The sequence below is a fragment of the Mugil cephalus genome, chromosome 9 (genome assembly GCF_022458985.1).
Source record: "Mugil cephalus isolate CIBA_MC_2020 chromosome 9, CIBA_Mcephalus_1.1, whole genome shotgun sequence".
Lineage (NCBI taxonomy): Eukaryota > Metazoa > Chordata > Actinopteri > Mugiliformes > Mugilidae > Mugil > Mugil cephalus.
This window is the reverse complement of record NC_061778.1, coordinates 17,995,979-18,056,926: the sequence shown is the minus strand read 5'-3', so window position 1 is coordinate 18,056,926 and position 60,948 is coordinate 17,995,979. Positions and strand designations below refer to the sequence as shown.

The 60,948-nt window shown below is 40.2% G+C and overlaps 2 protein-coding genes, 1 long non-coding RNA gene and 1 pseudogene across 7 annotated transcripts in view; all 4 read right to left on the bottom strand.

Moving 5' to 3' along the window:
• Nucleotides 1-939: 939 nt before the first annotated feature.
• Nucleotides 940-19,642, bottom strand: LOC125014030 (alpha-2-macroglobulin-like). Of its 4 annotated transcripts, XM_047595038.1 has the most exons (36): nt 19,563-19,642; nt 19,237-19,417; nt 18,594-18,750; nt 18,381-18,433; nt 18,116-18,136; nt 16,606-16,768; nt 16,418-16,502; nt 16,210-16,339; nt 15,713-15,830; nt 15,479-15,588; nt 15,213-15,380; nt 14,790-15,017; nt 14,552-14,615; nt 14,254-14,399; nt 13,878-14,027; nt 13,533-13,676; nt 13,330-13,420; nt 13,078-13,225; nt 12,539-12,764; nt 10,123-10,249; nt 9,687-9,808; nt 9,518-9,569; nt 9,310-9,393; nt 7,389-7,565; nt 7,031-7,106; nt 5,780-5,936; nt 5,518-5,592; nt 4,442-4,604; nt 4,175-4,362; nt 2,408-2,620; nt 2,059-2,183; nt 1,758-1,848; nt 1,619-1,687; nt 1,426-1,531; nt 1,274-1,315; nt 940-1,093 (listed from the first exon to the last, which is right to left on the bottom strand). In XM_047595038.1, the coding sequence occupies exons 1-36, from the start codon at nt 19,640-19,642 to the stop codon at nt 1,089-1,091; spliced, it is 4,335 nt and encodes a 1,444-aa protein (XP_047450994.1). In that variant the 3' UTR covers nt 940-1,088. The 4 variants fall into 4 exon arrangements, with proteins under 4 accessions (XP_047450994.1, XP_047450996.1, XP_047450997.1 ...); XM_047595039.1 differs by lacking the exons at nt 940-1,093; nt 1,274-1,315 and having other exon boundaries at nt 1,771-1,848; XM_047595040.1 differs by lacking the exons at nt 19,237-19,417; nt 19,563-19,642 and having other exon boundaries at nt 16,854-18,725.
• Nucleotides 19,643-30,521: 10,879 nt separating this feature from the next.
• Nucleotides 30,522-32,666, bottom strand: LOC125013806. The gene is made up of 3 exons (XR_007113405.1): nt 32,603-32,666; nt 31,545-31,589; nt 30,522-31,079 (listed from the first exon to the last, which is right to left on the bottom strand). It is a non-coding gene; the product is annotated as an uncharacterized LOC125013806 (long non-coding RNA).
• A 6,108-nt stretch (nt 32,667-38,774) lies between these two features.
• Nucleotides 38,775-53,348, bottom strand: LOC125014021 (annotated as a pseudogene).
• A 7,564-nt stretch (nt 53,349-60,912) lies between these two features.
• Nucleotides 60,913-60,948, bottom strand: part of LOC125013532 (alpha-2-macroglobulin-like) — a 17,204-nt gene continuing 17,168 nt past the window's right edge. For both annotated transcript variants that reach the window (XM_047594303.1, XM_047594304.1), the window contains exon 36: nt 60,913-60,948. This exon is cut by the window's right edge and continues 36 nt beyond it. The gene's annotated coding sequence lies outside the window, so the exon portion shown is untranslated.

The following is a 60,948-nucleotide window of genomic DNA, read 5'->3' as shown; positions in this document are numbered from 1 at the left end:
GTAGACCCTCAGCTCCTAGGCTCCACCTACCCATAGCTGCCCTGCACTATGCCTGATCCTCGCCAGTCTGCCCCCTTTAGGTTCTGTGACTTCATCAGTAGCCCCTATCATAAATAAAATGCTGCTAGCCTCCATGGTCTCCTCTGCAACTTCCTTTTCTCTACAATCCCAGTTCACCCACTGTCCTTGAATAGCTTGCGACACTGCCTTAGTACATCTTACTGCTTCTTCTTGCTGCTTCATACTGCTTCTATGAATTTTCCTTGCACAAAACCCCAGGCCTCCATACATGCCTTATGATATCCCTATGCCTCAGAGCAGCCTGCGCTTTCTGTACTATGTCTTTTGGATTCCACTTCCTCCCTGTTTTGACTGTGGGCGCTGCACACCTACTACTGGATCTTTCGACTGGGTGAGAGTCATCTCCAAGCGAGCTTTAGCACACTTAAACTCCTCTGTCAGACAATATCTTCACCTTTGACAGAGAAACCTCATACACTGTCAGTGGTCCCATTAACCGGGGCAATAAACCAAACTGCAAACATCATAACCTTAACTTTCCTGGGAGCCCTGACCGGTCTATACTGGATACGCCTTATAATGTGACTCTTCCCCACTTGGTGATGGCTGCCCTCACTGTTCTCAGTGGTGTGTCAAACGCCTGTAGCCTCATCTTTGAGTAAACAGATCTGGTTGAAACTTTTTGAGCTCTTTATGGATCTTGTAGTAGAAAGTAACCAAAAAAATCCTATGAAAACAGCTGGGATTTATCTGACAGGGAATCGCCGCTGAGTGAATGAGCTGGATGAGTATTTGATTCTGAACATACCCAGTTAGGACAGATTGTACAGTGACAGTAGGTATAGTTCTTCTACATATTATTTCCATATTTGGTTTCCAGTACTGCATAGATTTCTAGTCTTAAAATAAATGACAGGATTTATTTCAGTTTGATATTTATTTTGTTCACACTGTGTATATCCACTGTACATGTAAAATTGTTGGTGTTAAATGTTACACAAAAAGACATAGCGATAGACAATATGAGTACACGCATATGTTGTACTTGATTCAGTGAAGTCTTCTCTTCAAGCTGCAAAAGAAAGAATAAAATGAATAACTTACTTAATATTTTTGGCCTATATTACAGCATATGTTGTCTTAATTTTAATTTAATAAAATGCTTTAGTTTTAAGAAAAATCTCTTAATCCTTATTTTTGTGGGGGGAAAAAAATTACACATTGTGTTCTTGTATGTTCGTACAGTTGTTACCTGTAGCACATGGGTAGATATATTCTGTTTCAGCCTGGTCACCTGAAAAAAACAAAGACAAGATAAGTAGTGAGTCATTTTTGCATGTACAACACATTTAAATCTACAATTCCTTTATAGTACACTTGGTGGAGATCTACTCATCTACTTACTTGGCTCGTAGTAGTCATAAATCTTGACCACAGCTGCCTTCAGGTTCTCCACTGGAACCTCCTGTCTGAGCAGTAAGCTGTGGGTGACGGGCACGTCCTTTGGTAACTGAACACGACAGAAAAACAACAACGCAATCATTAACAATTTAAAATAAATCCTCATCTAGCATTTTTCACTGTGGATTCTTCTCACCTCTTGGAAGTAAACCAGGATATGATCTTCCTTTTGTTCAACAAGATTCACCAGCTGGGCAGTTTTGAGCTGTGAGGATGACATTCAGTCAGGTCATTCAGCAACAACAAATATAAACAAATTTCTGTAATTAACTTACCCTCTTCAGAGACCTTGAGGTATGGATGAACCCAGAGAGAATTTTGATGTCCAGGATCACCATGTCTGAACTGCTCTCCTCTCCAGTATACCTGTAATGAAATAATGAAAATGTGACGTTACTTATACATAGATGCTTTTCATTGTGTAGCAATAACAACCACAATTCTCATATGTACATCCCATTGACTGTTTTTTTTTTTTTTTTTTTACAATTTATGGTCCACCCACTAACTTTTGATACACAGTGACAGATGCAACATTCCTCTATCATATCTGTAACCTGCTCGTTGATAACTTACAGACACTTGAGCTTCAGAGTGAGCTTTGGTCTTTTAGCTGTGCGAGTACAGTTGGCCTGTGGTTTCACTTCTACACTGAGAGTGGTGACATCAGCAGGAGTTGGGATGTTGTAGTGAAGAGATATCTGAGACACAGATAACCAAAGAAGGCTCAATAGTCGTGATAGTACACAAGGTCAGGAATAGAACAAGGAACAAAACATGATCGAACAAATACAAATTCTTAATTTGTGCACTTTCATTGGCAGCAAAAAATACATATAGATATATGAAATGTAAAACAAAATATATTTAACTTACGCAAAGATTTTTTAAAACTTTTTTCACAGGATACACTAAAGTCACTGACCTGTGCTGCAGCACATGCAGTGCCCTTCACCTCCACGCTGTACTTTCCTCTCACATCCCGCAGTGTCTTCTCCTGGTAGAGCAGTTTGTTGTTTGGATTGACATCAAATGTCAGCTGGTCACTGGGGCCCTGCACTGTCACTGTGCTTGAACCCCCAGGACTGAACAACAGGGTGGAGTAGAGAGCCAGAGCCTGAAGAGCCACCACTGTGTCCTACAATGCACACACACACACACACATACAATACAAACTATTACCAATAGTGTAAATGTACACAGCAAACGCTGAAGAGTTAAAATTCTGGTGTTGGTGGAATTTCAATAAAAGTAGCGTTAATTATACTCTTTGTAAAGTTAAATGTGTTATATATTTACAGTACTGGGCAGTCATCCTGAGAACTACAGGCTGATTTTCACTGATGAGAACATATTGTTTGGTGAGAAAAAGTGATTAACTTTGTGTGTAATGTTATGTTTGATGTAAAAATTGACTGTTAATCTTGAATGCCCAGTACAGCGCTGTACCCAGACATTTGAGTTTACTCCAATGCTAAAGTCAGTAAATTCTAATTCATGTACAATTACATGATTAACATAAGTACATTATTGCAGTTGTTACAGAAATAGTTAATCTCACAGTTATAAACAACGACCAAGTAGACAAAGACTATAACTGAGTTCGAAATACCCTACAGGTGCCTTATTTGGGAGCTTTGTGTTTTCTCTGTCATCTTTATTAGTACAGATGACAGAGACCCACAAGTCACATTTATACATGGGGTATAAATATAATGAATATTTTTGAAAGGAGGGTTCCACTAATAAGTGTCCAGACTATATTGGGAGTTGTGACTAGCGTCCACACTCCACTTTGACTATATTGCTCTTTCGCTTCAACCTTTTTATGTGTTTGTGTTTGTATGTGTTTCTTTAAGCAGGACCTCTGCAATGACCCTGAGGCTAGTCTTGCGTGGAGACAGTTCAACACAACACCTGCTGTAGGAGCTACAGGACTCATTCTCTCTCATTTTCACTGATGTTATTTGTTCCTAAGCAGTTATATGATTGAAATGTTTTTTAGTGTGTTACTTTGGCGCTCACCCTTCAGTACTTTTCCGCTGCTTCTGCCGACACCACACCTGCTTTCACTCAGCTAATCATCACACCTATATCTGCAATCAACCCCAGTATAAACACAATAGCTCCACACTCACTCCTTTACCAGATTGTTCTTAGCCATGTGAGGCTTTCCAGCACGTTTCTGCCTAACTCCGACTAACCTTCTTTGTCTGCCTGTCTCCTGGTGAATCACCTCACCCTTCTGCCTGTGCCTTCCTAATTCCTGGTTATTTGTGGCTGCGAGGCATTTTATTTTTTTTTAACCAATCAGCAATCTATGTGTGTTTCCATTTTTGGGTGGAGTTTCCACCTTGCTGGCTTCAGGACTAGTCCCCTGGATTTTTCACACCTGCAACCTGTCCTTCACCAAATTGTCTGGTTGTTCTGTTTGCCTCACAAGTGCTGAACCTTTGCCTGTTCTGACCAACTCCACTGTAATTAAACAAGTGAACCTCTTGTCGATCTTGTGCCTCTGTGACACCTGTCACAGGTGCATTTTCATCATAGTTTACTTTACATGTAATATGTAACTGAAAACAATATTTACACCATATGGTATTGAGTACTTAACAACTGACACCACAAGAAAGTTGATATCTAAGGTTTTTGGATAAATTTAGATTTTAAGATACTTGAATCTCTGCAGTACCTGTGTAGATTCAAAACCTCCTTCTTCGTTCTGCTGCCCTATCAGCCACTTGATGATGCTGGAGGTGTATCCCACGTCTTCAGCTGTAGGGGAGGCACCCAGTTTGGCCATAAGCACATAGGAGCTGATCTCCACAGAAAGAGAGGGTGAAAATTCTGTTGCTGTCTGGGTCCAGTAGATAAATCCATCTAGAAACGGACACAATGAATGTGAGACACTCACAGTAGCAAAGGCTGAATGTTTTCCATGAGGAGGAGGAGGATTCACCTTGTTTTACTGCAATCTTGTCTAGATGTTGCAGAAGGTGAGAGCGGGTCTCCATGTCTCCTGCCAGGGTGAAGACGTATGCCATCAGAGCTGTAGTGTAGGTGTTAGTAAGGGAAGTGATGGACTCTCTGAGACACGACAGGCTCTTGTTCACCACAGGATCCTTTAACAGATTAAAAAACACAAGATAGAATGTCACTTCAGAGCAGCGCTGCTTTTATTGAGTTAAGTAAAGTTACAGCCTTCATCGTCTGCAACAAGACCTAATACAATCCAATGTCATTCAGAATGCCTCTTAATACGATCTTTAAGTATCGCTTGCTTGGGCGGTGCTCGTGGTCTTGGCAGTCCGGTGGTGCTTGCTGTTGCCCACCTGGAACACTGGGGACTGTGGCGTGCCACGTGGCAGCGTTGGCTCTCTGGGCTGGGTACCTGATACGCTCCCGCACCAGGGGGCATGGTGACCTGACTCTGGGCCATGGTGATGGTCTCACATATATCTTGTAAATGCTCACAAAATGGGCTGAGCTGTACTTTCGTTCCATCACAGTGTGCCCTATCTTTGACTCGGCTCCTACACTGGGATACCTTTACTGTCATGGACTCCCAGAGTCCTACACAGAAACCCTCTGGAGTCCCTTAACCCTGAGTGAGGTTACACTCACTCCACCAGTTCCTACTAGCACCACCTGCCTCTCTTCTTCTGTCCATTCTTCCACATCTTCTCAGTCCTTTATTCACTCAATATTCACTCGATAAAGGTCAACAAACTAGGTTCCAGGGGGGGTTGACACACACTAAAGTAAGAAAACATTCAGCTGCAAGACTATAATGACATCAATCTCATACAATGTTGACATCCTGTGGTGTTGAACTATGAGGACAAATGCAGACAAAAGAAAAGGTACTAGGTACTTACTTTCTAGGCCAACAGTGCACATACTTCTTCCACACAAGAGTACTATATTTAGTGATATTACCGTTGAATAAACGTAAACCACAACGAGGGCAATAATATGAAACAATAAACAGATTCGGAAATAAAGAATTGAAAACGTATATTTCAATGTACTCACGCTTGCAGACATATTCATTTCCAAAAAGGCAGCAGTGATATACGCACTGAGAGTCACTTCATCAGACACACCACCCTGTAGAGAGAAAGCATCATAAACACATTATCATCACCTGAAAACTACTTTCAGCATTGTTTAGTGTCACATTTTTCAATTTTTTGTGAAAATATTTTAATACTTTTGAGTCCTACATAGCACTGCTGATCTAAATGAAAATCAACACTTTTATACTTTACAAACTGTAAAGACACTATCAGGGTACCTTTATTGCATTGTTGAAAAGTTTTCCTGATTTTCTGAAACAACCATTTTCCTGTTGCTTAAGGTTGAGCCACGTCTTAGACTGTATCAGGATTTCTGGATCAATGTAGATGAAAGACTGAGCTTTGGTAAAAGCTCTCAGGACAAAAGCAGTCAGCCTAAAGGAGGGCAAAAAAAAAATTGGAAAGATATTTGCCAAAGATGAATTACAGTTAAGTCAGTTTTACCAGTACAATTGAACATGTTTGTCTGAAAAGTGCTATTCGCCTTCCACTGTCCTACCGTATGTATATTCCAGGACTATACAACACAGTCAGCATCTTTAAAACACCAGCTGATGCTGAACGGTTTGCCAATTTGGCAATGCTAGAGGACTGTATAAGTTATGGTGTTGCAGCTGTTGGTCCATGGAAATGCACAAATAAAGGAATTCATTGTGTAGTATTTAAATGAACCGTTAAAGTAAAAATTTTACATTTGCAGAGGGACCTTGCATGACCTTCTCTGAGCTTTGCTGAGGGCCTGTTCCAAGCTTAAGAATTATCAAAAGGACATCTTCCATCTTTACAGCACAATATGTAACGCACAGCTAACCCCTGAAAGACTCTTGATGATATTAAGGTGCTCTGACCAAATGCTGACTCTCCCACCACTGTTGCAGCAAGCATGTGTGTCTGGAATGGTGAACCTGCGGTAGAGGAAATCAGTCCCCCCACCTTTTAAAAAAGTGGCTGAATGATATGGCTCCCTGCCTGTCCCACTCTTTGAAGAAATTTGTTGTACACTGTAAATGCTCATTCGAAATATCTTGGTTATTGATCAGGGCACATCTTTCACCGAATGAATGGTGACTGAATTTATGATTCACTGCTGAAAGTCTTGTATTAGTCTGTATTTTATTATTTATTATTAGGAACTGGGTGCCTGTGGCAACATTCACTGAAGAAGTGCTGAGTTAAGCTGTTGCTATGTTACTACATGTCTATATGAAGGCAGAATGCTAAATCATCATCAGACAATACACGATAGAGATTTCTGCTCATGAAAACTGAACATTTCCTACATCTGCAGCTTCACTTTAAAATCATTGTACTGGAAATATACAAGTTTGTTTTGTCTGTGATCTGAGTGATTAAGGTGCTAATACTATCTTTATCTACAGGAGTAAAGAAATGTTTAAACTATCACTCTAAGAAGGAGTGAATCACATTTCTCTAGCTCCTGGAGGGAGATTTATTAGTGATGTTCTCACCATGTGTTCCCGACTCCTCCCACAAATGTGCTGTAGGCACCGTGGATGTCTTTGTAGTTTAGCTGTCTCTGATAGCCTGCATAACAAGAGAAACTGTAACTGATGAACACGAGAAAAGTGAGAGAAGTCTTGTGATTAGGGCACAGAGGATACATAAATGTTCAGATTTGGTAGTGTTTCTGTTACGTTTATGATCTACGTTAATTTGTTCATGTCATTGAATTGATGTGAAACAAATGCCCCTGACCAGACAAACCAGGAATCATCCTACCTCAGACACCACCACCTCATATCGAGACACCAATTGATCACTGGGCATTGTGAATTACCTTTCTCTCAGTTGCATTATAAAACTCACCTCTGGTGAGGAAGTAGGTAGCCACTTCTTTGATAGTTGGTGTCAGCTGCTGTGTGTCTTTCAGATATTGGAGGATGTAGATGCTGGGGGCCAAGAGTGCCATGTTCTGCTCTCCACATCCATATGGCATCTGTAGCAGTCCTTCCGGGTTCTTCAGGGCCCTTGCAAGGATGTCACCTGCACAAATGAACTGAATTACCGAGACTGAGGGCCATAACTAACCCAACCCAAATTCACTTTTGTATGGATCAACTAAAAGAATGTGTTAAAAGAAATTCAGGAGTAAGTTAATAAGTAATAAACTTGGTCCCCAATGAAATGTCTGCATTTGACTAATGCAATTTCCTCCGTAGACACTCTTTGTAGTGTAGTTGTGCATGAATAGTTTGTTGTGTCTGATGCTCTGTCTCTGCTTCCCCTCAGTGGGGCACAGAAGTATTGTGGACTGGTGAACTGATGCGCGTGCATGGATGTTTACAGCGCACACTTTGGGCAGTGGGGCCTGAAGTTCAGGGCCCCAGATGCTTCTCATCGGCTGATTGGAAGCAAGGGACAGGGACTGCACAGGTCTCGCTAGCTCGTCTAACGTAGTAAAATAACATACCGGTAACTAAATCACATTTAATTTATTCACTGCATGATGAATTGAGCTGACTACCTGGCTAATGTGAGATTCAGGACTTTACCATTTTAGAAGAAGTTAGAGATAAAAGGTTTGGGACCACATCAACCAGAGGATTTGATCATTTCTCAAGAACAAAAAGACAAAACTAGGACATTCAACCAGGAGTGGCTTAAGAAAAATCTTGGTAATCAGGAACTCAGAAAGGCGGTCAGTGAGTCTTATTTATTTTAATCTGAATGGAATGTATAATGTGGTTTAAATATTGTTTAAATTATTACTAATTTGTGTAATGTGCAATTGGTGATATGTGTGTGGCTGTGTGTGGGGGACACAACCTCATTGGGCCGTTTACCTGTCTGTGGAGCTGAAATGGCTGTTAGGCAGTGGCACATTGTGTGTGATGACTTTGTATATTGATTGCTGTGTATTGGATGTGTGCTGTTCACACCATGAGTTGTGCATTGTGTTTTTTATTGTTGTCACGTTATAGTTTCGATCTTGAGTATTTGATATAGTGTGAGATCTTGAACACTGCCATTTGGTGGCACTATTGATATGTTAATATTTGGCGTCAGATTGCCATTGTATGTGTGATGATGGCATTATTCATTATTCAGTTTTGTCGTCACTTGTTTGTTGTCAGTTGCTGCGGTGCCCTCTCTCACTTGCTATTGTGTTTTTGTTGTGAGGATATTGATTGTGATATTTCTTAGTTTGCATTATAAGATTTGCATGCCCTACCAGAAAGTCCTACCAGAAAGTCAAAAACGCCACTGCTAAAATGTATTATTATCTATCCATCTATTAAGACGATCTTAAAAATTTCTGAAACCAATTCACAGATCTACATCTCTATATAAATTCATAAAAACAAAGCACTACATACTGTATACCTGATCAGTAAATAATAGATTATAGACACACTCTTAAACACATACACATACTGGCCTCAGTCTGCAGCTCAGAAACATCCCTAAAAAACAAAATACGAAAAAGATAGGGACACATGGCAGGATCTCTGCAGGTAAATATACATTCCGTGTTTCAGTTCACATAACTAGTTTGTCAAGGACTCTTTCCTCGTTTCAGTGGTGTTTTTCACGATTGTTTTTTGGTTATCTGAGTGATTAAAGAATAATGATATCATTGTCCCTCTCCAAAAAGTGATGAGAATGAAGAGAATATGTACCATCTATATTGCGTGTTATAAAAACTTAGACAAAAGCTCAGATTTATTCCATGTAATTTCCATCACAAAAACAATTCAGTTGAGTTCAAATAAATTAATCAATTTACCCAGGACTGACACTGAAGCACGAGCAGATCCATCAATCACATTCTCAGGGAGCTGAATCTCTGTCGCTTCAGTCAAAGTGTCTCCTGTGTACAGACAGAAACAACCATGTTACAGAGAGAAAATATGAGGCTTCATGGACTCTTCCTATTTTATAGTATTTGTCTCTCAGATGTTAGACAGACTCTGACTGGTGTCAACTATACAGACCTTTTGGACAGAGTAGCCAGTTGTACGTCTTTGTCATCTCAGTTCCCTCAGCCTGGAAATAATATGAGAAACAATGTTAATAATTTTTTATTTCTCAGCTTTATCAGTAAAAACGTATGCACAGAAATTATTATTATTGTTTTTTTAAATTCAAAATCTTGGAACTCACCTTTATTATCAGAGACTTTGTGACCACATCAATGCGACCTCTCTCTGGTACAGTGACAATCTCATTTTCACATGAGATGTGGGATACCAAAGCCTCTGCAGTGACAGTCACATTCACAACCCCTAAAAAGATCAAAACACCACTGTATGAAATCCACTGACATTTTTCAGACTGCTGTATTTTTGTTTTTGTTTTGTCTAGATGAGCATTAATGCAGAGAAAGTGTCTGACATAAAAGTGAAAATCAATGTGAAGAGTTGAGAGACACATTTGCAAGATTGTATTAGTAGAGAAAACAGCAAGTTTGGAAATAAATAAATTTTATAAAGGAGCACCGAGCTGCTTGATCTTGTGCAGAAACCAAATTTTCTCATTTAGGTTATGGTATAACGTGTAACACGTATAGCAGCACTCTATATAAAGGCTTGTTCTTTACCTAAGGTTAAAGGGATCATGGTCCAGCTGAGAGTCTTACGCTCATTGCCACACAAACAGGATGTGTACAGGTCACCAGAGAGAGGAGTGAGGGTGTAATCCAGTGAAAGTGCAGGAGTCACAGTGAGCTGTTAAAGATAAGAAATATAGATAGACAATATTTTATAACTGCAGAAATACACTATTGTTTTAAATATGCTGTAATCTTTCAGAGACACAATGTTAAAAAGAAAATGTGCTGCTCCTTAGAAGATTTTGCCATGACTACTGGAATAGGTAACCATTAACTGGTCTCCACTGGTAGCCTTAAGGCATACATTTGAATATGCTTTTATTATGAAGTAACTTTTACTGTGATATGTGGTTATCTTGCCCAGGAAGTTGTAGGTTTAGGTTCAGACTTTAGTTCCTGCTAGTCGAACAGGGAGCTAGTTGAATCTGCGCGAGTATCTGTGTTCATCATATGCCACCCACACTGTAAATGCCACTGAGACAATGTCATAAGTAAATAATTTCATAGCTGGGAGCTTAGAAAGTCTTAAAAAATATTATTTATATTAAAAAGTAATTTAATTTATTTTTGACGTGTTTGTAATCAAAACATTTAATTCATATCTATTTACACTGAAGAGAAATGCATGTTGGAGAGAAAAATGGTGATTTTTGTATTTTGGTTTTATTACAGTTTTCACTGAGTTCTTGTAAGCTGGTGTAAAGAGCCACAGTAAACAGCGACAAAAGCCTACTACAACTCAAGTTATCATAGGAAGGGGGATCAGAGGCTGCACAAGGGGGGATGGGAGCTGAAGCAGATCTGTGAGGAGGGGATGGGCCTGGTGTTGGAGGGCTTTGTGGGTGTGTTTTACATGCAGCTAGTGGAGATGTTGTTGGACAATGGGGATGATGTGGTCACGTGAACAGGTATGGGTGAGGTGATGGGCGGTGGAGTTTTGGATGATCTGGAGTTTACTGAGGAGTTTAGAGGGTAAACCATAGAGGAGGCTACTGCAGTAGTCCAGTCTGGAGGTGATGAAAGCATGGATGAGCATTTCAGCTGCAGGGGAGAGAGATGACCCAGAGATGGACAATGTTTCTTAGGTGGAGGAAGGCTGTTTTTGTGACCTGTTTGATGTGCTGTTCAAGGGTGGGTATCGAAGATGAAGGTTCCGGGTGTGGCAAGAGGAAGTCAGGGATGAATTTCCAGTGAGACAGAAGTCTTGGGTGGACTGGGTGAGAGGTTTGGGGCACATGATCATGAGGTCGGATTTTTCACAGTTCATTTGGAGGTAGTTGGTTTGCATTCATGCTTTTATTTCAGAGGCAGGTTAAGAAGGTGTAGAGTGTGGAGGAGGTGATGGATTTGCTGAGGATATATGGTTGAATGTTGTCAGTGTAGCAGTGAAATTTGAGACCATAGTGACGGATGATATTGCAGAGGGGAAGGATGTAGATGATGAACAGGAGAGGGCTGAGCACCGAGCCTTGGGGGACACCTTGTGACTGTTTATGTGTATGAACTGTTGTTGGTCGGACAGGTAGGATTTGATCCAGGTGAGTGCTGTGCCAGTGATGTGGCCGACATGTGGAGGCTGTTGTGGATGGAGTCTATTTTGGCTTGGAAGAATGTAAGGAAGGTAGGCAGTTGTCGGATGTGAAGGATGAAGCAGTGTTGTCACAAGGTTTCAGAAGGGAGGTGATAGTGGTGAATAGTGTTTTAGGGTTGCTGGACCCAGATTGGATGATGTGGGAGTAGGTCAAGTATGTGGCTGTGGTTGTGTTTTGGAAACTTAATGTGTTGTATGAAGATGGAGCAGTCCAGAACGTCCAGAAATGCAGTAGCAGTTGGGTTTGTCGATGTGGATGTTGAAGTCACAGAGGAGGATGATGAATGGGGAGATGGCACTTAGCTGGTTGAGGAGGTCAGAGAGGTTTGATTTGGGTGGGCGGTAAATGACAGCAGGGAGGGAGGGAGAGGGAGTTTATACTGTACACAATGTGTTCAAAAGAGGAGGCTGCCAGGATGGATAGTGTGTTTACTGGATTATGTCCTTTCTGTGGATGACAGCAATACCGCCACCGCGTCCGAAGATGCTGTCCAAGCCCATTGAAGCATAACTTTCACTTTGAGTCATCTTTAGCAATAGTTAATTATAAAGTTATTGACTTGTTTCTAATAAATTTGTTTGTAATGAACCACAAACACATTTCTGTCCACTTACATATATTGAGAGTAATCATTATAACAAGTACGGACCAACTCAGGTAAAATTACTCTGATTGAGAGATTATTTAAGAAATAGGGAAACATATATAACAAATAAAATAATATAAGTGAATCTAAAGCAAAACTTAGTTACACCATGCTGCAGATAAACTAAGGTCCAGGAACACTGCAGTTTGTACAAAATCATCCTTACCATGAGGCAGCTGGTCAGGTAGTTGAAGACAGTTGCCTTCAGTTCAAACTGTTCTCCACGGACAATGGAGTAGGGCAGGGAGAGCTCAAGGAAGAAGGGCTGGAAGACGGTGATCTCTTTACGAGGAGCCAAACCAAAACCCTGAGGGGACAAACAAAAAGTCTCTGTCTCCCAGGTGGTGATGGTGTCTGGTACGGTGAGGGGCACATCCTTTCTTCCAGACTCTCTGGATCAGAAGATACACACAAACACATTTATGTTAGGGTTAGGACTTAACACGGACTAATCGAAGAAAGAATTGAGTGTTAACATGTAGCTAATCATATTTCCTCATTAATAAATGGCACAATTGTGACAAAAACCTTATGTCATAGAAAAATATTTGGAGAGAATCCCATACTTTTTCTTAACTACATACATGTATTTAATACTCAGAGTCTCAGTGATAAAGTTACTTCATTATATTTATGACTGTCATTTGAACTAATACAACACATTCTCAAACATGACCATGAAATCACTTTGTAAGAGACGCTCACCCAACTTCAATAAGGTTCCATATCCAAGTCTCAGGGAAAAACGTGCGGACTGTCTCCACTGGCGGAGGAGCAACAGCGGGGGATGTTAAAACTCTCCTGACAGAGCTTCTCGTTCTGTCTGTAGTTGGTCCATAAATGTGACGGTTAACTGAAACGAAACCAGTAAGGATTTAATCAGATGCAAACAATAAACAGCAATAACACAAACACTGATTTCATTTTCAAATAGAAAAATAGAAAAATAACACCCACCATAGCGGCTATGAAGGTATTTCTCTCCTTTGTACTCAACGCATGCAGGCATTCGGATTAACATGTTTGTTGCCATCTTAAGTCCTACATTCTGGATAATCAGACAACATGTCGACCAACATGTTAATAGGGATGCAGAAAAGTTATTAGACTATATTTTTGTATGTATTTAGGTTTTGGATGAATTGTTGTGTAATAAATACCTCAAAGATTGCATGGACATAGTCTTTTATTCCACTTGGATATGGCATAATGTATCTCCTTGGTCTCACATGCAAACATTCTGTAGGATCTTGAATTTCATGTGGTACTTCGGATTCTTTTTCAATAGGCAGCAAGGCAAATATCTGAAAATACAAATATGGTTCAAAGATAGAAATTGCCATTTGTTGTTGCTCAGTGAATATCTCATGACTGGAAAAATAGGTTGTAAAACCTCAAAGAGAAATTTATAGGGAATAGGAGGAGGAAATAAGAGTAACTTCTGAGTTAGGATATATCAAAGCAAAGGATGTATCCATCCACAAGTGATTGACAGCAGCAGTTACCTTGTCTGCATCCAGAGTCTTTCCTGGCTCTTCAATGAGGACACTCTGGTCAATGGCACTCACACCGCACAGAGAGTCTGGCTGGGCTGTTATCTGCATGGTGATCTCCTCTCCTGGGACAGCTGAAGAGGGTGAGAACTCCAGCGACACCTGACACACATGTCACACCAACTAGATTTTAGCAGTGCAAGAGTACAACTTGTGATCTTGCTGAAAATACCAAATAGACGTGCACTAACACCCAAGTGTTTTGCACTGTCTTTATTGTATTGTTTGTCTTTGCATCGTCTCTTGTTCTTGCACAGTTGGCACTGTCTGTCTGAAAGAAAGTAGAAGGAAAAAAATGCACACAGATTACCTTTCTTCTATCACTGACCTTATTACTGAAGCATTTCTCAGTGGAGAAGTCAGCATGGTGGGCGATCACATTGTCACTGGGGAGAACAGAGTACGCAACAAGTTGGACTTCTGGTGCCATCTCTGGAGACACTCTGAGCTTAAAGGACACCTCGCCCTCATTCACTGCAACAACAACAACAACAACAACAAAAAATAATAAATAGATTTCTGTTTTTCTTTTACCAACCCTCATTCACACATGATTCTACAAATCAATAACAATGTTCAAACAATACCATTCACTAAATTCTTGATTAAAGTCAGAATTTACACACCTGCTTCAGCATTCACTTGAATCTGTTTAACATCTTGTGTGATAATAGCTCCTCTGGACAAGGCCTGAGGGGTTTGAGAGAGACACAAAAATATGGTAGCTCAGTTGAAATAAAGAAAAACCAGATGGATCTGACCAAACAGTTTTGTTAAGTGACAATAAATCCACTATCCACTGTTGATTTTCTCTGAAGAGAAGTTAGAACTAGCAAACAGTCGAGAAATAAAGAAACAACTCACCAGATACATCACATCCACAGAGCCCTGAGCTTCTCCCACTATAGTGTATTGGACAGAGATGTCCACTTCTGTGTCACATGGAAGTGGTTCATCCTGCTTCTTCACCTCCAGGGAGCTGACAGTTTTAGCAAGAGGAGAGGAGGGTTCGGACAGCGACAGAGTGTGAACTCCACTCTCGTAGAAAGCAGTTCTGTATTTGGGATACTTCAGTGATGGTTTTTTACTTATCTAAATTGTAGATAGAAGCAATATTTATGATTAAATGGTCATTGATGTAGAAGAAAACTTTGGAAAATGAGCTCAGGTTTTACAGACGAGGCCAAAATGATGCTACTGAAAACTTATTAAGGTTTAGCTTTTGGGCTTTTAAGTGTTGTGGTGTGACTGACAAATGTTACAGTTTTAGTGAGCCTTTTCACTTACATGAAGTTTAACATCTCCGCTGAAGTCATCTGTGCTTAATGTGAATGTGGCGACACCGCTGCTGTCAGTTGTGAGATTCTGTAGCAAACGTGGCGACCACCTTTCACCCTCAAACAGGTACACTGGTATGTCAGGAATGGGTGTATTATTGTAGTGAATGGCTTTAACCTGTTGAAAGTACAATGATATACCAGTAATGCACATGATTTGACCTGACCTGGGTATTACACGACATAGAAATAATGAAGACAACATTTTGCACTTACTTTTCCTTCCACATTTGAACCTTTGGTGTAAATCTTGGGTGTGTCAATGAAAGACAGCTTTCCAAGAACATATGAAAATTTTATGTCTTCTTGTGCTAAGTATGAAATCTCTGAGGAGCAAACACCTCCATGTTACAACAATACAAATGTCATATTACTTGAATAGATAAAATAGTTTTAATACACACATTTTGTTTGTGAAAAAAAAGGCAACAACAAAAAAAGCGGACTTGCCTGTCCCTTCCTCTTCCACTTCGGCAGTGACTTCTAATTTGTTTTGCACTTCCCTTGGGTCAATTTTAATAAAAGTTGACATCTTGAAGGTAAAAGTGGTACAGCCTGTCTCGTCTGCCTTTAAAGCACAACGATGAAAAGATAAGAAACAGCGTGAAACATGATTAGAGTAGAAAAGAGAAAAGCTAATTGGGTTGGTGCCCAAGGCTGTTGAAGCATAACTTTTACTTTGTGTCATATCTAGTAATAACGTTAACGTTTTGATCCCATTTCTAGCAAGCCTGACCCAACCAGGAAAGGCTGTGTCCCACATGGATGCTTCTGCTGGATTCAACGTATGAGCCACTAGTGTGCAGCTGCAGTGAATGAGGAGGCTTTTGATTGTTCTAAGTGAGTTTCTTGGTTTAGTAATGGCATTTATCTCTATATATGACATACCTATCTACAGTGCAACATCGCGTTTTATTGCGTGTTCATATGATGTTGATGTTTTGTACCTGCTTTGTCTCTGTGTGGCATGGGGCAATTATCTCATCTAGAGTAACACGTTCACTATACACATCCTTGCGAAGAGGTCGGCACATCTCAACTGTAACACTTCCTGGGACAGGCTGTCCAAAAGTGTACCTAATAAAATGAAAACAAGAACAAAATTCAGACTTTGAGAGTGCAATTTGTCCTTGGTCAAGAAAGATGTTTACTTACTTTGCACATATTTCAGCATCGATTTCTTCCTGCCCAATGCTTACTTGTTCACTTCCATTTATTTTCACATCAAATTTGGGCAAAACTGGGGACAAAATATTCATGTTAGCATTTACTTTTGTCATGTTAGTGTTAAAACTTCACTATAAATGAACAAAACTTGAATTTTGAAAAGAACCCAAACTTACCATATTTTTCAACCTTCAAATAGTGATTTATTTTATCCTCACCCACTGACACAATGACTTGGTAATCTCCCTCTTTGGCCTCAGAGTTCAAGGAGTAGGAAAGCTGCAGTATTTTACCATTGGATGTTTCATTGAGCCATTGTCCAATTGTGTTGTTAGGATCCTATTAAATAGAATAAATAGAAGGAATATGCAATTAGGACGCACACACACATCTATACACCAATCAGGCGTAGCATTATTACCACCTTCCTAATATTGTGTTAGGCCTCCATTAGCTGACAAAAAAGCCCTCAACGATTGAAGCATGTATTAAGCCTCTTGACCTCTGAGGGTAGACTGCAGTATCTGGCATCAAAATGTTAGCAGGTCCTGTAATTTTTGACGTGGGGCCTCCAATAGATCGGATTTGTTTATCCAGCACATCCCATACATGCTCGATTGGACTGAGATCTGGGGAATTTGGAGGCCATTATCCTGCCGAAAGAGGCCACAGTCATCAGGGAATACCATTTCCATTTCCATTATTTTTTCACATTCAGAAATGTGAAAGAGTGAAATGCTGCCACTCTTTCAGATTGCCTTGCTCTTTTTTTCTGTGCCTTGAACCAATCAACATAGTTTCTGGTCGTATTTGTCTTTTTGTGCTGCTTTTATTTTGTTTTTGACTGTGGTGTTGGCTATGGAGTTTGATGGAGTGTTGGGTCCATCCGTGTCTTCCAGGCGGCCACTGCTAGTGCTGTCTGTATCCCCTGAGCTACCCGGAGGAAGGCCTGAGATTCCCCTGAACTTCAGAAGAAGCACTGGGGATGCCTGGCTGAATTTGGCGGTGGAGGAGCGAAGAGGGAGGTAAAGGTCAGCGGTGCCATCTGTACTCCTGGGGAACGTGAGGTCTTTGGACTGCAGACGGAGTGTGTCATAGGAATTGCTTTGAAGACCTGGGTTCATATGGACGACTGTGCGTCTGGCTTCGGGACTGCAGCAAGATCCCAGGCTTCCCAGCAGATCATTGCCCAATGATCCCCATGTGTTCCCCAGTTAACCGTACCCAGTCATCTACATAATGTAAAAGAAAACATAGTTAATCAGACCAGACCACCTTCTTCCATTGCTCCATAATCCAGTTCTGATGCTCACGTGCCCTTTGCTGGTGCTTTTCATGGTGGACTGGTCTGTGGTCTCAGCTACAAACTGCCATGCACTATGTATTCTGACACCTTCCTATTATAACCAGTTTCTTCAGCAATTTGAGCTCCAGTCACTCATCTGTTGGATGGAACCACATGGGCCAGCCTTCGCTCCATTCATGCATCAATGAGCTTTAGCCATCTCTGTTCCTTATTCCACACACATTTTGTTCTTGCTTCTAACACATCAAGTTTGAGGACAAAATGTTCACTTACTGCCTATTATATCCTGTCCATTAACAGGTGCCTGATCGCTGTATATATGCATGCTACCTTACTGTCTATATGTAATGAATTTATAAAAGAAACTGAGTCTTTCTTACCATGAGGGCGATGGTATTGTACTGCAAAAAATAATAAAACAGTATGAAAACAATTACAAAGTTTTACCTCACAATGGTTAGTTGTATTATTGAGCTTGCAGAAAGAGCTGTAAGACTATGGACATATTATGTCCTGTTTGACTCCACTGGCTTTTGTGTACCATATTTCACTGGTGCACAAATTATAAGCAGCACTATTGTTACATAAATAACTAATACTGTTTTATGGTATTCTAAAGGAAATAAAGGCTGTTCAAACACTCACCACCTGGTTAGTAGGTCGGAATTTGGTGTCCAGTGTGATGACTCTAAAATGAACTTTAAGATAAATTCAGAAACATTTTACATCTCATGTACAGTAATGTTAAAACCCCTGTCTTGCTTGCTGCTGTGCTTGTTTTTAGTAGTGGAAATCAATCTCTTTACTGATTTACATAGTAAGCATTTACATAACCATAGATCATCAGCTCAAGGTTACCTGTTTGCCCGGGGAGGTAGATTGGTTTATCAGTTTGGACAAATGTCATTGGTTTATAGACTTTGATCATGACTTTCCTGACTTCTCTTGAGTGAAATGTTCCTCCTCTCACCTCCACTTTAAACTCCTGCACCTCTTCATTTTGCACTAAAGGGGCCTGTGAAAAAAGACAAATGTTGTAAAATCCAGTCATGTTTTCCAACTAAAAGATCCAGTTTACATGATTTTGACACATCTAGTAGTGAGGTTGCCAACTGCAGTTAAATAGCTCTCCTCAGTACTCCTTTTCACATTTTTTGTGCTCTGTCGAACAGTTGCCTTGGTCATGCTTGTATTTTTATGTTTTTGTGTACACCCAAAGCTAGGGGTGTAAAAACACCCAAGCTCTTCTTAGCCAGTGTTTGTTTTGTACTTTGTGGGTTACTGTAGAGTCATGATGGACCCTGTGGGAGAACTGCTGCTTCATTTCTGTGAACACTCAATGAGTCACACTTACAGGTAGTTATACAAATGAAACCATTATTATCAACGCTATATTTCATCTGTGCTAAATCCTACACACTGAACTGAACCTATTCAAATGAACACAAAAAGTGTTTATTGAAAATAAATAAATAAATCAAAGCCCATATTAGGAGCTGACCTTAAACTGAGAGCAGATGTGAAACTTTTTACTGGATGACTTAGTGAACAGGGTTGTGTTCTGCTGCTCGGACATCAAAGTGACAGTCATGACCAGAGTCTCGCTGGGCTGCAGGAGACTCGCACAGAACTTAGTCTCAGCTCCAGCTTCAAGAACAGCAGGAATGGCCACCATGTACTGCCTATAAACAGACAGATTCATTCATACATACAACAGTTACCTTACTACATTTGAAATAGAGGAAATCTTAGCCCATGATTTATGCATAGTAGTATAAATTTGCCACATAAAATGAAGGAAATTCTATTATCCCATCAGATACTTACGGCCCAGCCACCACTTGACCCATGCAGCTCAAGAGGAAACACAGTGTCCATGTCCACATCTGTATCCCAGGATGACCCATGACTGAATGTTATCATTCTCTACTAACTGGCTGAGGATAAAAAATCCCACCCCCACTTGATCCGCACACAAAAGGAAATCATTTACAGATTTGAAGCAGTGTATGTAGTTTGTTGAACTGGTTGTTGTTCACTGTAAGAGGGATTTTAAGTCATTTATGATGTGGATGCTTCTACCGACAGCTTCATTCAGTTTGTAAAGTACCAATATATGTGATGCATTCACTGAAAAGGGGTGAACAAAGTGTTAGGAATTACAAAACCCGCTATGTCATTTGATCCAACTTGCGGTAAGGGTTAGTGTTGCTTTTCAAAATCAGGCAAAACTGTGGAAATGAGATATAGTAGAGTGATGGTAAACTGTTGTTAACTGTGAAAGTTTATGTATACATTCTACGCATTACCACATTGGTCTTCTTAATGAATAGCTCATAAAATGGTTGGCTTTTTTGAAAATATTTGATATGATTACAATTTCATTTTTTGCACAGGTATCTATCATCTTTACATACCATGGACCTAATATTTTTTGTCTATTTTTTGCAAAAATGTTTCAGATCTGTCCACATTTTCTCTAGGATCTCTAGGTCAGAGCTCTGGCTGGGTTATTCCCAAACATTGCTGGGAACTGCTGAAGCCATTTTGGATCATTGTCCTCAGAAAGGTGAAGAGTTCATTCTCACCAAGTGGTTGTGTGCTAAAACATTACTTGGAACCATTCATGCTTCTATCACTAACTCTCTATCACTAAACTCTAATCACTAATTATCATCATTGTGACACATACAGATACTTTAACATCACTGAGAATATTTAATCATTTGGTTCATTCTTTTGTGCTTTTCTTATGTCCGAGTTGTGGAAAGAGTTAGTGTTGTTTTCCCAGAATAAGTGGGACACATATACATTGAAGTAAACAGGTTCTGTCCTTTGCCCTGGGATGTTTGAGTTGGTTGTGCAAACGGCCTTTTACTTCATTACTATGTCAACTATGTAAACAATTTGTACAGTGAGCAAATTTTGTGTGGTGATAATATCCTCTAATTTACAAGACAACAAGACTTAGACTGTAATGTTCCACAAGGGAAAGTTGCTTGGTTATAGTAGCTTAGTTACAAAAATGTGAGTGGTTATACAGCTAGATAGAGTAAGTCTGCTGGAGAATAAGCTCCTCTACCCCTCTGGTGTTTGGTGGTGTGAATGGGATGGATTGATTATTTAATGGAGGGCTGATTTGCTCAGTGGAGGTGGGAGTTTGGGGTAGAGTAGAGGTGATAGGCAGGAAGAAGTTGTGGACTGGCCATCTGGGGGTGTGTAAAGACTGCATCGGTGGGGGGTGAAGAGCCAAGAAAGGGTCCGGTGTTGATCCTGGGTTCTATTTTCCTGGGTCTTACAATGAACAAACTGATGAAAAGCTGGCCAAACAGTACCCAAGGTGTTATGATTTAAATCCCCAGAAATGATAGCAAGAGGGTGTTTGGACTGTTGACATTTTAGTAGCACATTTTCCAGATGAAGCACACAAGTAGTATACAGTAGGTTTTGTATACAACAAACAAGAGTACATACTAGGTAATAAAGGAAAGCCAGCATACAGTTTTCAACAGCTAAACTTTATAGAAAACTTCAGTGGGTATACAGAGTGTAATCCCAAATAGTATTCATAATAAAGGATGAATAAGAGCTACTCTGAAATGTTTCAGGTATTTTCTAAGTTGAGGTAATATACTTTAAGTTCAGTATATGGTACCCAAGTGTTCCAGTGGATTCACTGGAGAGAGCAGAGGTATAGGCTCAATCATGGACAGCTGAGAAATAAAAGAGCTCTTATCTGAGTAAGACACTAATCATCATCATCATCTTCTCTTCATCCATCTACCTACATAAGTTACGTTTCAACTGGTTCGAATTTCCTCCAGGTCTGGTGCTGGCAACACAGGCCTAATGTGCAGATATAAATAAATAAACTCCATCAGAAGAGTATACAGCCATAAAAATAGTGTAAAATAACGGAAAATTACTTTATCGTAAAAATGCAGTTATTTTCCGTAATTAAAATGCAGTTTGTACTTGTAATTTTAACAAGTGTTTGCCATATTTTCAGGTTGTTTTAACATTTAATTAGAAACATTTTCACATTTTAAAACAATTAAATTACCTAGAAATATGGTAAATAAATGTTGTATTACGAATAATAATCCTTAAATTTACAGACATGTGCTTTTATTAGTTGGTTTTAATGACATTATTTTATGGGAAGAGATTGTATAATAATTTATATTTGATGTAATACAACAGTATATGACACAAAATAATGTGATTAATCTTTCAAAACATGTCAAAAAACTGTTGCAAAACTAGATATTTGGTTAGATTGCAAGAATTTACTGTTAATTTTAGAAAACATCAAATGGATATTTAATTGTTTTACGTTGTTTTTAATGTTTATTTACAAACATTTTGCATTTTAAAATAATGAAATTACTCATAAAGATGGCAAATAAACGTTGTACTATGAATAATAATAAAGTTACATAAATGTGCTCTTATTAGTTGGTTTTAATAGCATTATTTTATTTAAAAAGGCTGTAGGTTATATTAGATTACATGTAATATAACAGTATACAGCAATAATTTGATATTTTTAAAACATGAGAACATGACAAAAAAATTAGACCAAGCTGAACAAGAACAGCTACAATTTCCCATTCTCCGTATTTTTATTCAACTGTAGCAGGTAACCATTATTACAGCAATATTCAAAAATCTGTTCAATTAAAATGACTGGTTCTGAAACAAAAAAACAAAAACAAAATTCAACTGAACTGGTAATGAAAGAAAAAATTAAAAAGAAAAAGAAAAAAAATAGTTGAGTTACCAATTTACATACAAGGCATTCATAACCTGGTCAAGTCACCATACATCCACAACACTGATTAGAAACATGGTGAAACGTCACTGGAAATGAATCCATACTCTATACCAGGGGTCGGCAACCCTCCACACTCAAAGAGCCATTTGGACCCGTTTCCCACAGAAAACACTGGGAGCCACAAAACCCCTTTGACATCTAAAATGAAGATAACACTGCATATATCGTTTCCACCTCTATGCTAGGTGTGTTGCATTTATGAAATGAAATAACTGCTACAGAGAAAACGAAATTGCATTATGCATACATAACAGGGATTTATCTACGGTTGGCTTACCTGGGGTCGAAAAGTTCAATAAATAGCGGACTGGACCTGCCGGCGAAAAATTAAATACATCAATTCAACTAGTAAATGCGCTGCAATGCAATGTGGGAGTTCAGTGTTTTTTGGTTGATGTTACAACCATGAGTGTGGTGTGGCATTCAGTGTCATTCAGTTGTTGTGTAACTCTCTCTCGTTCACTGATGAGTGACTAGTTGCCGCTATTCTGAGGCACTTAGCGTAAAAAAGTGAACGGCTTTGATCAGCATCCTTTCGCCACACCGCTCGCCACAGAGAGCCGCAACAGAGGAACGAAAGAGCCGCATGTGGCTACGGAGCCGCGCGTTGCCGGCCCCTGCTCTATACAGTTGACGCGGTGTGGTGTCCATACTTGAACTACTTGTTGATCGTAGTGAAGTTGCATTTTCTGAGCTGTAAAAACCTGAAGAGAAGACAGAAAACATTAGCTTTTAATAAATAATAACAGCTAATAACAGTTCAAGAGGCAGGACCAGGATAAAGGTGCAAGAAGATACAGCCTTTTCATACACCACAGCAGTCACACGAGTCCCACTATAGATGACACCGTTGCTTTGGGACAGACAAGTTTGCAAAATCTCAACATAACACACTACAAAGAAAATACACTCCAGACTGACTATACATGGGAACTAAATGAACAACATATTGTTGTTGGGGGAACTATTGCTACTGCTGGATACAAAAGTCATTTTATTCTGTACATTGTGATAAAATATCCTGTGTTCATCCCATAATCCCATCCCATCATTAGTTGTGTGTCATTTGCTACCGAATCAGAATCTAGAGAAGATAGACCCAACTGATGATACTGATTTCTAAGCACACTGCCAATTCACTGCTGCGGATTGTACTATATTACAGTAAATTACAGGTAGATTGTGTTATTTTTCAGCCCATCTAACCCAAAAGAGTAATTGTGTGCAACAGATGCATGTACTCACCAGAGAGGGGCATCTCATCAGACTGTGTTACTGGACTTGTACTGGTACTGGCTCTGCTCAATTGTTGGTTGCTCTGGCTGCTTGGAGGACTGTCCAAGACATGTTGTTGGCCTTATTAAAGGACAGATAGTAGTAATATTTAAACACAGACATCACATAGCTCAATGGGGTATATTATTACCTAACATAATTATATCCTCAGTAGCCATTGATATATTTTAAACTGTTCCTTTCTCAATATAATGCAGTACACCACCACTAAGACCCACTATGAAATCAGTGATGAACAAGGTGTAGTGTATAGTCATCACCTTTTTCAAAACATCAACAAAAATGCAGAGAAGATTCTTTGAAGTATAATTCAAAGTAGACCTGCTGTATTGGACTGCATTCATTTGAACAGGTGGACCTAATAAGTAGATTTTGACTATGCACATTTTTCTAATGTGAAAGTTTATCTGTACAAATTAAAACACATACTTGTCTTTTTGAGCAGCGACAGAAGTTTCCTGGCTTCAACTGGTCTCAGGACAGAAAGGAGGTCACTCTCCTGCAGGTAGCTCAGGTCCTCAACTCCTAAACATTGCAGCAAAGGCTCAGGGTCTCAGTTTAGGCATCGATTTGATGAAAGACAGAAGTGGACACTCTGAATCCATGACTAGGAGGACTAGAAGGGATGAAAAAGACTGTTTTACTGTTACATTTTAATCTCTCAAACTCCAGATTACTCTGAGTCAACAATGCAATGCTGAAGTGAAATTAATCTTGTCCCACAAAGCTTGTACACAGGCAAATGGTAATAATCTAGTTTTCGCTCAGGTTTCCAACATTTCATGCTTTTTTCACTTCATACAATGCAAATGCTGGCATATAGGATACGTCATGAGGTGTAACAAAGTATACGTGCTGGTTCTGCATCACAAGCATGAGCTGAATCTGTCTGAATTCAAGTGCCTCACCTTGGTTTAAACACAGAAAGACCCTTTTTGTACTGAGTGCCTTTCCACTGCATCTCGGTAGCTGCTCAACATTGGGTTCTTTGACTAAGGTTTCTCCTACTGCGGAGCGCACTGCTTCACTGTACAGTTCAGCATGGAAAGGAGTGGAGTTCTTAACCACAAGTTTATGCCATGAAATCAACTCTCACCACTTATCTGCAGAGAGAAAATGATGAGTCATGAAATTTGCCAAAATCAAAATAAATGCTATTGGTTGTGAAAAAGTCGACCTAAACTCTGTTAGCAGATCTCCCCTCAATAAACTAGAAGATTATCGTTAGCTTATCCTTTCCATATTTTTCAGTATTGTTTTGAATTTCATGTTGACCACTGACTAGTGTTGCACCAAAATGAAAATTTGAAAAACCTTGAAAAAGGCAGAGTAGGTCGCTCCTTCTATATTTGTGAGAGGCAAGAGGAAGATGAAAATATTAGTTTTAAGAAAGAGTAACTGGTTGAAATAAACCAATACCAAATCTCAGTATCATTTATAAAACATTTGTTCTCTCTTCTTTGGAAGAAAATCCACTTAAAATGGCTTATTAGCAACACCTGCATGTGGAGGAGTAGGAGCAGTCTGCGTGGAAAGACGACTTTGACATTTTGACATGTTCCATAAAATCCAGCTTCCTATCCTAGCCAGAAATCATGCCATTTCAAGACACACAGTAAAAGTTATGGCCAAAGAAATAGTGAAAATGTAGAAGAGGGTTAACAATCGATTATTGTTCATTGTTGCAACTCTAAACAAATGTTCCTCTTTCTCTCCGCCTGTGTCAGTTAGTTCACAAAAGTAAACGTAATGACTGACTGTTAAGTGCTAAGCTAACGTTAGTGTAAATAAAATAAAAAGTGGTTGTTCTGGCTGACTACTCATAGAACACTCATAGATATATATCTATGACTAACACTGGCAGACACCACGTGAAGACGCCGCCGCTGGCCATACTTTTGTCATCATAGTTAGCTAACATTTCAATTGATGACATGCTAGCGGATTGGTTTTATTGACTGAGTAAAGTCAGGGGCATGGTGGTGAATAAAGCTAATACTACTCAGCTTCAGTTTGATACTTGCCTTCTGCCTTCGTCCTTCCTCCAGCCTCGACATTAGCTGCTATTTGCTCCAAGTTTCTGTGACCAAACGGGAACGGCCGCGTGGTGGTTGTTGACCTTGTTAAGCGTAACGTCAAAGACGGATGTTCAGTGTCCCAACAGCCGATGACATGTCTTGTTGTTGTTCTTCTTCTTCTCCAACCATTTCTGTCGACCAATACAAACAGACGCACGCACTCCAATGACATGTCGTCTTCACGTTTTTGTCTTTTGTGTTTGTGCAGGGTGACGTTGCAGCAGTAAAATGTCTCCTGCTTACACGTGTTTTGTTCAGACATTCTGTGAAATAATTCAAGACGTTTTGATTTTTATTGGATTGTATATATATATACACACAATAGCCTACAGTATAGTTATTTTACTATACATTTCTCAGTAATTTTAAATGATTTTTTAAGTTTTAAGTTTTGTTGAATTTTACAGTTTATTCCATTAAATAACAGACAAATATTTGTAAAATTATGATACATTTGTGAACATATTTTAACAATAAATATCTGTATTTCTAATGTTTTTTGTAAAAGAACATAAATATAATGTTTTCACACGTATTTTCACAATTACTGTGATTTCATGTTTTTTTTCGTTGATTGTCCAGATTGTTTCTGTATACAGAATACAGAAATAAGCAGTAAAATTCTGTTATATTACATTTTTTTTTTACAGTGTGTTTAACATCTTTTGTGACAACAGTTCCTCTGTCCAAACTGTTTTGTTAAGTGACAATAAATCCACTATCCACTGTTGATTTTCTCTGAAGAGAAGTTAGAACTAGCAAACAGTCGAGAAATAAAGAAACAACTCACCAGATACATCACATCACAGAGCCCTGAGCTTCTCCCACTATAGTGTATTGGACGGAGATGTCCACTTCTGTGTCACATGGAAGTGGTTTATCCTGCTTCTTCACCTCCAGGGAGCTGGCAGTTTTAGCAAGAGGAGAGGAGGGTTCAGACAGCGACAGAGTGTGAACTCCACTCTCGTAGAAAGCAGTTCTGTAATTGGGGTACTTCAGTGATGTTTTTTTACTTATCTAAATCGTAGATAGGAGTAATTTTAATGAGTCCATGGTCGTTGATGTTGAAGACAACTTTGGAAAATGAGCTCAGGTTTTACAGACGAGGCCAAAATGATGCTACTGAAAACTTATTTAGGTTTAGCTTTTGGGCTTTTAAGTGTTGTGGTGTGACTGACAAATGTAGTTTAGTGAGCCTTTTTTCCTTACATGAAGTTTAACATCTCTGCTGCAGTCATCTGTGCTTAATGAGAATGTGGTGACACCGCTGCTGTCAGTTGTGAGATTCTGTAGCAAACGCGACGACCACCTTTCCCCCTCAAACAGGTACACTGGTATGTCAGGAATGGGTGTATTATTGTAGTGAATGGCTTTAACCTGTTGAAAGTACAATGATATACCAGTAATGCACATGATTTGACCCGACCTGGGTATTACACGACATAGAAATAATGAAGACAACATTTTGCACTGACTTGAACCTTTGGTGTAAATTTTGGGTGTGTCAATGACAGACAGATTTCCAAGAACATATGAGATCGTCATTCTCTTTTCCCTAGGATGTGTAATACCTGAATAGAGCAAACACTTCTATGTCACAACAATACAAATGTCATGTTACTCGAATAGATAAAATTGTTTTAATACAATTAAAGTAGGTAATTATGATGATTCTATAAGTAGAATAAAAAGGCAACAACAACAAAAAAAATGGACTTGCCTGTCCCCTCCTCTTCCACTTGGGCACTGACTTTTAAAACTCTTTGCTCTTCCTTTGGGTTGATTTTCACAAAAGTTGACATCTAGAAGGTAAAAGTGGTACAACCTGTCTTGTCTGCCTTTAAAGCACAATAGAGTGATAAGAGTAGAAATAGTGTAAAACATGTAATAGATTGGGTTGGTGTATTTTACAACATAGTTCATTAAATTTAAATTATAAACTAAAAACTAGTTTTTAGTTTATAATTTAAATTTAATGAATTTAAACTAGTTTAAATTATACCTATAACCGAGTTGCAACACACGCCAATCCACTTAGCGCAAACAAGGTTTCTAGCAAAGGGGTAGAACACCAAAGCATCCTCACAACACACACTCACACATCAGCTACCGTAGATAGTATATTCAAAGCAGTGGACGAAACTAAAGGCAGTCATCATCAACCTCTCTCTGATCAGTGGCACAGTTCCCTATTCACTGAAATGTGAAAACAACCATTTTGAATTTCCCCAACATTCAGATTTACCTTGATGACAGCTGTAAATCTTTCATTTGTCACAATCACAGAAAGAGTCTTTACCAAGATCCCAAATTACCTTGTTTTTCTTGCTTGTCTTGACCTCAGCATAGCTTTTGACACTACACCCCATCAGCTGCTCAGGGATTATTTTTCAAACGCAGCATCTGTGACTCCACAGAGTTCAGTGCTGCACATGATCTCATCATTACCACTCATTAACCTCAGCTTTGACAAGTTCTTTTTCTATTTAGTATATTAGGTTTTCTCAGTTGGCAGCTCGCGTTTGTTGTCACGATCATGTGTCAATAAACAGAGAGTGGTAACAGAGAAAATTTGCTGGTGAATTTAATTGTCAAAGTTATTAGCCCCTTAGCTGCTTCACAGAAAATACCACTTTTTGTTTGTTTGTTTGTTTGTTTTATCCCTGAAACACTATATCATCTTACAACACGTTGTTAAGTAAATGCTTTTGACGGTGATGATTTATTTGGACTAATCATATCTGCAGTGCACAGTATGCGGTGCTGGTTGAAAATATAGTCCATGAAGTCAAACTGGAGATTTGTCTGTTTTGCAAACACATGCTGGGAGCCTAATTAGCCAATGGCTGTAGCAATGGTGGGTTACCAGGGTCAGCAAGGCCTTCTCCACTGGCCTAAGGTCGATCAAAATCACTGACTTACATTTTAACATTTTCCCATTAATCGTATTATTTCCAGTAGCCTATAACTTTCGTGTTATGGCTTGTCTGTCTCTCAGCTGCAGTGTAACTTTGCGTTTGAAGTTTTATTCATTTATATTTTAGCCATCTTTTGGTGGTTGTCAAAGAAATCTGCCTGGGCCTTCACGATTAAAACTGCAAGTGGCTGAAACTTGAAATACATTGCACTGTTCCTTTAATCAGTCTAATTTCAAGTCTGTATTCTTAGGCCTTCTCTGTGGCCTATGGTAGTATCAGCGCTTTCATGTCCTCTGACTGGAGGCTCAGAGAGTGGTTAATTTTCATCTGTTGTGAGCTGCATAACTAAATCGTCCAGTTAACATTTTGATCCTAGAACTAGCTAGCCTGACCCAACCAGGAAAAGGTTGTGTCCACTGCTTTCAGATCAGCAACTATGAGCCCTATCCTTGACTGGTTCTGGGGGGAACTGTTCATTTCTGGTGAGTAAAGCCACTGCTGTCCTGTTAAAAATACATACCCATGGAATACATAATAAATAATATTTAGTTTAAATATGTTCATGAATGGGTAAAGCTTTTATTAAAAAAATTGTAATGTTAAGTGTTGTTAATAGTTCATGAGGGTTAATATAGCTTGATAAAAGAGTAGGGTGTAATAAACACATTTAAAAAGACACAAAGGCACATTGTTAAATATTTCATTTTATTTTGAAGAAGCTATTGGTGAAAGAGGAAGTAATGATTGAGGCGAAGCGTAATCTTGGTCTTTAATTGGTTAAGAGGTGATTGACAGGGTCAGACGGGAAGAGAGAGTGAGAATTTATGTGTGTGTGTTTTGTTTTGTGGAAAAGAAGAGAACTTGACCGAGAGACCAGTCACGAGGGAAACGCGTGACGGCAAGCATGTAACTCTTCAAAGATAATAGTTGTGAAGTGGTAGTGTTCAGTATTTAAGAGACCGTCTGCTCGACACCCTGGAGCTAAATGTTGAAGCTACTTCTGTTTGGTGTACAGCTTAAGACGCTTCTGCTCGAAATTACTGTTGTAGCTGCATCGTTGTTTAGCTTAACCTAGCTACTGAGCTAATGTGGCATGTATTACTCGCATTCGCTAGCAAAGCGAGCGGACTTGGCTGTGCCCGGTGGTGTCAACGCGGGAACCGGAGGATTTAACTCGGCTGCCGCCGATGTGACTCTGCGTCATTGGACATCGTCTCGGACTGCATAGCCAGGCTCCCTCACTCTCTCACCCACCTGCTTCCCGTCTACCTGCCGCATCGCCGTCCATCAGAGGCTCGGATCCGGTAACCGGCCGCCCTTTGGAGTAGAGGTAACACTTTTCTTTTATTGTTCTTGGATTGTTTGGTCTGGAACTGTGGATCTCCTCGTACCCAAGCGACACAATATCAGGCTTGTGCATTTGTGCGAGTGAGTTTGAATATACCACTGAGCAGAGTTTGAATATACCATTGAGAGAGTAACTCAAATGTAAAAAGAGTATTTGAATGTATTGTGAGTAACTTCAAGGGTTTTTGTGATCACTGAAAAGGGTATTTTGAAGCTTAAGGAGATTTAAAGGCCCTATGTCATTATTTCTCATTTTATTTTGAAACTAAATTCATTCTTTCCTTGAGTAAATAATTGACATTTACCTTGCTAAAAACATTTACCTGATTCAAGAGAGTTATTTCATGTTTAAAGAGACACTTTAGTTTAACCCTCTGGGGTCCAGAGTAGAGGTCTACCAATATGGATTTTTTTCAAGCCAATGCCGATGTTTTAGACGTTGGTCATGGCTGATATCTGCTGCCGATTTTGTTGCGGATATTTTTCTGGCCAATAACTGGAAGTTCACACACGGTTACTATCACCGCCACACACAAACAGTTCAAATTCTGCGACTGCGACCAAAGAAAAATAAAACCAAACTCACAACATCGGGGGTGATGGTTTTAATAGACTACCCTTTCGTAATGGCTTTGCGCGTTTTTCTCCTCTCGTTTTCATTGACCTCTTCTTAACCTTGCACTTTCCACGCTTTGGATCTGCTGTCCCTTAAATTCATGAGGTCAAAACTAAGCAGCATGGATCCTGGAACATTATATTATTTGTATTTCATAATAAACCTTTCTTAAGTCACCTTCTGTATCTGAGGTATCATCCGCTTCACAGGAGTCATGTCTCAGTGTGATGGATGAGAGGTCAGGACCTTCATCTGAAAAAAAAAAATCGGAACAAAACATGTCACCTCACTCACTCCCATCGTAGTCAAACTGTTTTAATTCTCATAATTACCTGTTGATTGAATGTACTGCCTACATACTATCAAAGTATCTAAATACAAATAATAGAACAGCTCAATCTGATAAGCTCAGAAAATTGCATCATTTTACTATAACAAATATTTTAAAAGCCGAATAGAAAAATCCATATCATGATTTTAAAATCAAGTCAAACTCACATTACAAATGCAATTGATATGTTATTCATATTGCATTTTGAATGCAATATAGATGATGCTCATATAGACATGTAATGAATGAGGCAAAATATACTTCGATGTTGACACCAATTTGCAAAAATATTGAACTACCCATTTAAGTATAAAAACAACCAACCGGCTCCCTTGTCAAGATACGTTTTGTGTTTTGTAAAATTTCATATTATTCATTTAACTCACCGCCTGTATCTGAAGTACCATTCTCTTTACACGGGTCATGTCCATCTGAAAACCATCAGAGAACATGTTACATTAGTCCCTTACCACCACATTAAGAAGTCATCTTTGACACATTAATGTAATCCAATTGAATTGTTTATTCCCCTATTTATGAAGCCTATAATGTTCTGTTTTTATTTACACTGCAACGGACATTTTCAATATAATCCTGTGTTTTCATATTGTGTATAATTAGGTGTAGTCTGTCCAGTTCATGTGTGTAAAGAGAGAACAAAACTTAGGAACGTCTCACTAAAACACTGTAGTTTGTAACACAACACTGCTTCTAATGCTACGTTCACACCAAAAGTGCAGATTTGCCTTGTAAATAGTTGTAGGCAACCAGTCTAATTCATTTTCAATGTTGGTAGAACTAGCAAATGTTTGTTAAAGACTACTGGGAAAAATGAATGTACACATCAATGTGTACACACTGTAAGACCAAATCAGCATATGTTAACCACGTATGTTGCAACTGACATGGAGTGAACAATATTAAGCCATAATACAACTTCAAGTAATAGTGACATTTTTTGTGCATGGAAAAAAATCTTGAGGAGGATAATTGTTTTTTCCAAGTGTGCATGTTCATGTGAGTGACCTATGTTTAAATATGTCTCCAAGCAGGTATTAAATGAAGCCGGCCACAAATGAGGGCCTGGGTTTAAACTGAGGAAATACATTTTGTTAACTGAATGGAGGTAGATAATATAGTTGGTTTCATCCTATCAGTAAAAGCTTGGATCCAGTCGCACTGGTTAACCTTCATTTTACTATAACTTAATGCTTAAGCTTGCTAAATTTTTCAGGATGATAGCTTCAGTGAAGTGAAGCTACATTTAATATAGAGTAGCTTAGCACATTACACTTCCAACTGAAGTTAGTTTGCCCAACATTGTTAATACTATCCTACAACAAGTCTTGCATGACAACTTTCTACCTAAGAAAATTAATTAATCTTGCACAAATATCATTAGTTACCGTGGAAGATTTAAAAAAAAAAAATTCTTAAAGCTTACCTTCTTGTATTGCTCTTCACAATAATGGTGATGCTGTCTCTGTCGCTCTGTCGCTCCACTCTCCTTCCCACTGTCCGTTTGTTGCCCCTCCCCCTGATGGGACATTAATTAAGACGAAGCTACAAGTCCAAGAGGACCACATAATATTCAACACCTCTCAGCTCTGACCTGCAGGTCTGCATCGGTGTTAAAATAAAAGAGGATTCACCTCAGTTAACTGCAAAATAAGTATTGTTATCAGAAACATTCTGCTCAAGTTCTGTCAGTGTTTTAGTGTGTTAAGCTATTTATTTTTATTTGTATTTTAATCTTTAACAAATAAATGTTGTCTCACTTGGATTGTTAAGGACAGTAACAGATTTTAGGTAAAAGAAAGTGTTCAGGTGTTTTTACTGCTCTCAAATGTAGAAAGACAAAAAAATAAGACATACAGCTTAAAACTAAAGTTCTATTATATACATCTATCACATAAGGATTATGATAAGCATTCCAGTTTGGGTATCAAAGATATACTTACACATAATGTGTATGTCACTTTAATGCTACATCTGGTTAAGACGACACAATCGTGCTATCTAGCTTGATAACAACATAATACTGAGAAAATAATTCAAAACTTTATCGATTATTTTGTTCTCTTTGCGGTAATGAATAAGTAGATAAGCTTGCAAAGTAACTAGCAATGAAATCAGTGAAGTGATGTAAAAACTACAAAATTCTCAAGTATTGTATTCAACAGTATACTGTTGAATACTAAATCTGGTGTATAAAGCACGAGAGGCGCCTGACATAAACAAGAAATTAAAAAATGTCTGATGCTTTACATCAAGCATGATTAAGCATAACTAAAAATGTTATTTGTCCTTTTCTTCATTTCAGTGTCCTCATTAGTCAAGCATGTCAAAGGCCAAAGATCTATGTCCTCACCTATATCGCCACTAAAGCCAATGTTTGATGCATGCTCATTGCTATGCTATCATTGCTATTCCTCATGTGTGATGACAGCACAGTACATAGGCATTTCATGTAACCACAGCTATACCTGACTAGGACTGTGTTAAGAGGTTAACGAAGTCATTTATCTTTTAACATATGAAGATTATTGCATAATGACGTCGAGATCACTTTGTGCAATGCTGCATTGTGGCGCTGCTGCGGGAGTGAGGGAACAGCATAAATATAAAATAATATCAAAGAGCTATACATTTAGGCATGATGATGACTGACTCGGGATTAGGGTTAGAGTTCCTAAAATATGGCAGTTTCTTTACAGTGCGAAGGGAGGACAGACGTCAATGAGATTCTTAATTCCCCATATATAGAATAAAGGAACATAACATTAGCAGTATATATTCAATATTCTGCATATGCAACACATATTATACACGTCAGTAAAAGGGCACAAAGTATGACACAATCCAGATCACTTTTTCTTTGGGTTTAGTGTTGTGCTCTGTTCCTCTGACATTTATGGTGGCATCCAAATTCACCTTGTTTTCTGTTTCTCTACCTCTACCTCACCTCCACATGTTCTGCGTATAAAAGTTTATACGCAGACATTTGAAGTTTCACACTCAAGTGTAGTACAGTATGTTTACCCTGTGTTTACAATGGACATTTAGGCCGAGCTTCTCTGTCATGACCCTATATTCTCTATTAGGCCCCCTTCACATTGCATGAAAATCCTGCTTGGCCCTGGGTCTTTGTGTTTTTTTGTGTTTTGTGTTTGTTTTGTTTTTTGTTTTGTTTGTCTTTTTCAGTAGTGTGAAAAGTCCCGTTAAATTCTGCGTTCAGATTTTGCTACTGAGTAGCCTGTCTGGCTGTCATTGTGTAAATTGACCCTGCACTATCATACTATTTAGTATGAGAGAAAAGGAATTAGTATTTCCCATTATTTAGTAAGTCAGATGCAGTACGTCAAAAGTACCAGGATGTTCTCATACATCCAGTCATATTTTGCAGTATGCATGTCAGCATGTGTCTCTGGCCATTCTGACCCTCAATCCTTTGCGCAGCAGACTGGCTGAACTGTGTATACAACCTATGCCCACATATACCACAGAATTTAGTGTGTCCCAATTGTATGTATAGCCTACTGCACGCTACACACATATACTGTACTTTGTAAGGGAATCTATACTACATACTAAAAGTAAATATTAGAAGTATGAGATTTGGAGCTTTTTGTGTCTAGGCCGTGCTGACGTCTGCTTTGAGTCTCTGCGGATCTCAACATTGACTGTTATGTATGCATTGTGCCCGACTTGTGGAGGTGAAGAAATAATTCCATGTCTGCTTATTAATATGCTGATGGGCCTAAAAGAAGTGCTTTACATTGACTATATATTATTAAGATAGGCATGTACATGGTCAGATATAATATATAGGTGATCTGTGATTTATAAACATTGATTATGTAACCCAGTTTAAGTAGCATATAGCAAAAATTAGCCTGTAAAAGAAACACTCATATAATGAGATTTGTTAAAGCATCTCATGAAAAATGCACAAAATAAGTTCAACCTGCTTGAATGAAAAGAACAGATGGAAGTACTGTATGTGACAAATACACATAGAAGGAAAATGAGAAACATTGCTAAAACATTAGCAGAAGATATGTTCGAGAGAAGAAAAACAAACAGAAACCTTTCTCACATCTATGTACAAGGGCAGAGTTTATTATTTACTATAAAAGTGATTTTAAGTCAGTTATGATTCTACCGACAGCTTTATTCAGTTTGTAAAGTACCAATCTATGTGATGCATTCATTTAAAAGGAGTGAACAAAGTGTCAGGAATTACAAAACCTGTACAGCATTGTCTTAACATCATGGGACATTAACAGCTTATAATGACATGCTAATGTTTTAAAACTATATCATTTGATTTATGTTTGGTGCTTTTCTTATGTCCAAGTTGTGGTAAGGGTTAGTGTTTTTAGGACACATTACAGTAAACGGGTTCTGCAACATGCCCTTTACACAGCGTGGGATGTTTGATTTGGACTTGCAAAAGGCCTTTTACTTCATTACTAGCGTAAAACCAGCGTAAACAATTTGAGTGAGCAAACACTGGGCCAGATCTATTAAAGGTTTACATGTATAAACATAACATCATAACATCTATATTTAACACATTTCAAAAGGACGTGCAAACAGTTTGTCCTATTGGTAATTGCACATGCATGGATGCTGATAATGTAGCGAGGAGGAATTCATGCATTTTCATTTTGCAACTAAACATCCCATGAAGCACATTAATTTTTTTTATTCAGTAAATATCCAAATGCATCAGATGTATCAAATAAATAATTTGCGTGTTTCATATGTACTTACACCATAAGAAGTGGCAATGCTTCCACACACAAAGTCGACTGTATCCACTGCACTGCTTTCCCCAGTAAGCTGCTTTGCTGCCAGCTAGCCTCCCAGGCTAGCCTCTTGGGAGCAAACCCGATAACCTGCTATCCAACAGGGAGCAGTGGATATGTCGGAGTTCTTGGCTGCAATACCCGGGCCGAGCTGAGTAGATGCAAATCTCCACTTGTACCCATCTCCCTGTCGCAAGGCGCAGACGTGGGATGCAAGGGCATTGCCATTGCACATTCCATCATAGAGGGAGATGTGGAGAATGAGGAGGGGGAGTTGGCTGACCTGGAGCTCCTGCTGTCCAACAACGAAGATGAGGAATCCACCTTTCTCACCTGCTCGCGTGGGTCTGTGAAGTGTCTCAGCGAGAGACGGGCTAAGATGGTGGTTTGAGCTCACCAACCTGACAACCAATGAAAAGGAGGAGCTCCTTGACACCCTTATCGAAGGGAGAATGGTGAGTGGCAAATGGGGTTCTCACTTGAAGTCAACCCACATAAATTATCTAGACTTGCTGGCAGTCCAATCAATCAAAAATTCCTATATTGTCACTCGTATAAGTACCAGCAAAATTAGCCATCAACCTATCCATACATATACAAAACATACATACGCTTTGATAAAATGGGGGGTAGATAGGACAGGGATGGAAAAGAGAGATGCAGAGTGACGTGAGGAGAGTGGAGGAGAAAAAAACAATCCCCATACCATGCTCCTCGAGGAGTACAGTGTGGGAACATGAAAAAACCTCAGCAACATAAGCTGGGGGGGTAAAAGCCGCAAAGGCGTTGGATGTGGGCCTATGGGGGCTTGATTGCATATCTGTCCATATGTGTGTGTCTCTGTAAGCCTGGAGAGAGTCGCTTCCACCTGGCATCACAATCTTGGTGCCTCAGTCCAGAGACAACCTTGGTTGGGCTCCAAACAGAGTTGACTATCAGCAGTTGTCCATGGGAGTGGGGGCAGGAATGCAAGAGCGTCTCACTGCAGTGATTTTCCGGGGAGTTGTTGTTCCAACAATGGCCTTGGCCGGCCTTGGCTGAGTTCAGTGCTGTTAGGGCACAGAAAACAAATAAGATTGCGATTGTTTGGTCTTGGGGCGAGTAGACGCATTCTTTTGCATGACTACTCTGTTTGTCCATTCTGGTCTCCGAATCGATCCATTCTCTTTTGCAAAGCCAAAAGCTTCTCCATGATGTTGCACATATTGCGATTCAGGTTCAAGTTCTGAATTGCCACAGTCTGAGTGCCAACAGCTCTGCCCATTGCTTCAATCATCCCTGGCAGCTTTGTGGGGCTTTTGACAGCTGTCTCCGTTCTTTGATTGGGCAATACCTAATCCAGTCAGCAAAAGACCTGAAGTCATGGTTCCGAATAGGTCTTCAATGTGCTCCACGGAAAGAGTCGCCAGGCATACGGCCCGCCACCTCTCTCATACGTCCATTGTGTAGCCAGCTGCAAACGTTCCGGCAGGGCAGTCCGGCTCCCCCAAACCCAGGCTTCTTGTCGAAAAAAATTGTGTCAATTGTGTTGACAGACCAGTTTAGCAATTCCATGATTTTGTGGTTTCTTGGGCAGTGCAGAGAGAGTATAGACAGTAGACAGATGAGACAAGAGTAGCAAAGCAGGGAAGATAAGGGAGACGAGAAGGAAGAAAAATGCGACCGCCTTCTGTGAGAGCTGACAAAGAACTTGGCTTTGAAACATTTTCTCCCTTGGTTGAGGGGTCATCACGTCCTGGTGAGGACAGACAGTTCCACCATTGTGGCCTACATCAAAAGACAGGCTGAGGTCTCCCCAGTTGCATTCACTGGCACACGGACCGTTTATCTGGAGCAGTGTGTACCTCCAGTCGCTGATGGCTACTCATGTTCCTGGCATATTGAATCACGAGGCAGACTGAGAAGCTTCCTGCCGAGGTCGTGAGGGGGATTTGGCAACGGTTCAGTCAGGCATCCATGGACCTTTTTGCCTTGAGGAAGAACGCCCAGTGTCCCTTGTTCTTTTCTGTTTCATCAGAGAGTCCCACTTGGGGTGGACGCACTGGCGGACGAGTGACCACTGACTCTTTTTTTTTATGCATCTTCCCCAGTGGTCCTCATTCCTCCAACCTTGGCCAGAGTTTCTGATTCTAGTAGCTCCATGGTGGCCAGCAAAGCACTGGCTGGCAGAGATTTTTTTTAACTCCTAACCAGCCCTCTGTGGGCACTCCCACTTTGACAGGGACCTGGTGTTTCAGGCGCAGGGAGAAATATTCCACCCACACCTGGAGGGGCTAGCTCTGTGGGCCTGGCCCGTGAGTTGTTTGACTTGAGCTCAGTTGATCTCTCTCATAATGTTAGTCACAATATTCAATGTTTCAATCAATTCACTCTCAGGTCTGTCGACTTCATGTTCAAGAGGTGTGTGCTGTTGTATGCTAGGCCTCACCTCACATTTTTGTAAGATTTAATAGGTGTTAGTAGGTTTTGTAGGATGGAGGTTATGGCACCAACCTTGCCGTATTCCGTCCTTGATGCAAGCTCTTTTTTGGGCATCACATACCACATACCACATACCATGGCTCTTGTATCAGCACGTAACCAAGAAAATCCTACTAGAACAGCTGTGATTTATATGACGTTCATCAGTCAAAGGAAGTGAAGACGGGCTGTTCATCTACATATTATTTCTGATAAATATGTCTGATTGGATTTCAGTTGTATTGCATAGGTTGGATTTTTTTTTCCCCACACATTCACATTTAATGTTTGTACCCACTGCACATAATATGTATTAACAAAAAGACATGGAGATAAGTAACATGAGTATGAGATATTTTTAATAAAATGAGGCTGTGTGCATTGTACTGGATTTAGTGAAGACGTCTCTTCAAGCTGCAAAAGAAAAAATACGATTATTACAAATAACCTAAAGATTTATGGCCTGCATTACCGTATATGTTGACCTAATTTTAATTTCATAAAATGCTTTAGTTTTTACGCAGATCTCTTGATGTGGTAAAAACTGTCTATGAAATCAATGTTGCAAGACGCTTTGTTTTCTTCTTATGTGTTTATACAGTTGTTACCTGTAGCGCACGTGTAGACATAATCTGTTTCAGCCTGGTCACCTGAAAAGAAGCAGAAGGAAAAAGTATGGAGCGAGTCATTTCTATCATTACACATTTTTAAATGTCCAACACATTTAAATCTACACTTCCTTTATAGTACACTTGGTGGAGATCTACTCAACAAAAACCTCAGTGTTTTACTGTTTATAAAAGGTTTTAGGGCTTTACTTGGCTGGTAGTAGTCATAAATCTTGACCACAGCTGCCTTCAGGTTCTCCACTGGAACCTCCTGTATGAGATCTAAGATGTGGATGGTGGGTATGTCCTTTGTCAACTGAATACAACACAAAAAAGGACAACATAATCAGTAACAATTTAAAACAAATCCTCATCTAGCATTTCACACTGTGGATTCTTCTCACCTCTTGGAAGTAAACCAGGATATGATCTTCCTTTTCTTCAACACGATCCACCAGCTGGGTAGTTTTGAGCTGTGAGGACGACATTCAGTTAGGTCATTGAACAACAATAAGTATAAACTATGTACTTTTTATTCAAGTGGAAGTCCCTGTAATTAACTTACTCTCTTCAGAGACTCCGGGTCTGGAACAAACCCAGAGAGCATTTTGATGTCCAGGATCACCATGTTTGAACTGCTCTCCTTTCCAGTATACCTGTAGTAGAACAATAAAATGTGATGTTGCTTATACATAGATGCTTTTCATTGCATAACAACAACAATCACAATTCTCCCATGTCCATTCGTTTGACTGTTTTTTAGGTCCATCCACTAACTTCTGCTACACAGTGGCAGATGCAGCATTCCTCTATCATATCTGTAACCTGCTTGTTGACAACTTACAGTGACGTGAGCGTCAGTGTGAGCTTTGGACTTTTAGCTGTGTCAGTGCAGGTGGCCTCTGGTTTCACTTGTACACTGAGAGTGGTGACATCAGCAGGAGTTGGGATGTTGTAGTGAAGAGAAAGCTGAGAAACAGATAACCAAAACAGACTCAATATTCATGATAGTAGACATGAGACATCAACAGTTTCTGTTGATCAGTGAGAGTGTGGTTACCACTTAAACTAACTGTATAAGAAATATATAAATATCATATATGTAAAATAAAATATATTTAGTTCATAAAATCACTGACCTGTACTACAGCACATGCAGTGCCCTTCACCTCCACGCTGTACTTTCCTCTCACATCCCGCAGTGTCTTCTCCTGGTAGAGCAGTTTGTTGTTTGGATTGACATCAAATGTCAGCTGGTCACTGGGGCCCTGCACTGTTACTGTGCTTGAACCCCCAGGACTGAACACCAGGGTGGAGTAGAGAGCCAGAGCCTGAAGAGCCACCACTGTGTCCTACAACACACGTACACAGAATTTTTAAAAATTCATATATAACCTATAATCCACTCTATTACTACTACTGTTACCTTTGTAATAAATAATAATAATAATAATAATAATAGTAAATGTAAAAAAAAAAAAAAAATGTCCCAACCCCACACACACATTAGAAAATTTGTGAAACGCATAAAATCCATTTGAATTAGCCATTTAATCTATTATATGGAAATGTTGTCCTCTTGCTAGTGAATAAATGCTTTACATTAGACAGCCAAGAAATGTAAAGTTAATATATTAGGCCTAAGGTTGCCACTGATATATCATTTAACATGGTTTTCGTTATATTTGTCAGATTGTGACAAGGTCTTTTACACAGTACCTGTGTGGAGGAGAAGCCTCCGTAATAGTTCTGCTGCCCCGCCAGCCACCTGACAATGCTGGAGGTGTATCCCAAGTCTTCAGCTGTGGGGGAGGCACTCAGTTTGGCCATCAGCACATAGGAGCTGATCTCCACAGAAAGGGAGGCTGAAGTTTCTGCTGCTGTCTGGGACCAGTAGAGGAAACCTCCTAGAAATGGAAACAGTGAACGATACACTCACAGTAACAAAGGCTCAATGATTTCCCTGAGGAGAAGGACTCACCTTGTTTTACTGCAACCTTGTCTAAATGCTGCAGAAGTAAATCACGCGTCTGGATGTCTCCTGCCAGGGTGAAGACGTACGCCATCAGAGCTGTAGTGTAGGTGTTGCTGAGGTCAGTGGTGGATTTCTTAAGGCAGGACAGACTCTTGCGCACTGCAGGATTCTTAATAAAATGGTAAAAAAAAAAAAGATTTGATCAACAAGTACTGTCAGAGTGAATCACTATATTCCCATTATCGACCTAAATTCAGTATCTTCTGATTATTTTTGGTAGGATCGCCTCTATTTCACCACATGGTGCTTTCAGAGAATAAAAGAACATGATGGCATTTATTGATTAAACTAAACAGCAGCTATAGACTACAACTAATGCTAATAATTGCCCCATGTGATTAAATGTTTGCTTGTGCAAATATGTCTTTTGGTCATTACTATTAATAGTTGGAGTTTTTTTCTTCAGCCAGATGAATACTGAAATTGTTTCATGTTTGATATGATTGTGGATATGGAGAGAGATTTTGTTTGAGTCTACTCACATCTACAGGCATATTCATTTCCAAAAAGGCCGCAGCGATGTATGCGCTGAGAGTCACTTCGTCAGAAACACCACCCTGTAGAGAGAGAGCATCATACGGTCTTTATCATCACTATGACTGCCTATTGCTTACATGCATATTGCAAATAGTGATATTTTCCTATTATTTCAAATACATTTTAATCCTGAGTCAATGAAGGGGGGCTCTGGATTAAATGCTCCTAAAATGAACACTTTCATACTCTAAAGGAACTATCAGCTCACCTTCATCCTGTTGTTGAAAAGTTTTCCTGACTGTTTGAAACAACCATTTTTCCGTTGTTTTTGTTTCAGCCATGTAATCGACTCATCAATGGTATTTGGATCGATGTAGACAAAAGACTGAGCTTTGGCAAACGATCTCACGACAAAAGCAGTCAGCCTGTAGGAGGTAAAACAAAGTTATGAAAGATATTTAGAAAGATAACTGTCATGTTTGGATTATGTCTAAATAGCATACAATTCACAATTTAAATATGTGGAGTAAAGCACATTTTCCTAGCATGCTAATTTCAGGGATGATGTCAGGACTATCTCTGGTGAAAGTTTAAATGTTGTTTTCTCAGCTAAATTGTATGTAATGCTATGAAATGACAATGGTTTCACACGACAGCAGACACAATAATTCTGTGTGACTGTTCTCACCAGGTGTTTCCAACTCCTCTTCCAAATGTGCTGTATGCACCTAAAACATCTTTGTAGTTCAGCTGTCTCTGGTAGCCTGCACAATTAAAATGCTGTGATTAGGGCGAGAATGATACACATATTTTCAGATCTGGTACTATATTCTGGTACTATTTTCCTCATCATCTCTCAACTGTGAGCCACATATGAGGAGTTGAAGAGGGCAAACCAATGACATGCAAAACGAATAAACACGAACCAGAAACATCAACTTCCTCTCTCAGCTGCATTATAAAACTCACCACTGGTGAGGAAGTTGGTAGCTTTTTCCTTGATAGCTGGCGTCAGCTGCTGTGTGCCTTTCAGGTATTGGAGGATGTAGATGTTGGGGGCCAAGAGTGCCATGTTCTGTTCTCCACATCCATATGGCATCTGCAGCAGCCCGTCTAGGTTCTTCAGGGCCCTGCCGAGGATGTCGCCTGCACAAACGCACAGACTTGTTTAGACTGAACATATAAAAGCTGAAAGCCTGCTGGCAGACCAATAGGTTTTTGGGGAATCAATTACGCTGACTGATCAGAAATTTTAATGTGACACCCAGCTGAGTCACAATGCTGGCCAAGCACAGACAGCTCTGAACACCCTAATTTATACTGTAGGAACAGTGACAGAAAGCACTCTGAGACTTGAACTGCCAATGCCTGACCAGTACCGTGTGTACCAGGAGACTAACTCAAGAGATGACTTAATCCTTGGAGTGGATACTACTATGTGCTTAAGTCTGAGGACCAGTGACCTACTTGTCTGGCACCTAGGACACACAGTTTACCAGAGCACATTGGCCACCACAAAACATTGCTCAGCATGTTAGAATGACCTGCCTGAAAGTCTGACCAAGCTTTTTTGCAGAGACTCCCTTGACAGCCCATCCCCTAGAACCCTTTCCTCTTTAACAGCTGCTACTGTACATGCATTGGGACATAGATCAAGCAGATTGGAGATACTGGACAAAACCCTGATGGATCAGAGGACCATCTTCCTAATATACAGCTGGACATCTCAACATTAATGCCCTCTTTTTCAATGTAGTTCATCTAAAAGACAAGTCATCCACCAACATCTGTAGTGGGTTTACAATCTCAGGGTAGATGTAAAGAATTGATGGACCTGTCAAATACTTCACCGCCATTGATCTGTGTGAGGTGCAGTAGTAGTCGCAACACACAGTGTTACCTGCTGGACATTGACAGTTGACTATAATGCAGTTTGGACTGAACGCAGCACCAGTCTTCCACCACAGACTGATGACAGTCCTCTATGTTTTTATGCAGTAACACATGGGGGGACTATGTCAAACATCCCTCATTAGTGCCCTAAAAGCTGAGCTTAACACTCAACACCAACACTTTATCTCTGTTGCCAACTAGGGGAGGGAAAAGTGCGTCCCCAAGCAGAACATGTACATGGAAGCTGTCTTGAACAGCCCCCTTACCCTTGCACAGTGATTGACTGTGAAATATGGTTTCCAACCTCCAAATCACTGACCAGCAAGAACCATAGTCTTATCTTGTTAGAAAATGTGTTACCGCTATCTAGTGCTACAAACTGCTTCCATCGTGAGTTCTAACAAAGATTTCAACCACAAAAAAATCAGTTTACCCAGGACTGATACTGAAGCACGGGCAGATCCATCAATCACGTTCTCAGGGAGCTGTATCTCTGTTTCCTCTGTCAAAGCGGCTCCTGTGTACAGACAGAAACGACCACTATACAGAGAGAAACTCAAGCAGCAGTCAAAATCAGTTGTAAATGAAAGGTGATCATTCTGGAGACTAGATGCTTCAACTTTGGTACAGTACAGTAAATGTAATAAAATGCATACATGAAATGACATTTAAAACACTTAATTGTTTTTATTTTTCATTACATGGTAATTACTTATTTCAGTTTTTGTGAATGTGTCAGGTTATGCCTGGTGTAAAACATACAGACCTTTTGGACAGAGCAGCCAGTTGTGCGTCTTTGACATTTCACTTCCCTCAGCCTGAGGGTAATGATGTGGGAAATAATATTTGTATTTGTATTTCAAGAAAAAAGTCACTTGATTCTTGGTCATTTGGTTTTCATGGAACCCACCTTCACTATGAGAGACTTTGTGACCTTGTCGATGCGACCTCTCTCTGGCACACTGACAATCTCATTGTCACATGACGCGTGGGATGCCACTGCTTCGGCAGTCACAGTCACATTCACAACCCCTATAAACATCAAAAAGCATTTTTGTTGTTCAGTAGTATTCTTTGGACTCGTTTCAACCTAAGCACAGACAGAACTTCATAGGAAAAATGTAAAATGGCTGTATTATTATTAGTATAATGCTATTATTACAATGTGTAAAGACTTGTCCTTTACCTAAGGTTAAAGGAATCATGGTCCAGCTGAGAGTCTTACGCTCACTGCCACACAAACAGGATGTGTACAGGTCACCAGAGAGAGGAGTGAGGGTGTAATCCGATGAAGAAGGCGTAGGTGTCACCGTGATCTGTTCAGGAGAGATTAAAGATACTTTACAACTAAAGGCATTCCTCTTTTGTTTTAAGGTAGATTTTTCTTCTTTGCACTTCAAGTTTCAAATCTGAAGCATGCAGCTTAAAAACTAAACAGAAAATGTGATGTAAAAATATGTTGAGGGCAGACTATGGTCAGCTTGTTACAACACTAAAGTTAGTGCAAAATCATCCTTACCATGAGGCAGCTGGTCAGGTAGTTGAAGACAGTTGCCTTCAGTTCAAACTGTTCTCCACGGACAATGGAGTAGGGCAGGGAGAGCTCAAGGAAGAAGGGCTGGAAGACGGTGATCTCTTTATGAGGAGCCAAACCAAAACCCTGAGGGGACAAACAGAAAGCCTCTGTCTCCCAGGTGGTGATGGTGTCTGGGACGGTGAGGGGCACATCCTTTCTTCCAGACTCTCTGGATAAGAAGATACACACAAACACATTCTGTCAGGTGATAAAATGGTAAAATAAACATAGGAAGGTCCATGTCCATCCTCTGATGAGTCACAACTGTGTTGGAAGCACAAGCAAGACCTACGCAATATTAGGAAGGTAGTCATAATTATATGCCTGATCTTTGTACATGATATAAGGCGTAGTTACATGTTGACCAGGAAATACAGGCATTTTTCACATATATAAATATATGGCGTAATTCTTACAGAAATCCTTTCTCATGTGAAAACACTTGAAAAGCTTCAAGTGCCTGTTCTTCAGAATCACAAATATCCTAAATATATAAGGTCTCAATTGCAATAGTTCTCAATTGAGTAGTTCTAAGCAGTGAGGGCAACAATCGTGACCATTCAGTCACTTTGTAATGATGCTCACCCAACTTCAACAAGGTCCCATATCCAAGTCTCAGGGAAGAAAGAGCGGGCTGTCTCTATTGGTGCAGGGGGTGCAGAAAAGCCTCTTGACCCACTAGCACCAGGTACTGCACCTAGTGCAACATGATGCATTCTGAGTATTTCAGGAGCCCCATTGAACCTTCGACCTGAATAGAAATCAAAAATATCTTAACCTGAAGCAGAGAACACCAGTGGCAAAGATAACTGGTTCAATGTTGGTAATTTCATGTGGCATTTGACACAGAGAAAATAGTCACCATAGAAGCCATGATGATATTCCCTTCCTTTGTACATGAGGCAGGAAGGCATTCGGATTAACAGGTTTGTTGCCATCTTCAGTCCTGCATTCTAGACAATGCACACAACATTATCGGCATCAGCATGACACAGTTCACTTTGGTCCTTAGATTTTAGATGAATTGATAATGTAAGAAGTACCTGGAAAACTGTGTGGGCATCCTTATCCTCCTTGCCTGGATATGGCAACACGTATCTTCTTGGTCTCACATGCATGCAAGTCACAGAATCTCGAACTTCATATGGTACAGAGGATGATGTCTTTACAGGCAGCAGATTAAATATCTGAAAATAAAATATGAATTGAAGATAGAGATGTCTCATCTCATCTTCTACTACCGCTAAATCCTCACTAGGTTTACTGGAGCCTATCCCAGCTGTCACCGGGCGAGAGGTGGAGCACACCTCGGATAGGCCACTAGTCTATCGCAGGGCTAACACAGAAACAAACAACCATTCGCACCCACACTCACACCTATGGTCAATTTAGAGTCACCAATCAGCCTAATGAGCATGTCTTTGGAAGTGGGAGGAAACCAGAGTACCCGGAGAAAGCCCACGCAGACACATGGAGAACATGCAAACTCCACCCAGAAAGGCCCAAGCTGGACTCAAACCGTCTCAAGATGGAGATCTTTATATTTTAATTTATTTACTCAAGAGAGCAAAAGAAGAAACGATAATCAGAACACAAGGTCAAGTTATTGAATAAACTGTAACATCCAGGTGACTGATGATGGTAAAGACCAAGCAGAAGACAATAAAGGCAAAGGATTTATCCATCCACTGGTGGTTGACAGCAGCAGTTACCTTGTCTGCATCCAGAGTCTTTCCTGGCTCCTTGATGAGGACACTCTGGTCAATAGCGCTCACACCGCACAGAGAGTCTGGCTGGGCTCTTATCTGCATGGTGGTCTCCTCTCCTGGGACAGCTGAAGACGGTGAGAACTCCAACGACACCTGACACACACGTCACACCAACTAGATTTTAGCAGTACAGGAGCAGAACTTGTGATCTTGCCACAAGTTCCAACTTTTCCACAAAGAACAACAGACTTGGTGAGTTCTGCATCCAGCGTGGGATTCTGGAAATAAACATGCTTTACCTTCAACGTACAAGGAAGTATAAGGAGAAAGACTGCATACAGATTACATTACATGCTTTCACTGACCTTATGACCGAAGCATTTCTCAGTGGAGAAGTCAGCACTGTGGGCGATCACATTCTCACTGGGGAGACAGAGTACGCAACAAGCTGGACTTCTGGTGCCATCTCTGGAGACACTCTGAGCTTAAAGGACACCTCGCCCTCACTCACTGCAACAACAAACCAGCTAAATACATTTCTGTTTTCTTTTACCAACCCTCATTCACACATGATCAGTCAGAGTTTACACACCTCCTTCAGCTTTCACTTGAATCTGTTTAACATCTTGTTTGACAATAGCTCCTCTGGACAAGGCCTGAGGGGTTTGAGAGAAAATCAGACAAAAAATAAAAACATCTTGTTATTGTTCACAGAGAAACCAGTGATTGTTCATTGCCGTACAAGACTAGCTTGTGGTACAATAAATCCACTATCCACTGTTGACACAACTCACCAGATACATCACATCCACAGAGCCCTGAGCTTCTCCCACTATAGTGTATTGGACAGAGATGTCCACTTCTGTGTCACATGGAAGTGGTTTATCCAGCTTCTTCACTTCCAGGGAGCTGGCAGTTTTAGCATGAGGAGAGGAGGGTTCGGACAGCGACAGAGTGTGAACTCCACTCTCATAGAAAGGCTCTCTGTGTCCAGGGTCAGACAATTGCGGTGTTTTACTTATCTAAATTGTGAAATTGAAACAATATTAATTGGCCAAGGCCATGGTGGTTGAGCGTTTCGGTGTGACTGACAAAGTTTGCCTTTTCACTTACTTGAAGTTTAACATCTCCGCTGAAGTCATCTGTGCTTAATGTGAATGTGGCGACACCGCTGCTGTCAGTTGTGAGATTCTGTAGCGAACGTGCCGACCACCTTTCACCCTTAAACAGGTACACTGGTATGTCAGGAATGGGTGCATCCTTGTAGTCTACTGCTTTGACCTGTTGAAAGCACAGTGATTTACCAATAATGCAAATGATCTGACCTGACCTGGATATTACACGACATAGAAATACTGAAGATATATTCACTTACTTTTCCTTCCACATTTGAACCTTTGGTGTAAATCTTGGGTGTGTCAATGAAAGACAGCTTTCCAAGAACATATGAGATCTTTATTCTCTTTTCTTGTGGATGTGTAATACCTGAGGAGCAAACACTTCTAGGTCACAACAGTGTGAATGCAACTATTCTGGTGTTTTCATGTTCTAATTTAGTTTGTAGAATGTAAATACAGAATAACTGGACTTGCCTGTCCCTTCCTCTTCCATTTTGGCTCTGAGATCAAGTGCATCTTCCACTGCCTTTTGGTCAATTGTAGTAAAAGCTGACATCTTGAAGGTAAAAGTTGCACAGCCTTTGCTGTCTGTCTAGAAAACACAGCAAAATGAAGACATTAAATTTTAAACAGACTGCGACACTTTCTTTCAGACATTAATATTACTTTATATTGTTTCAGAATTTTTTTTAGAGGGACTCACCACCCCCACTTAGCTCTAGCAGGATTACTAGAAACAGGCTGCAACACCAAAGCCACCATTGGGTGTCCCACCACAGCAAATTACCTAAACATCCTCACGTCTCACAGTTTAAGTTTGCTCATTTAGAGTCAGCACTCGGACACAAACATCAGCTACAGTAGATAGTATATTCACAGCAGTGGATGAAGTGAAGTCATCATCAACCTCTTTTGGATCAATGGTACAATTCCCTATTCAATGAAACTTGCCAAATTTGGACCAACTATGCAAAGACCAGGTTCTAACTTGAGCTCAATGTCTACTGGTGCATTTCAATTACAGAAGTACAGAAACAAGCCTCATTCAGGTCACAGCAGTCTCCCCCGTGTGACTGATTCTGGTCTCTAGCCTCTTCCTCCCTGACTCCAGCAAAGCCTTTGACACTGTTTTCCATCCTTGGTAATCTTTCTAGCATTGGAGTCTGTGGCACTGTCACCACTTTGTCTCCAGCAACACCGTCATCAAGTGTTACAACGATAAATTGTTCGACCTATTTAAACTGTCGGAGCCGCTTGGATGAGTGCTGAAGCATCTCAAACAAGCTGCCATGACGTGATAATTCAGAGTCTTCAAAGACAGACCGTAACCATAACAACTGTACCTGCTTTGTCTGTAAGTTGCATGGAGTTACGGTCTCTTGTGGCTGTTCAGCAAAAACAATAGAACCATACACGTATTGGCTGAGAGGTCGGCACACCTCAACTTTCACACTTCCTGGCACAGGCTGTCCATATGTGTACCTAAAAAAATGAAAACAGCAAAAATTTGAGTCATTCACTCACAAAACTGCATTTAATTAAGTTTATTTGACAGTACAATTTATCTTTGCTCGAGAAAGATGTTTACTTACTTGGCACATATTTCAGCATCAAATTCTTCCTGCCTAATGCTCACTTCTTCTGATACTTTTACTGTCACGTCAAATTTGGGTAAAACTTGTGAAATAAAGTGAGGAATAATGATGTTAGCACTTATAAATAATAAGTTTGACTCAGTGAACAAACCTGGAATTTCAAATTATAACACTCACTTACCATACTTTTCAACCTTGAAGTGGTGATATGTCTTTTCCTCACCCACTGACACAATGACTTGGTAACCTCCCTCTTTGGCCTCAGAGTTCAAGGTGTAGGAAAGCTGCAGTATTTTACCATTTGATGTTTCATTGAGCCACTGTCCAATTCTGTTTCTGTTAGGATCCTATTAAAGGGGATAAACAGAAGGAAAATGCTTTGAGGACACAAAGAGAGACATTGTGGACACAGGTGACAATATTGTTCTCCCTCAACCAGATTATATTCATGCTTAGCTAAACTTTTATTTAATAATGATGTGACAAACCAGCTTGGCAAGGTTAAACAAAGTTGAAGCTTGAACTTTTCTACATATTCATTTCAAACTACCTCTACTAACTTTGTTAATGTAATGTGAATTTCATGGAAGGTATTGTTATCACAGTCATAACAGATGGATTACCATCCTGGGTAATTTATAAGTTACTTCTTAAAATTAAAAGCCAATATGCCACAGCACGTAGTTTATACAAGTCACAGCAAAATTTGTGGGATAAATTAAAGGATTATCTCATTTTATCTTATATAAATGTTTACTTACCTGAAGTTCGATGGTGTGATACTGCAACAAAGAGCAAGAGATACGTATTAGAGAGAAAAGCAGTGAATGAGTGAGTTACACATTTGTTTTTTATTTAAGGCACAAGATGTAATAAGCAGTCTTGCTTAGCTTAGTTTTAGCTGCAAATGTGTACACAGCTCATAATTCAGTTTTTGTAGTGATATAAACAAGCCCTCCCTTTTAACTGAACTTTTTTTGTTCTTGGTTTCTGCAAGATACTATGGCAGCATTACAAAAACTGGAGCTTTTAAAACAAATTCAAAACGCAGCAGTGGGGTGAGGATTGATTTGGAACACAACAAACCTAAGACTGTTTGTAAAAGAGATCTAAAACAGGTCTACAACAGGGGGTCCGTGACCCCTAGGGGTTCATGGAGGTACTGCAGAGGGGACGCAAAATCTTTGGCTCATTAGATGTTTTTTTTTTTTTTAATTTCCCCCCAAAAGTCTAAATTTCTTTAGCATTCTCAGCTCGCTCCCATCAGCCAACTACTGAGACCAAAATGGATCACTTTGTCACTTGAACAAAAAATAGAAATAAAACAAAATGAGTATTTGAAATTGTGTATTATTTGAATATCTTAATATTGAATGCAGAATGATAATAATAATGTATGTTTATAAATGGCACTAGGCCGAGTTTAATATAGAACACATATAGTAGGTAGGGGGTCCCTACGTAATCTCTCATCAGTTTGGGGTCCCTGATCTGAAAAGCGTTGAAGACCCCTGATCTAAAAGAAAGGAGACTTTTGAACACTCACCAGTTCGTTAGACGGTCTGAACTTGGTGTCCAGTGTGATCACTCTGAAGTGTACTAGAAGAGATTACATGACAATCTCATCTGCATTAGTGTCAAAAGCCCTGACATGCTAATATAATTCATGTCAAGCTAACATACCACGCTGAATCCCTCTGTCATCTGTCTGATATTCCTTAGGATGCATAGCCTATAGTTTCCCTCTTATTTAAATAGCTACAAGATCTTCACCATCTGTCTACAGTTTCCAACAGACTCCTATTACTATTAAACTCCATCAAGTTTACAATGAATGTTCTATTCAGACTGAGAACTTCATGTTTTGTGCATCGCTGTATCCACACTTATCTTTGTTTCATTCAAATTCACCCAATTTCAGTACTACTATTCCACCATGCAGAGGGATCTCTCTTGAGACAATTGCATACAAACACCATATGAATATAGACACACAAGTCCTGTACTCTGTTTGTGTCGCATCGTTAAAACCCAGTCAGTTTTTTAAGCCTTTGCTCTGCAGCCATCTCTATTTGTATCATGAGAAGTTTGCCCATGCATTGTGAATAAATTACTATTTACAGCCCTAACATGTACAGTATCGTTGATCATACCTGTTTGTCCAGGGAGGTAGATTGGTTTATCCGTTTGGACGAATCTCATTAGTCCATAGGCTTTGATCATGACTTTCCTGACTTCTCTTGAGTGAAACGTTTCGCCTCGTACTTCCACTTCAAATTTTTGCACCTCCTCATTCTCCACTGAAGGGGCCTGTGAAGGAAAGACATCTTATAGAAGATGGACAAGAGGACCTTTGACATATGCTGTGTATGAAATCATTAGGTTTGTGGGTTATAAAATCCCATATGATATTTAAAGGTCCAAGTACAATGTAGCTCCGACTAGTGGTGCGACTGCATACTGCAACTGATTGATTTACCATCATTCATGCCTCCCTTTCCAGTTGAGCAGGAAAACCTGTGGCCACAGCCTTACCCAGCACAATCCAGAGAGGTACAATATGGATTTTGCATGGTACTGAGATTCAGCTGAGATTATCTGGTAATGTGAGGTATTTACGGATCCAGACAGATGCAGAGAAGCTGAAATATGTGTGTTCCACTGTTATTTTCCAATGGAGTGAATAATCTAATTGTTACAACAAAATCTTTACTCACCAAACTTTACTTACTTCACTAAAAACTAAAACAGGTAACTGGACAATTTTATGGATGGACTGCTTTTGTACTCCTGTGCCATTAATTCAGTCACTCATTGATCCCTAGGTAACATCTAACAAATTCTCTTATGGGTATAAAAGTGTGAAATGCATGTAAAAACAATGAGTGGAGCTGATGGAGGGAGGTAAAGCAGGTGCTGACCACATTGCCCAGGGTAAGCGTGGTGTTACAAACAAAAAAGGAATGTGTTCTTTGGTAAACACAGTCAAGCCTCTAGGTTCAAACAACCACCCCTGCCTACAGCAAACATATCAGTCGTGTCAAAAATTAAATCTGGACTTTACTTGGTACCAAAATAAACTGGACTTATCTGTTTATCTGAGGCATTCTTAAACCTTGTATATACACTCTGAAGAAGGGTGTTTGCCGTTGTGTCCATCATCTATTTTTTAGCACTAATGTTTTAAACTATTTCATCATGAACTGGCCGTCTCAATAAAGGGTTTTTATATATTTTTTTGTGCATTGGCTTTTCCTTTGAGCTGGTTTACTGCTTGACAAATAATTTAGGCTACTGCCCTCTGACATGATTTAGGTATTGTTATCCCATTTTAAGCCTACGAATATGTTAAAATGCACATGTCATCAGGAAAATTAAATTTCTGGGTTCTTTCAGAAACACGGTGGAGTCGTCATATTTACAAAAGGAGCAATCCCCTGCTATTAATCAAAACCCCTGTTGGGAGCTGACCTTAAACTCAGAGCAGATGTGAAACTCTTTACTGGATGATTTTGTGAAAAGGGTTGTGTTCTGCTGTTCGGACATCAAAGTGACAGTCATGACCAGAATCTCACTGGGCTGCAGGAGACTCGCACAGAACTTGGTGTCAGATCCGGCTTCAAGAACAGCAGGAACAGCCACCATGTATTGCCTACAGACAGACAGACAGACAGACAGATTCATGCATAGAATAGTCACCTTACTACATTTGAAATAGAAGAAATCTTAACCCGTGACTTATAAATAACAGTTCAAATTTGTATAACATAAAAAGAAAAGGTATTATTATTATTTCCTTTAGATACTTACGGTTCAGCCACCACTTGAGCCACACACATCCAACTCAAGAAGACAAACGGTGTCCATGTCCACATCTGGATCCCAGGATGACCCATGACTGAATGTGATCATTCTCTACTATGAGCCAGTAGCCAGTAAGACCCCACCCCTCTTCACCCACACACAAAAGGAAATCATTTACAGTTTTCAAGCTGTGTATGTAGTGTGTTAAACTGATCACAATTTAAGTGAAATGTTTAGAAAATGTATCCTATCTGGACTTATACTTTATTATTCACTATAAAAGTGATTTTAAGTCAGTTGAGTCAGTGATTCTACCGACAGCTTCATTCAGTTTGTAAAGTATGGTACCAATCTATGTGATGCATTCATTAAAAAGGAGTGAACAAAGTGTCAGGAATTACAAAACCTGTACAGCATTGTCTTAACATCATGGGACATTAACAGCTTATAATGACATGCTAATGTTTTAAAACTATATCATTTGATTTACGTTTTGTTCTTTTCTTATGTCCAAGTTTTGGTAAGGGTTAGTGTTTTTAGTGTGTCTTTTCAGAATCAGTGGGACACATTACAGTAAACGGGTTCTGCAACATGCCCTTTACACAGCGTGGGATGTTTGATTTGGACTTGCAAAAGGCCTTTTACCTCATTACTACGTCCAGCGTAAACAATTTCTGCACTGAGCAAACATTGGGCCAGATCTATTAAAGGTTTACGTGTCTAAAAACATGTGCAAACTTATTGCATCGCATCGGCATCCAGTTAGTGCGTTTACTTCAATAAATATGCAGCATGGGTCGTTTACACGCAATTTTACGTATGCTGGACAGAGAACATGCAAATATATTAATTTAGCACACACGATTTATCAAATCTCAAAGCAATTTTGCTTATAGAAACTGCATCTATATTTAACACGTCTCAAAAGGACGTGCAAACGGTTTGTCCTATTCGTAATTGCACACACATGGAGGCTGTTATTGTAGCGAGGAGGAATTCACGCATTTTCATTTTGCAACTTAACATTACTCCATGAAACACATTCCTTTTTTTTATTCAGTAAATATCAAAACGGATCAGATGTTTCAAATAAATAATTTGTAAGAAGTGGCAATACTTCCACACAGAAAGTCAGCTATCCTCTGAGCTGCTTTCCCCAGGCCCGCCATGCTAGGCTCTTGGGAGCAAACCCGATAACCCGTTATCCCAAAGGGAGCAGAAGATATGTTGGAATTCTTGGCTGCAACACCTGAGCCCAGCTGAGCAGATGCAAATCTCCACTCATAACCATCTTTCTGTCGCAAGGCGCAGACGTGGGTGCAAGGGCATTGCTATTGCACATTCCATCATAGAGGGAGATGTGGATAATGAGGAGGGAGAGTTGGCTGACTTGGAGCTCCTGCTGTCCGATAACGGGTCTGTGAAGCCCCTCATCGTCTCCCCTGGATCTCGACATGCAGGATATGTGCAAACACGCAGCTGCCTGACTCAGCATCCCTGTGGCTTGCTGTTCAGGCTGAGGTAAAATTACGGTTTGATGGCAAAAAGTTGCCAAAAGCCAAAAAAACAAAAACAAGTTTTGCTTGTCTTCCTGGTGCTACTTGATGAAATAACAGTGACATGGAAAGATAAGTCATACAGCGAGAAGCCTCCCTGATTCCGCCAGATCCTGCCTATAGAGCCAGTGGTTGCGAGCCACCTTACCTGAAGACCTCCCTGTCTTCTTTACCCTCGTCTCTCCCTTCCAAGACAGACTGCTTCCAGTCTAGCCTTACAGAGAAGTGCTACAACGCGGCGGCTCTGTCAGCAAGAGCCAGGCTAAGATGGTGGCTTGGGCTCACCAACCTCCACTCTAGAGGCCCCAAGAACCCATGGGCTGGGAAGCAGTCTCTCCAGGTCTGCTCTCCTTCCCCCACTACAGCAATGCTGAGAGGGAAGAAGCAGCTGGCCTGATAGCTTCTCCTCTGGCGAAGAGCAAGCTCCGTCAGCCCCCTCCACAGTCCGCTGACCCCATTCCCAGTTCTGTTTGTGATGGAAAATTGTATTTTATTCTTACTACTTCTTATATACACTGCCTATATTTGCTTACTTAAGTGACCTTTTAGCCTACATGAGTTCACAACAAGTTGAAATTAGTTCAGCAAAGTTCACAGAAAGTTCATGATGTCATATTGTATTTTCCACGTGCAGGTGTGCAAACTGAAGACCTTTAGTTGTCGCGTTTGACTTCGCTTACACTTCCTCTTGATCTTCTCACCTCCTGTCTAAGAAGAAATAAGACTCGAGAGGTGGAAAGTTCATGGAAAAGATGTGCAGACCCCGGGTTGGCGTTCATGTCACTGAGGGCTACTCATGTTCCTGGCACCTCGGTGTTAAACGCCACATTCTCAGGGGGTAGCCACGGTCCCCTGGGGTCAAATGAAGGCAGAAAACGTGTGAAATAGATTTAGTTTCCTTTGTTCATACACCATTTGAATGAAGCACACAAACTTTTTTTCTAATTATAGGTGCTTCAGCAGGAAACGAACACTTAGGACAAAACAACTTTATTAATGGATGAATTATTTACTCACCAAGAAGCCACCCATCGCGCCAACTGTATCAGCCTCCAGCCTGTTCCCAACCATGCTGTTGGTCAGAATGGGAGAGTTATGCGTTGAACGAGGCCACTTTGCTACGATGCTAGCGAGCTGCATTTGTGCATCACATATTGTTTAAACATTTATGGGATGAAAATGTTTCCTTTTGACAAAACAAATTCATCTTGTTGTGGCGCTTTTATAGCAATGTGTGTGCAGTCAATAGCTCCGATTACATCAGGGAAACTGGCTCTTGGTGCAAACTGCGCTTTAATGTTGACCTGTTCAACAGCATTGTATGGGAATTTTATGTACCTGGATGACATTCCGATGAAGGCGTCCCACACAGCTGGCATGGCTTGGGTCAGGGTTGACCGACACACTCCTGACTGGTCGGCCAGTTCCCTCTGGAAAGCCCCTGTTGCCAGGAACCCCAGAGTGGTCAGCATCTGTGTGGGCAGGACAACCCCTGAGTCTGCACTCTGTTGCGCTCTAGGGCCGGTTTCAGCTCTACCCACAGCTCGAGTAATACTGGCCTCGGTAAACAAAAACGACTCATGAGCCACTTGTCGTCGTTTGCGAGTAGATCTTCACATTCTCTAAACACACTCTCACGCCTAATGTTACCATTTGCGAGATCTTCTAGCAAAGCCAAGGCTCCCATTGTTAATACCATTTTCTTCATCACTTTATGGATGCTTTTATATCCACCAATGGTTAGAAACATGTGTGTGTTGATTGCGCATTAATGTGACTCTGATGTGCACATCCTCCGAGAACTACTTGATTTCACATTGACAGTTCCTCAGCGTCGCCAAAGGAACAATAGCTGTGGAAACCAGTGTACGCCAGCCATGATGTTGGCGGAGGTCACCGCCCATTTCCACAGTCAATTCACCGTTGATACATCTGAACGTTGACGTGGGCGTACGCCACGTTTCTGGGCGCACGCAACTTTGATACATGAGGCCCCAGGTCTCTCAGGCCTGGGGAGAAATATTTCACCCCACCTGGAGGGGCTAGCTCTGTGGGCCTGGCCCATGAGTTGTTCGACTTGAGCTCAGTCGATCTCTCTCACAGTGACAATATTCAATGTGCCAGGCACTCTTGGTGCATCCACAATGTGCTCAGTTTTCATTTGAGTGGACTAAGGTCAGTATGAGGTTATTGGGTGTCTCCAACTGATCTTGTTGCATTTCATTGTCCACCTTTCACCTCCGAGGAGCATCAGTATTTGCATACTCTGTGTTGGGCTGCATTGGGATTGGGTCCCGTGGGACCCAACTCAAATCTCGCGGGAGCTATAAACTTTGCAACGGGCGGGAGCGGGCGGAAAAAAAACAAACAAACAAAAACAAAACACTGCGGGATCAGGACGTAGCCAAGGCACAGGATGTCAACAAATGATGTCGAAAGGAAGCTCAAAGAAGGTATTTACAACACTGAGACAAAGCAAGGCAAGTCTGACATTTGGATAAACTTCTCAATTGTCTGTGACAAAGATGGAAACAAACTGGACATCATAAGTTGTAACAAGTGTCCAAAAAATACTAGTCTACAACGGACACAAATCCGGCACCTCTGGTTGAGGTGACACACCTGCTGTGTTCTCCAGGAAAACGAAACCACCCCATGAATCTCTTCTGTAGCCTGTAGCGAAGTGCATTTCGTTACCCATTTATATTGCACATGTGGTAACGGTATTTATTTGCACAACTTGCACAAATGATAGTAATAATCGCACATCGCACAACTTAATTTTATTTCTTAATATTTATTGAATATGTATGAGTTTTCAGGGAACCTGGTGACCGTGGTTGATTGCGGGCCGTCGGGCAGGTGTGGGAGTGCGCACTCGGCTCCGCCTGAAAGAAGAGAGGAAGAGTTAAGCTCTGTCAAAGTTGTGCACATTATTGGAAGAGTACACCGTAAGCAGTGCAGAAGTGTTTGTGAATATGTATGTGCAATATCATCAGTGGTAAATGAGCAAGTTAGTTCTATTGTGGTAAATTACGTTGTTTATGTTTCGCACTTACCTGTCCAGTCCGGTGTCTGCTCCATGGTGCGCGGCCAAAGACTTTCCTCGGGGGCACAGCACCTTAATAAACGTTCCAGGAGAGACCAAGTGACCGGATAGGAAGTGGGGGGATTTCAAATCATAGTGTTTATTTCTATTTATTGTATTTATATTTTAGAGGTGTATTATGGATGACAACAGTCTCAAAATTGAGCATTGTAAATATTATGTGTGCAGGGTACATTGAAGATTTGTCTACGCTTAGTTAGCCATGTGATAAATGTTAAGTTTACCTATAAAGTGGAAGAGTCCAGTGATTAATGCGGTGGCACAGTACTTAATGCGGCAGTTACCATCTGTCTGTGTTGCAGGCCTGACCACGAGAGACATGTCCCCCTTTGTTGTTGCTGTTATCGGTGGTTACTGATTAATAAAAAGAAAGAAAAACAGGAAACCTGACCATTGCCTAAACTTTCCTTGAACATCATCCAGTCGCTCACGGGTCACCGAGTTAACATAGCCTATAAAATGATGTGTTGTCTCCTGTGGGACGGGAGAAGACACGAAATCAATGCATTTCTATTACTGTGCAGGCTTAAATACTCAAAGTTTTGCGGGTGCGGGCGGGAGTGGACATACACATTGTGGGAGTGTAACACACACGTGGGTGCAGGCAGTAATGGTCAGAAATTCAGCGGGAGCAGACGGGAGCGATATGAAGAAAACAATCCCAGGCAGGGCTCTACTCTGTGTCCAATTTGTGCATTGCAGTTTATCTGGACAGGATTCAGGGTTTAAGACACAGTGACCAATTATTTTTATACAGCGTCTTTCCCACTGAATCATGGGGGCCATTGCCCTGGCTTATTCTAGCATGCAGACCACCCTCTGCTGGTCTCCATGCTCACTCTACCAGGGGTCTAGCGACTTCATGGTCTCTCTTTAAGGGATCTTCTGTTCAAGAGGTGTGGGCTGCTGCATGTTGGCCTCATCTCACATTTTTGTAAGATTTAATAGGTTTTATAGGTTGGAAGTTACGGCACCAACCTTGGCATATTCCATCCTTGGTGCTAGCTCTTCTTTGGGCATCACATCCCACTTGTTGCTAATGAGATCAGCTGTCTTCTTTACAGGCTTGTCTAACAATCCCAGAGTTGGTATTTTCTATGTTGAGGTTATATACTTTAAGTTCAGTATATGGTGCTCAAGTGCTCCGGTGGATTCACTGAGAGCGTTAAGTTATAGACATGGACAGCTCAGGAATAAAAGAGGTCTGGTCTGAGTGAGACACTAATCGTCATCTTCTCTTTGTCCACCTACATAATTCATGTTTCAGTGTGTTCAGATTTCCTCAAAGTCTGGTTCTGATATATCTGCAGGTGACAACCTACAGTATGGTTGCACCTGGGAAACATTCATTCGCACTGCACGACAGTGTCTGTAGGTGAACTATTCTAAGAACAACCACAATACTACAATCCAACAATAATTCACACACCTTATAAGTCGTTTTACAAACTGAGTTAAAGCTAAGTTTGATCTAAATGGGGAGTTTTAAGTCTGACCACAAAAGTAGAGAGGCGTCTGCATCCTGAACCCAACGTGGGAACTTGTTCCTCAAGAGATCGGGTCACGTGGCCATAGCTTCTGCTTGTCCACATGTGCCTGTACATGTAAGCATGAACACTTAAAGCGAAGCAATCAATTGGGATTAGCTTATTAATTTATTTGGACATCCTTCTGAACAGATCAAATTATAGACCAGAATCTCATGGAGTAGTAAATATTAGATTTACACAAAATCATTGACTCTTGTTTATGGATAAAACAACACTGAGCAAGGTTTGTGAGAAATTACACAACTTAATAATTCAGATCATTGGCCATTTAAGCTGCTGCAAAGGAAAGTTTAGACAAGACATGGATTCATTTTAAGGTATTCCTTTATTCATTATGACAGCGACGACAAAGTATTGAAAGTTTGTTGTTCATACATCTTGATACATAAAACTATATAAAGATGGTAAATTGTTGTATACAATTTATTATATATGACATTTTAGACAATTTCCTCACTCGCTCACTTGACTCCTCTTAACGCATGGCTCATCAAATGGTTTGCTTTTTTGAATACATTTATAATATATGATATGATTACAACTTCCCTTTTCCATCATAGAGAGAGATGTGGATAATGAGGAGGGAGAGTTGGATGACTTGGAGCTCCTGCTGTCTGATAACGAGGATGAGAAATCCACCTTTCTCACCTGCTCGCGCGCCTCATATTTCCTTGACTTGGAAATATTTTTTACTCTGTCTTTACAAAACTGTTCCAGATCTGTCTGTATAGGATTCAGGTCAGAGCTCTGGCTGGTGGGCTGCATCCTAGTCATCAGATAGATGAAGGTTAATTTTCACCAGAAGGTTATATGCTAAGGCAATTCTTGGAACCATTCATGCTTCTCTCCACCATCACTAAATCCCCAGATCCACTCCTAAATACTGTGACTGACACACAGTGGATACACAGTGAATATGATGTTGTTTAGTTGACATGCTGAGTGGCTTTTGAGCTAAACATATTTTTTATAGTTTGCAGTAAAAAGTTTGATCTTAGTTGCATCAACCAACATTTTCCCACATGGTTTTGGGAGTGTGGATATGTGTTTTTGTAAAGTACAGGCAAGTTTGTTTTCCATCTTCCAACCTAGCTCCACAGCTCAGACAGGGGAAACAAATGGTACTCGTCAGAAAGAGCCACAGCTCCTTTAATATTATTTCTGGCCTTCTGATAGCCTTCTTGACCACTGTCAAGTAAATAGATCTGGTTGAAACATAATAAGCTGTTTATGGCTCTTGTATCAGCACGTAACCAAGAAAATCGGCGTTCATCAGTCAAAGGAAGTGAAGACAGGCTGTTCATCTACATATTATTTCCGATAAATAAGTCTGATTGGATTTCAGTTGTATTGCATAGGTTGGGTGTTTCCCACACTTTCACACTTATTTAATGTTTGTACCCACTGCACATGTGACTGTAATAACAAAAAGACATAGAGATAAATAACATGAGTATGAGATATTTTTAATAAAATGAGGCTGTGT

What these genes read in the sequence shown, in the direction of transcription:
- LOC125014030 (XM_047595038.1), bottom strand. Translation starts at nt 19,642, where the DNA reads ATGGGTCATCCTGGGATACAGATGTGGACATGGACACTGTGTTTCCTC. An exon ending in CCTCAAGGTCTCTGAAGAGG is followed by an intron (nt 1,688 to 1,757) that starts GTAAGTTAATTA and finishes TCATCCTCACAG; the next exon opens with CTCAAAACTGCCCAGCTGGT. An exon ending in TTATGACTACTACGAGCCAA is followed by an intron (nt 1,316 to 1,425) that starts GTAAGTAGATGA and finishes TGTTTTTTTCAG; the next exon opens with GTGACCAGGCTGAAACAGAA.